Source organism: Equus caballus, chromosome 3 (genome assembly GCF_041296265.1).
Source record: "Equus caballus isolate H_3958 breed thoroughbred chromosome 3, TB-T2T, whole genome shotgun sequence".
Classification (NCBI taxonomy): Eukaryota; Metazoa; Chordata; class Mammalia; order Perissodactyla; family Equidae; genus Equus; species Equus caballus.
The window spans coordinates 72,236,140-72,308,228 of NC_091686.1; the positions used below are offsets into that span (position 1 = coordinate 72,236,140).

General features: G+C 36.3%; 1 protein-coding gene and 1 pseudogene across 4 annotated transcripts in view; both read left to right on the forward strand.

Moving 5' to 3' along the window:
* Positions 1–3,302: 3,302 nt before the first annotated feature.
* LOC100067616 (UDP-glucuronosyltransferase 2B31-like) lies at positions 3,303–30,697 on the forward strand (annotated as a pseudogene).
* Positions 30,698–67,159: 36,462 nt separating this feature from the next.
* LOC100066329 (UDP-glucuronosyltransferase 2B4) overlaps positions 67,160–72,089 on the forward strand; it is an 11,628-nt gene continuing 6,698 nt past the window's right edge. For 2 of the 4 annotated variants that reach the window (XR_011437103.1, XM_001501579.4), the window contains exons 1-2: positions 67,160–67,946; positions 69,558–69,706. Coding sequence is in view for 3 of the 4 variants with exons in the window: in XM_001501579.4 (XP_001501629.1) it covers positions 67,226–67,946; positions 69,558–69,706 (870 nt within the window). In the remaining variant the exon portion in view is untranslated. The remainder of the gene's footprint in view (positions 67,947–69,557; positions 69,707–72,089) is intronic. The other 2 variants (XM_070262389.1, XM_070262390.1) reach the window with 2 other exon arrangements.

A 72,089-nucleotide genomic window follows, 5' to 3' on the forward strand; every position in this document is an offset into this window, starting at 1 on the left:
ATATCAAACTAAAAAACTTTTGTACAGTGAAATAAACCATCAACAAAACCAAAAGGCAACCTACTGAATGGGAGAAGATATTGGCAAATCATATATTTGATATGGAACTAATATTCAAAATATATAAAGAACTTATACAACTTAAGATCAAAAAAAACAACAAACCCAAGTGAAAAACTGGCAGGGGGACTAAATAGACATATTTCCAAAGAAGACATACAGACCACCAAATGTGCTTGAAAAGATGCTCAACATCACTAATCATCAGACAGATCGGATCAAAACCACAAGATAATATGACCATACACTGAGACAAATGGCTACTATCAAAAAGATAAAAAGTAACAAGTATCAGTGAGGCTGTGGAAAACAGGGAACCCTCGTACACTGTTGCTGGGAATGTAAATTAGTGCAAGAACTATGGAAAACAGTAGGAAGGTTCCTAAAAATTAAAAATTGAAGTACCATACAATCCAGCAATTCCACTTCTGGATATTCATCTGAAATGAGGAAAACATTAACTTGAAAAGATACACGCACTCCTATGTTCATTGCAGAATTATTTACAATAGCCAAAATATGGAAGCAATCATAGTGTCTATCAATAGATGAATGGATAAAGATGTGAGATATGTATTTATATATATAATGAATATTATTCAGCCATAAAAAAGAATAAAATCTTGCCATTTCCAACAACATGGATGGAAAAGTGTATTATTCTACATGAAATAAATCAGAGAAACACAATTACTATATGACTCACTAATACGTGGAATCTAAAACACACACAAAAAATGAATGAACAAAACAAAACAGAAATGGACTCTTAGATACAAAAAACAAACTGGGGGTTTCCAGAGAGCACGGGGGCTGGTGGGCAGGTAAAATAGATGAAGTGGATTAAGAGGTGCAAACTTGCAGTTATAAAATAAGTCATGGGGATGTAACAAGCAGATAGGAAATATAGTCAATAATATTGTATTAACTTTGTATGATGACAGATGACAAATAGACTTCTCATGGTGATCATTGCATAATAAACATAAATATCAAATCACTATAATGTACACCTGAAACTAATATGATATTGTATATCAACTATACTTCAATTAAAAGAAAAGAAACTCCAATACTACTAGGTGCAGACAAGATCAACTATTAAATAAACTCAAAAAGAAAGAGAAAATCTGAATAAGACAATAAAAAAAGAATGAATTATTAATCAAAAACTACCTACAAAGAAAAGCTCAGGCCAAGTTGGTTTCACTGACGAATTTGAGCAAGAATTAATATCAATTCTTCAAAAAGATCCTCCAGAAAATGGAAAAGGAGGAAACACTTGCAAACGTATTCAGTGAAGCCCTGATATTGAAAACACGCATAGACATGACAAGAAAAGAACACAGCAGACCAAAATGTCCTATGAATGTAGATACAAATGTCCTAAACAATATGCGAGCAAACCAAAATCAGAAATATACAAAAGGGCTTCTAAACCAAGAAAAACTGAAATTTATCAAAGGATGCAAAGTGCTATAGGAACTGAAAAATCATTAATATAATATACCATTGTCAATAAAATGAAGGAGAAAAAACACATGATCATCTCAATAAATGCAGAAAAATCATTTGAAAAAATCCAATAACTTTCATGATGAAAATACTCAGTGAACTAGGAAGAGAGGGAAACTTCCACAAATAGGTAAAAGGTATCTACAAACAACCCACAGCTGACATCATACTTGATGGTGAAACACTAAATGTTTTTTCTCTAACATAAGGAGCAAGATGAGGAAGTCCACTCTCATCATTTCTACTTGACAACTTATTGAAGGTTCAAACCAAGACATGGCAATGACATAAAATAAAGAAATACACCTTGGAAAGGAAGACAAAAAACTACATCTATTGGCAGATGAAATGATTTTATATGAAGAAAATGTTTGAGAATTCACCAGGAAATATACAATATACCATTGCAATAAACAATCCAAAATGAAATTAAGAAAACAATTCCACCACAGTCATAATCCCTTAATAACAGGGACATATTCTGAGAAATGCGTCATTAGGAGATTTTGACATTGTAGGAACATCATAGAGTGCACTTACACAACTTAGATGGTATTGCCTACCACACACTTAGGCTGTATGGTAAAATCTTATGGGATCACTGGTGTATATGGGGTCCCTCGTTGACTGAAACCTCGATATGCAGCTCATGACTGTATAATAACACCAAAAGAATAAAATACTTAGGAATAAATTTAACAAAAAAAGTGCAAGCTTATACTGTGGAAACTATAAAACATTGCTGGATATGTATTTAAAAAGACCTAAATAAAAGAAAAGACATCTCATATTCTGAGATTAAAACACTTAATGTGTTTTAATGGCAATTCTCCACAAAATGATATGCAAATTCTACGCAATCTCTGTCAAAATCCCAGCTGAATTCTTTGCATGAATTGACAAACTAATCTTAAAACTCACATAGATATTCAAGGGACCTAAAATTCATCAAACAATCTTGAAAAGGAACAACGAAGTTGGAGGACTTATATTAATTGATTTCAAAGCCAACTACAAACTACGCTACACAAGAAAGCGTGATACAAACATAAGAAAAGCAAATAAATCAATAAAATAGACATTAGAATCACAAATATACTTACACATTGATGGTCAACTTATTTTTGACAAAGGAATGCGCACTCTTCTAAATAAATTCTTCGAGTGGAACTGATTATCCACATGTAAAAGAATGAAGTCAGATCACCTACCTCAAACCATATACAAAAATTCAAAATGGATCAAAAGCCTAAATGTAAAAATAAAACTATAAGACTCCCAAAGAAAAACATAGGTAAACATTGTGATATTGAGATTGGCAATGATTTCTTATATGATGCCAAAAGCACAACCCAATTACAAACGGAGAAACTGGACTTCATCAAACTTAAAACTTTTGTTCCATAAAGGACATCATGAAGAAAGTGAAAAGACAACCTGCATAATTAAAGATACATTTACAAATCATGCATTTCATCAGGGATGTATATCCAAAATATAATTGAAATGCTCTTATAACTGAATAATAAGACAAATAATCCAATTACAAAATTAACAAAGGTTCTGAACAGATATTTCTCCAAGAAAGATATACAAGTGTTGAACAAGCATATGCAAAGGTGTTTAACATTATTAAGATCAGCAAAGAATAACTCAAACCACAATGAGATATGACTTCACTCCCAGTAGCATACCTATAATTAGACAAAATAAGTGTTGTCAAGGATATGGAGAAATTGGAATCATTACATGTTGCTAATGGAAATGGAAAATGGTGCATTCACTTTGGAAAACAGTATGCCATACCCTCAAAGGTGAAACACAGAGTTACCATATACCCAGCAATTCTACTTCTACCTATCTATGCATGAGGAAGGAAAATATGTTCACTCAAAATCTTCATGTGAATGTTAATGACATTATTCATAATATCCAGAAAATGCAAAAACAATGTTGATAGACTTATGAATGAATACTCAAAATATGGGATATCCATACTATGGAAAATTATTTACCAATAAAAAGGAATGAAGGCTGACATGTTACAGCATGGATGAAACCTTAAAACATTATGCTAAAAGAAAGGAACCAGTCAAAAAAGGCCACATATTGCATGATTCCATTTACAGGAAATGTTCAGATCAGGCAAATCTAAAGACAGAAACTAGATTAATGGTTGAATGCAGCTTGAGGGCAGCAGAGATTAGAAAGTTCCATCTAAAGAGTAAAGGTTTATTTATAGATGAGGAAAATGCTCTTCAGTTGATTGTTGTAGTGGTTGCATAATTCTGTGAATATACTATGAATAATTGAATTGTATAATTTAAAGTTCAAGAACACTGCACACAATTGCATCTCACTGGCCACTCTTCTTGAAAATCTTCCAAATACAGCTTACACATACAAGGGCATCACCTCTTAGTAGATAATAGCACGTTTAAGTTAAAACAGATATTAAACACATGCATACAAACAAAGTCATCTACCTTTTGCTTTTTCTACTTGCTATACAAATGCTCTGACTGTGCATATCATCTATTTACTTTGAGCTGTAGGAGTTATATTTTAACTTCTTGATTGATTGCTCCTTGAATATAAGCCTGAGCAATGGTACAAGGGATCAGCAATTTGAAAGGAAACACTGCATTCCACCAAGATCTCTCTGAAATGGATTTCACTTCTGCTGCTGCTACAGCTGAGTTGTTACTTTAGCCCTGGGAGTGCCGGAAAGGTGCTGGTGTGGCCCACAGAATACAGCCATTGGATCAATATGAAGACAATCCTGGATGAACTTGTCCAGAGAGGTCATGAAATGAGTGTTCTGACATCTTCAGCTTCCGTTCTTGTTGATCCTAACAAATCATCTGCTATTAAATTTGAGATTTATCCTGCATCTTTAACAAGAGATGAATTTGAGGGTATTGCCGGAAAAGTAGTCGACAGTTGGACATATCTGACAAAAGAACCGTTTTGGACACAGTTTTCACTACTGCAAGAAGTCTTTTGGGAAATTTCTGATTCTTTGCAAAAGCTCTGTGAAGATGCAGTTTTGAACAAAAAACTTATAATAAAATTACAAGAATCAAATTTTGATCTCATTCTCACAGATGCCATTGGACCATGTGGTGAGCTGCTTGCTGAGCTGCTGAGAATACCTTTCGTGTACAGTCTCCGCTTCGTTCCAGGCCATAAAGTTGAAAAGTATAGTGGAGGACTTCCATTCCCACCATCTTATGTACCTGCTGTTATGTCAGAATTAAATGACCAAATGACATTCATGGAGAGGGTAAAAAATATGTTATATGTGCTTTACTTTGAGTTTTGGTTCCAAACATTTAATGAGAAATAGGATCAGCTTTACAGTGAAGCACTGGGCAAGTCATGTCTTTAGGCGGTGGTTTGAAGTCCTATTTTCCTAGTGCCTTGGAATGCGGGTTTGTATAAACTCAGAGGAATTTGTCTTTTATAAGTGAAATGTTGAAATAAAAATACAAAATCATCTCTCAAACTCACAAATATTATGGAAATGCTTAAATTATTGGGTCAGTTAGAATGCCGTGGTCCATTCCTAGTACAGGACCCGCCAGGAAATCACAAACTAGAAGTTAAAGCACTGAGGAGTTCGTTACGGAATCGCATACCATTCTTTTTATTTCTTTGCTTGTAATAGGCTTTATTTCATAGAAGAGTTTTAGGTCCTCAGCAATATTGAGTAGAGATTTTCCTTATGCCTTACTCCCTCACATGCATTGGCTCCCCTATAATCAACATCCCCCACAAGAGAAGTAGATTTGTTACAGTTGAAACTATATTGACACACCATTGTCATCTAAAGTACATATTTTATGTTAAGGTTCTACTTTGGTGATGTACATTCTTTGAGTTTGGACAAAATTATAACGTCACATGTCTACCATTATAATATCATAAGCATAGTTTCACTGCCTAAATATACTCTGCGCTCTGCTTAATCATCCTACACATCAACTTTACTATAATTTTTTTCATCCTCAATAAAAGTCATTAGAAATTTCACTAAATATCTTGATCAACAAAGATATATAGATTGAGGAGTAACATATTTCTAGAACAACAGTCTATGGAGCCATAAGGTAATTGTTTCCACTCATTTGTTCATTTCAAAAACAAGTTATTTTGCCACATTGCCTGAAGGAGTCCTTCAGAAATGAAAGATATTATGTCTCTATCTCAGACACGTGAACCTATAACTGGAGGTTCTAATGATTACACAGTCCTTCACTAAGTACTCACAAAACATCTGTTTTAAAGGCCTAAAAGTTTGTTGAAGGTGGACATACAAGTTACTAGTCCATATTTTTTAAAAACAATGTCTCTCCATTAAAGATAAAATGATCCACAATTAAGGGTGAGCACACCTATTTCCATACTTTATGAAAAAAATTTCCAGCTATTTTTTGGAAATACATTTATTTAATATGCAAAGATTATTAAGCTCCTTATGTGAACCAAATACCAGTGTGGCCATACTTTCTAAGCCTTAGTTTACTGGGAAAATCTAGGATCAAGGGAATAGCTTGCTAAATTGTAAAACTGGAGGGAGCGCTTCAGGGAAACAAGTGTCCGTGGGTATGGTAGGGAGAATTGATGGAGCAGTTGAAATCATTGTTTACATTTGCATCAATTACTTTTGCAGCTTTACAGAAAAGCAAATGCAAGTTTAATTCTTTAGTGGCTTAGGTTTAATAATTGTTCATGATTGTGAATGCAGTGATGTGATCTTAGAGATGAAAGTCTTATGGTTTGTCATATATATATAAACAACACATATAAAACATGTATATTATATATACACATACACGTAATTGTATTGTGAAACTACAGACACGTTTCAATCTCTTTGGCTATGTCATTGTAAGCTCTTTTCAGAAAATTACCTGGTATATTCACACTACAAAACTCTCATTTCCTTACTTTTATTTGCTTTTTTTCCTTCTGGAAGACCTACTTCATTCTCTGAATTAATAAGGAAAGCTGAAATGTGGCTTGTTCAAAACTATTGAGATTTTGAATTTCCTCACGAATTCTTACCACATTTACAATTTATTGGAGGATATCACTGCAAACCTGCCAAACCCCTGCCTAAGGTGACCTATTCCTGTCTGTGTGGTTGGTTTACTTTCCATTTTCATTTGAATTGATTCTGTGTTCTTTATGTAGAATGTTTGATTACAGTGAGAGATACGGGAAGCTGTGTAATGTGACCAATTAGCAACTCATATATTTCAATACCATTACAAGACTCTGAATTTCATTATCATTGTAGAATAAAGTAATATACCTGAAAGATTTGGGGAATAGGGTCAGTTAAATTAAGGCCTCACTATTCGACACATAAGAAAGTAACAGTCACTGATTCAAAGGTTTTCTTGTTTTTGTTTTTTTTCTAGCTGAAGAAGATTTGCTTTGAGTTATCATCTGTTGCCCATTTTCCTTTGTTTGCAAGTCCTTTGCTGCCACAGCATGGACACTGACAGACAAGTGGTGTAGGTCCGCGACCAGGTCAAAGCCTGGGCCACCAATGCAGAGTGCACTGAACTTAACCACTAGGCCACGAGGCATGACACTCAAAGAATATTCTTAAAGTGACTAGAATACTCCAGAGCTATGTGCTGGATATGCAGAGGAGCATTTTAGACACAATTTTCCCACGTACATACCTAACATTTTACTTGGAAACCTAGGAATATAAGCATGTAATAAAACCTGTGTGAAGTATTAAAATAAGGAAAGACCACAGTGCTAAAGAACATCCAGTGGGTATCATAGAACAACAATGATTAGGGGCAGAAAGTATACTTTTATGTTGGAAAGGTTACATCATTAATTTCCAGATAGAAAAGAACTAATAATGAATTTAAAACAGAGGGACTGAACAAAAAAAAGGTTGAGTATGCAGTTTTGACAAAATATCCAGGAAACTTTTGACTCTTCTCCATTTGTTTTTCTTGGGAGGAGAATAGGCTGAGCCATAAGGAATTATTCTAGTACTGAAAGTAATAAATTGATTTTAAATTGGCAAGAATGTGGGAACACATGTCAGAATAATTCAGAAACAATTCCTGGCAAGAGGTTGACCTGTTCTCTGCTGCAGGAAGCCTGCTGTACCTCTCCCACTGTGAGGCATCTGCTCACGGGGGACTCAGGGAGGTGATGATGAGGGCCCCTCACAGCCAGTTACACATAGCACATTCTACTAGGACATCCTTTTGACAATATGATTTCAGGGCAAAAGCTGTCATACATAAACAAATCAGAAATATGGTCACTCAAATAAGTAATATGCATGTATATTTCTGGATTATAAATAAGAATCTTAGGGTGATTTCATGGAAACTCCAAACAGTAATATCAGGCTCATTTTTCTGATGAGTCTGAGATTACTCCTCAGCAATTCTCCAGCCTTTAAAGAGTGATTTAGGGGGAGCATGGGAAATACTGACAAAGCTGAGTTAAGGTGAGGTATAAATTATTATAGAGCTGAGAGGAAAAAGATGCAAACTCATCTCAATCACAACAAAATTTTTGTAGTGCACATAGTCAGAGAAAGAAAATACTAATGACTAAACTAAAATACTTCTCCAGTAAACCTGCATGGTATAAACACAACTGATGTAGCAGAACTATAACAATAAAGACTCAAAGGTGAGTCGCCATCCTGCCATGTGGCCTCCTTCCAAGGTCTATATTAGTAATTAATGACAGTGTAAATGAAGAGACTAGGTATAATATTGTCTAAGAACATATTCTCTGCACTACTGTGTACTGGCTCTATTTAACTTCTTTCTTACACACACAGACACACATTTGTACAGATACACATAATAAAGGAAATTAATCTCACATCAATTGTATCATTCCAAAGGAACTGAGGGATTAGATCTGTTATAAACAGTCATTGAGGAAAACAGAATGGAGGTTCTTCAAAGAATTAAAAATAGAATTACCATAAGGTCCAGCAACTCCACTTTTGGGTATTTATCAAACACAATTGACATTAGGATCCTACTGAGATTTACGCACACTCATCATCATAATAGGACTATTCACAAGAGCCAAAATGGAGAAGCAAACTAAGTGTCCAGCAACAGATGAATTCATAAACAAAATGTGAAATTTACACACAATGGAATATTACTCAACCTTAGAATTGAAGCAAATTCCAACACAAGCTACAACAGGAGTGAACCTTAATGACATTACTCTAAGTGATATGGGGCATACACAATATGACAAATACCATATGATTCACTTGTATAAATTATCTAGACTAGTCAAATTCATAGAAGCAGAAAGTAGAATGACAGTTGCCAGGGAATTATTGTATAATGGGTGTAGTTTCGATTTGCAAGAGGAAAAGTTCTGAACATTGGTGTACAACAATGAGAAGGTACATACTACTCAACTATACACACAGGAATGGTTAAGATGGTAACTTTTATGTTATGTATATTTTACCACAGTTAAAAACAAACAGGCACTACTCTAGTAATTCCTGATAATAGATGAATTTCTATCCTTAGTTGTTGGCAGCAATCGTTTCAATAATGTAAACTATGCAGTTGTTCTTTTGTGATGGAGTAAATTATTTCTTCATAGAAAATGGAAGAGTTTGCCCAGAGCTCCAGAGAAAATGGTACTGTGGTTTTTACTCTGGGGTCAATGGTCAGTAACACGACAGAAGAAAGAGCCAATGTGATTGCATCAGGCCTTGGCCAGATTCCACAGAAGGTAAAACAAAGTAACTTATAGCAGACAACTATTTAATGCATCTCTTAAATTTTTAAAAGGATTTGATTACAGAAATTTCCTACATGAAAGGTAAACTACATCTTATTACGAAGGATCAAATTTATCTCACAAATGACTTTAACAGCCAAAGTATACATGGCATGTGCCAACAGTGCAGAAGGTGTTTTTGATTGACAATAATTTTGGCATTAACATTGGGATCAGATTAAATACATATAACAGATGCAGCATGAAGTTTGGGAATTATAATGGTATTGTGGGCAGGTACACATATCATCAAATTCTGCTCTGTCATTTGCTCCTTTTCCTTTCCTGAGGGCACTCTACATGCTACAGATGTTCTCAGAAAGGAGTTAAGGGCTGGTCCCATGGTGTAATGGTTAAGTTCAGAGTGATCAGCGCCAGTAGCCTGGGTCTACAAATTCGGATCCCAGGCATGGGCAAACACCACTCGTCAGCCATGCTGTGGTGGTGACCCACATACAAAATAGAGGAAGATTGGCACAGATGTCAGCTCAGGACTAATCTTCCTCAATGAAAAAAAATAAAACAGAGGAAGATTGACAACAGATGTTAGCTCAGAGTTAATCTTCCTCAGCAAAAAAAGTAGAAATAAAGAAATAAATAAGGCAAATTTTAACAGTAACATTAAGCAAGAAATGAAAACAGTCAGAAAAGCATCCTGAAGTTTAGGTTTGCCACATAATCCAGGCTTCATTTGCTTCCTCTCAATTTCCGAAAAGGCCTATTCAATGTGCTGTTCAGGGAGCTATACATAGAAAGGATGGCCAAGGCTCACCAAGCTGCATCCAGGTACCCATCCAGCCACGATGATTTACAGAGAGAGAATAAACAACTGGAAAACAAGAAAGAGAAAACACTGAGCTGTGGTTCTGGGCCCTGCTGAAGTTTGAAACAGGAAAACATAAAATAAAGAGTGGAGGTGGGTCAGCCCTTAAGGTGACCCTGTGTTTTACAAAATATGGATCTGCAAGGACCTTGCTTCTAATCCATCTGAGTAATAACTCCTCTCAATAGAAGAAGGAGAAGGGAATCTAAAAAGGAGTCAATTCGAAGCAAGGCTAGCATAGGAAAGTTTCAGATGTTTTCTTCTCTGTAAAATATAGCAGTAGGTTATTTCTAATATATAGAACATACCTGGAGTCTCTGTGTATTTGTGAACTACTTTTTAGTTTCCTAACTGATACAGCTTTCTGCTTATCATCTATGATAATTTGATGAGAACTGAAGTTGCTTTAAGACTCATATAGCAAACACATGTTAACCACTGGTAATTTAGAATCCAGCTTATGAGGATCGTTTGGGAATTCCAAAATCTGTAACTAATTTTGGTACTGGACTTGGAAATGGCCTGGCTATAAGAAACCATATTGATCAATGCTGTCAAGGTTGGAGTGCATCCTTAAAATGTTAACAGTCAGTTGAACAAGGTTTAGAATCATTGTGATACTCAATTTTTTTCGACAGCTATACTGTTATTTCCAAAGTACTAAGATACTCTTCTTTTCAACATTTAAAGAATTTTCAAACCTGGCAATAGTGATAATACTCAGGATTCACACAAGAAATTATTACTTAAATTTTTCTTGGAAGTACTTGGATAAATAATTAGAAACTTAAAAGAAACTAAACGTACTTACCAAGAAGAAATTATTTATTATTAAAAATGGTTAATAAAGAGAATTATTTTGTTCTCACAAATAGCTGATGCACACATTTCCATTTTTGCAAATCAAAAGATGTAAAACTGTAATGATATAAATTATACAAGTGGATATAAGTAAGCCATTTCTCCCAACGCTCAAAAAAGAAATAAGGAGGCCAATATTAAATTCGGAAGCTGAGAGCTAGTATAATAAATAGTTAAAATAAATTAGCAGATCATTAGTAATTGGCCATTTTTTGGCACTAGAATTAAAACGACTGCCTAAAAAAATTTTATGTGCTTGAATTGGTCATTGAAAATTTCATTTCTCTAGTGCAAGTGTGAAACGTCATGATTGTAAGCAAAGTGGATTGAATATAAAATAAATGTATGAAAGACGAGAATTCCTATTGTATCCGTGTTTTATTGGTTCTCATTAGTTAGAACCTTTTCTCCTCATTTCCTTATCTGTCATAATAAATAGATTTAACTAGAGGGCTCTTAATTATTTAGATTCTAACGTGCTATACTTTGAAGTTCAACTCATGGAATCAGGCATTTTCTTTATTTTAACAGGTTATATGGAGATTTGTTGGCAAGAAACCAGATACCTTAGGGGCAAATACTTAGCTCTATAAGTGGATCCCCCAGAATGACCTTCTTGGTAAGATTCTGGAAAATGAACACTATAATGAGAGTAACTCCAACTAGATGATAATAGTTCAGCAGGAGACAAATTTATTGAACATTTATTATTTGAAAGCTCAAAATTAAAATCTAACTTTCTTATACTTATTTCCCAGTCGGAGGGAGAAAGGACAACTGTAACCTTTCCTTCCTCTGATTCCTGCACCACCACCCTCAACCTCCTGCTGCCTTTACATGATACTTATCAGACTCAGTGATTTCACTATTTCGTTAAGAGAATATATTCTAACATTTCCCCTTCCCCCTTTTTTTCCAACCCATTCTTCTTTTATCCAACATGTTCTCTTTCAATTTTGTCCACCTGGCCATCATGTATTCACTTTTCATGTCTGAAGGCATACACTAATCTTCTCTGTGGCCTTCAATTATCTCCACAGCAAATTTACATTCTTCTTCCTCTGATCTCTGAAAGACATTTTAACATAGTTCCATGTATGTAATAATGTGTTATCTAGAAGACAAGGCCTCTTTCAGTGTCTCATATTGCCCTACTCTCATTTTATTCTAATACTTAATGGTTTGCTGAAATTCACCCTATCCTAGTCATCTAAAAACCACAGCCTTTATAACTCATGGTGGAGCCAATGGCATCTATGAGGTGATATACCATGGGATCCCTATGGTGGGCATTCCTTTGATTGCGGATCAACCTGATAATGTTGTTCACATGAAGACCAAGGGAGCAGCTGTTAGACTGGACTTCAGTACAAGGTCAAGTACAGATGTGCTCAATGCATTGAAGACAGTCATTAATGACCCATCGGAAGTATCACAACTTTTTAAATAAGTAGTATTTACAGATAGATCCTTTAACCAATGATGAGTATGAATTTCATCCCATTTTTAAGGGGCCAATTATGAAATTATTAACATTTTTAATGTTAATATTCTTAGTTATTTTTATTTTCACCCAGACATTTATTTCAAAGTTGTATCTTAACCCCATAGATTTAATAGATAACCAACTTGGGCAACAATTATCTCCTCAAATAATGTAATGTTACGTAGGTAATTGTAAGAGGGACACAATTTTAAAATATGATAGAACCCAAGAAGGAAAGAATGGTGAACAAGAAATATAAGTTCCTTCAATTCAGTGGCTAACATCTCTGATATTGTAGACCTCTTTATATCAAAAATTGATTTTATTATTATTTTAGCAGATTTTGTAATGAGATATAATTTACATACTTATAAAATTCACCATTAAAATTATAAAATTCAAATATATGTAGTATGTTTACACAGCTATGAAACCATAACCGTGATATAATTTAGGACATTTTCCTCACCACAAAAAGAAGTGTGACATGCCTAGAAGTCATTTCCCATTCGCAACTGCCCAAGCAACCATTAATCAAACTTCTGTCTCTATATATTAGACCTTCTGGACATTTCATATACATGGACTCATACAGTATATGGTCTTTTGCAACTGTAGTCTTTCACATAGGATAATGTTTTTGACTTGGTTCCCTGTCGTAGCTTTGTAATGCTGAGTAATATTCTATGATAAGGACATAGTACATTTTATTTACCCATTCATCAGTTCATGGCTTCTTTGGTTGTTCCACATTTGGCTATTAAGAATATTGCTATATATGCTTTTGTCTGAATACATATAAAGATATCAGTACTTACAGTAAATCTAAACAGACTAAATCATTTAAAGACAAAGATTGTGAGAATGGATTTCAAAAACTAATTTTATATTGTATGTACAAGACATCCTTAAATAGAAGAGTATAAAAGTCCTAAGTACAAAGGTAAGAAAAGATCTTTTTCAACAATAACCATAGAAAGATGTAAAACTATACTAATATCAGACACAGTAGAACAGAAACATTGATAAAATAAAAATAAATACTTCATAATGATAAATAGGTTAATCCTTCAAAACAATACAAATTATTAATTTGTAACACCTACTAATAAATCCTCCAAATAGACAAAGTAAAGGTAGACAAAAAGAAAAAACAGATGGGAAGCGTGTCAAGATGGTGGCATAGGCATATGCTGAATGGACCCAGTCCCACAAACACAAACAGGTTATAATGATTTTTGTAATAATTACCCATGAGAGAGAACTGAAAACTGGATAAAGAGAACTGCCACAACAAGGCAAATCCTGATTGAGGCAGAAGAAGCAGAAATTCCTGTCTGGAGAGAAAAGAAAAGCTTCGCAAGCCATGGAGCTTCACTGCAGACTGGCCAGGAACAATCATACAGTATTCACTCCTCCCTGGAGGAATAGGGGACCTGAGTAGGGAATGTTGTTGCTAAAAGCACCCTTCAGACTCAGCACAACTGAGACATGTCTCATAATATCTGGTTTTGCTGGCTATTAACTTCAGTGAAGAATATCCCTAGAAAAGCTATCATAAATAAGTGGACAAAAGCCAGTTCTTAGAGAGTGCAGGCACAAATTCACCCATTTCAGAAAGCAACCTGAAATCACCAGGAAGAAAGGTGCATAGTCCTTTGCTGAAAAGAGGCTCAGCTGATACGCTCTGGGTGCATCTTGGTGAGAGGTGAGAACTCTGATGGAACTGAGAAAGTGGTGGCAGCCATTATTATGACTGAGTACAAGTGCGTTGACACAGATAATGGGAGATGACACTGGAGTTCTTCTCTGGCCGGTTAGGCCAGGATCTACCCTCCCCTCTAGAGGGCAAACTTAATCCAGCTCAAACAGGGCAGGCAGCCCTCACTAGGAACTGGCCCCACCCAACAGCAATCCCTCCAGCAACTTTTCCACCTGGTTCGCCTGGGTGCCTGGATCCTCTGCAGACAGGTGAGACAGTCTGCCTCTGTAGGGCAGGGCATGAGGGAGGCGAGAGTGGAGAGTGTAGGGTATTGGTGGAGTGTACGGGGGACTCTGCACTGGGGTTATGGGGTCAATTCCAAGGGGTCAGGAAGTATCACAGGCTAGGCCAGTGATGACAGTGTGTGTGGACTTGTGGGTCATGGGGCTTATCAGCTCAGATGAGCTGTGTTTCTTAAAAAGACAAATAAGGATCTGCCTCATCTTCCAAAACATGAAACAATTGGGTGCACCTGTGCCTGGGGCCAGCCCCGTTAATCTGCAAGCCCAAGAGAGCTGACAATAACATTGCAGGCAGGAGGCCTACAGCAATTGTAAGTCCCTGAGACATGCAACCAGCCATGCTGAGAGCCTACTCACTTAACAGAAAAATTGCAAGAGGAATATGCCATTAGACCTTGCAGGCAACTGTGCTCAGGCTCCCCAAACCCAATAAACTGATTGAAGGGTGCATAGCAGCCAAACACTGCTGAGCACTACAACCAGCTCATCATGGGGACAGCCTAGACTTCATGGGCATCTACAGCAAGAGCAACACCACCACAACAGAAGGACACACTTTGCTCACACAGGGGTCACTCTTGGAAAATCTGGAACTGGTGAGGAGAGTGAAGCACACTGCTGGACCTTCAAAGGTGTCTCCTACACAAGGCCACTTCTCCAAGATCAGAAGATGTAGCTGACCCACCGAAAACACAGATATAAGCACAGAGAAAGAGGTAAAGAAGGAGGCAAGGAATACATTCCAAGAAAGGGAACAGGACAAAACTCCAGAAAAGAACCAAATGAAACAGAAATAAATAATCTACCTGACAAAGAGTTCAAACAAAATGTCATGCTCACTGATCTTGGGAGAGAAATGGATGAAAACAGTGAGAACGTCAACAAAGAACTGGAAACTATAAAATAGAACCAATCAGAAATGAAGAATAAAATACTGGAAATGAAAAATTCACTGGAAGGACTCAATAGCAAAGTAGATGATATGGAAGAATGAATCAGTGAGCTGGACAAAAGACTAGAGGAAATCACCCAAGCTGAAGGGATAAAAGAAAAAAGAACTAAAAAGACAGAGAACAGTTTTAGGGAACTCTGGGACAACATCAAGCGCACTAACATTCACATTATAAGCATCCCAGAAGGAGAAAGAAAGACAAAGGGACAGTGAATCTAATTGAAGAAATAATAGCTGAAAACTTACCTAACCTAAGGAAGGAAACAGAAATCCAAGTAAAGGAAGCACAGGGAGCACCAAATAAGAAAAATAGAAAGAGGCCCACACAAACACACATTATAATTAAAATGTCAAGAATTATATAGAGAGAGGAAATCCTAAAAATGACAGAAGAAAGGGAACAAGTGACATACAAAAGAAACCCCTTAAGGCTGTCAGCTGACTTTCCAGCAGAAACTTTAGAGGCTATAAGGGAGTGGCATGATGTATTTAAAGTGCTGAAAGGAAAAATCCTACAGCCAAGAATACTCTATCTGGCAAGGTTATCATTCAGAATGGAAGGAGAGATAAAGAGTTTCACAGAGAAGCAAATATTAAAGGAGTTTATCACCAAGAAACCAGTCTTACAAGAAATGATAAATGGACTTATTTAAGTGGGAAAGACAAAATCACAAATAAGAATAAGAATATTATCAGCAATTAGGCAATAAAATCACTGGTAAAGGCAAAAATACAATAAAAGTAGCAGATCAACCACCTATGAAGACAATATGAAGGTCACAAGACAAAAGGGCTAACATTATCTATTTCAGTGAGAAAAGGGGAATGGATACACATACAGAAAATAAGAGGTTAGATACTATATGGAAAACACAAAATGTTGGAGGAGACAAGTAAAGGAGTAGAGCTTTTAGAAAGAGGTCAAACTAAAGAGACCATCAACTCAATATAGATTGCTATAAATGTAGACTATTATGTATGAACTTTATGGTAATCACAAACCAGAAACCCATAATAAATACACAAATAATTAAGATACAGGAATCCAAACATAATGCTAAAGAAAGCCATGAAATCACAAAGGAAGTGTTAAGAGGGGAAGAGAGGAAAAGAGAAGAACTACAAAAACAACCAGAAAAAAAGTAACAAAATGGCAATAAGTACATACTTATCAATAGATAACTTTAAGTGTCAATGGAACAAATACTGCAATCAAAAGGCACAGGATGGCCAAGTGGATAAAAAAGCAAGACTTATATGTATGCTGCATACAAGAGACATACTTCAAACCTAAAGACACACACAAACTGGAAGTCAAGGGATTGAAAAAGATACTCCAACAAGCAAAAGGCAATGAAAAGAATGCTTGGGTAGCAATACTTATCTCTGACAAAATAGACTTTAAAACAAAAACTGTAACAAGAGACAAAGAAGTACTGTACATGATAAAGGGAACAATCCAAGAAGAGGATATAATGCTTGTAAATATCTATGTACCCAACATAGGAGCATCAAAATTTATAAAGCATTTATTAACAAACATAAAAGGATAAATAGACAGCAACACAATGATCTTAGGGGACTTTATCACTCCACTGACACAAATGGATAGGTCACCCAAACAGAAAATCAATAAAGAAATATTGGCCTTAAATGAATTCTTAGACCAGATGGACTTAGTGGATATATAGAGACTATTCCATCCACAAACCACAGAATACACATTCTTTCCAAATGCACATGAACATTCTAGGGGATTGGTCGCATATTAGGCCACAAGACAAGTCTCAATAAATTTAAGAAGATTGAAATAATACCTACCATCTTTTGAGACCACAAAGGTATGAAACTAGAAATCAACTACAGGCAGAAAATCAGAAAACCCACAAATATGTGGAGATTAAAGAAAATGTGGCTGAACAATGATTGGATCAATGAAGAACACAAAGGAGAAATCAAAAAATACCTGGAGACAAATGAGAATGAAATTACAACATGCCAAAATCTACGGGATACAGCAAAGGCAGTTCTAAGAGGGAACTTTATACTAATACAGGCCTACCACAACAAACAAGAAGTATCCCAAATAAATAATCTAATGCTACACCTAAGAGAAGTGGAAAAAGAAGAATAAACAAAGCAAAAATCAGTAGAAGGATAGAAATAATAAAAATGAGAGCAGAAATAAATGACATGGAGACTAAAAAAATAAGGGAAAAAATCAATGAAACTAAGAGCTTATTGGTTGAAAAGATAAACAAAGTTGACAAAACTTTAGCTAGACTCACCAGGAAAAATAAAGAAAAGGCTCAAAGAAATAAACTCAGAAATTAAAGAGGAGAAATTACAACAGACACCTCAGAAACACAAAAGATTATAAGAGAATATTACAAAAAGCTATGCATCAAAAAATTAGATAATCAAGAAGTTACAGATAAATTCTTAGAATCATACAGCCTTCCAAAATTGAAGCAAAAAGAAATAGAGAATTTGTATAGACCAATCACCAGTAAGGAGATTGAAACATTAATCAAAAACCTCCCAAAAAATAAATTTGCAGGAACAAATGGCTTCCCAGGTGAATTCTACCAAACATTTAAAGAAGACATAATACCTGTCCTCAAACTCTTCCAAAAGTTGAAGAGGAGGGGAGATTTTGCAACTCAATCTACGAAGCCAATGTTATCCTGATACCAAAACCAGACAAGGACAATACAAAAAGGAAAATTACAGGCCAATATCACTGATGAGCATAGATGCAGAAATCCTCAATAAAATACTATGAAGTTGAATCCAACAAGACATTAAAAAGATCACACACCATGACCAAGTGGGATTTACTCAGGGATGTTTCAACAGCCACAAACAAATCAACATGCTACACCACATTACAAAATGAGGAATAAAAATCACACAATCATCTCAGCAGAGGCAAAGAAAGTATTTAACAACATGCAGCATCCATTTATGACAAAAACTCTCAACAAAATGGGTATAGATGGAAAGTACCTCAACATAATAAAGGCCACATATGACACACCCACAGCTAATATCGCTCTCAATGGAAAAAAAGAGAAAGCAATCCCTCTAAGAACAAGAACCAGACAAGGATGCCCACTGTCACCAACCTTATTTAACTTAGTATTGGAGGTCTTAGCCAGAGGAATCAGGCAAGGGAAAGAAAGGAAAGGAATCCAAATCGGAAAGGGAGAGCTGAAACTGTCTTTTCGGATGGCATGACGTTATATATTAAAAAATCTGAAAGAATCCACTAAAAATTTTTTATAAATAATAAATGAATACGATCAAGTTGCAGGATATAAAATCAACATAGAAAAATCAGTTATATTTCTATACACTAACAAGGAAGTAGCAGAAAGAGAAATTAAGAATACAATCCCATTTACAACTGCAACAAATAGAATAAAATATCCACGAATAAACTTAACCAGAGGGGCAAAGATCTGCACACTGAAAACTATGAAAGATTGTTGAAAGAAACTGAAAAAGACACAATGAAATGGAAAGATATTCTGTGTTGTTGCATTAGAAGAATTATCATAGTTAAAATATCCATACTTCCTACAGCAATCTACAGATTCAACGCAATCCCTACCAAAGTTTGAACAACACTTTTCACAGAAATAGAACAAGGAATTCTAAAATTTACATGGAACAACAAATGACCCCACATAGCCAAAGGAATCTTGATAAAAAAGAACAAAGCTGGAGGTATCACACTCCAGATTTCAAAATATACTACAAAGCTATTTCATCCAAAACAGCATGGTACAGGTACAAAATCAGACACACAGATCAGTGGAACAGAATTGAGAGCTCAGAAATAAACCCACAGATCTATAGACAGCTAATTCAACAGGGAGCCAAGTACATACAATGGAGAAATGAAAGTCTCTTCAATAAATGGTGCTGGGAAAACCAGAAAGTCACATGCAAGAGAATGAAACTGGACCACTATCTGAACCTGTACACAAAAATTAACTCAAAAAGGATTAAAGACTTGAATGCAACACCTAGAACCACTAAACTTCTGGAGGAAAACAAAGGCAGTATGCTGTTTGACATCAGTCTTAGCAACACATTTTCAAGTACCATGCGTGACTAGGCAAGGAAAACAATACAGATAATAGACAAATGGGACTTCATCTAATTAAAAGTCTTCTGCACAGCAAAGGAAAACATCAACAAACCAAAAAGACAACCTAACAACTGGGAGAAGATATTTACAAGCCATATATCTGACAAGGGGTTAATATTCAAAATATATAAAGAACTCACATATCTCAACAACAAAAAAACTAAGAACCCAATTTAAAAATAGGCAAAATAGCTCAACAGACATTTCTCCATAAAAGATATACAGATAGTCAATAGGCACATGAAAAGACGGTCAACATCACTATTTACTAGGGAAATGCAAATCAAAGCTACAATGACATATCAACTCACTTCCGTCAGTATCACTATAATTAACAAGACAGGAAATAATAACTGTTGGAGCTGATGTGGAGAGAAGGGAACTCTCATACTCTGTTGGTGGGAGTGCAAACTGGTACAGCCACTATGGAAAACAGTATGGTGATTCCTCAAAAAATTAAAAATAGATCTACCGTTTGATCCAGCTATTCCACTGTTGGGTGTTTACCCAAAGAACATGAAAATACAAATACATAAAGATATATGAACCCTTATGTTCATTGCAGCATTATTCACAACAGCCAAGACTTGGAAGCAACCTAGGTCCCCATCAAGGGATGAATGGAGACAGAAGATGTCATAGATATAAACAATGGATTACTACTCAGCCATAAGAAATGATGAAATCTGGCCATTTGTGACAACATGGTTGGAACTTGAGGGCATTATGCTAAGTTAAATAAGTCAGGGGGAGAAAGTTGAATACTGTGTGATCTCATTCATAAGTAGAAGACAAAAACAATGACAAACAAACAGCAGGAAACAGAGATCGGATGGGTGGCTACCAGAAAGGGAGGGGGAAGGGAGGAGGGCGAAAGGAGTAATTAGGCATATGTATGTGGTGATGGATTGTAATTAGACTTTGAGTGGTGAACATGATGTAATCTACACAGAAATCGAAATATATAATGATGTAAACCTGAAATTTATATAATGTTATAAATCCTGTTACTGCAATAAATAAAGAATTAAAAAAATACACAAATCTATAGTTATAATAGGATGTTTTTTAAAGATCTTTTTCTATGATATAGTAAAAGATAACAAAATAAATAAGTACATAAAAGGTTTGAAGAACGTAAGTTGAAAAAGTAACGTATTTGAGATATATACATTATATTTTATATATATATACATACAGATATGTCATGATGGTGAAAACACATTTTTCTAAAGCATATAGAATAATTAATGGAATGGACCATCCATGCTGGGGCAAAACTAAGATTTAGTATTTGTAAATTTTCAAATTTTAAAGAGGATAATGTCTGGCCAGACAAGAATTAAGTTAGAAATCATTAAAAAAAACTGCTAAATTTTGAATATTAAGCAATACATTTCTAAATAATTCAGAATCAACAAAAACAAATAATCATTCATGCACCATCTTCTCAGCAATTCCCTTCTAGGAATTACCCAAAAGAAATGAATAAATATATAAACCAAAACACATTTAAAACAATATTTACATCAGCATTAGTAGAAATGGCCAAAATATTATTAATAATCCACATGTCTGTGGATAATTGTGAAGAGATAATCTGTGGTATTGTCAGACATTGGATACTATACAGCAATGGAATTCACCAACGACTGCTATGGAAAGGACAAAAACAAATGAATGTTACTGATTCCAATATATGACCCAGGAAAACCAATCTATGATTTTAAAAGTAATGGTAGTAGTTAATTTGTAGAAGAGATTAGTGACTAAAAATTCCAGAAGAATGGGGAGCTTCTAGTAGCTTGTGGTATCCAATACCAATATGTAGGTGGTAGGTACATTTAGTATTCACTTCAGGATGATTTTCTAGCTGATTGTGAAATGTTGAGCTCTTCACTTAGGATATGCGCATTTTTCTTCTGCATTTTTTTACTTAAATTAAAGGTATATTTTACAAAACTTATTTAGAAATCTAGAAATCAAATAGGAAAAAAATATAGAAGAAATGCCTAGGGCTGCTATTAGGGTGGCCAGGAAGAGCCTGTGTGAGATGTGACACAGAAACTAATGCCTCCATCAGAAGTAGGAAGCAATCCCTGGGGTGTTTCAGGGATGAGCGCTCGAGGACAGGGACAGAGGGGACATAAAGTGCAAAGGTGCTGACGTGGGGACACAGCTCAGTGACACAATTCTTATTTAGAAACTTCAAGACATCATTCTAAAATTGCATTCATCATCTGATTTATATCCTTAGAATGGTTCCTATCATTTTCTATGCGAGTAAAGATTTAACTTTCCCATCTTATCTTCATCTTTATTTTTTAAAATAGTGGTCTTCATAAAATTCCAATTTAAAAAACAAATAGTAGATGAAGACTCAAATAAAAATTTACTTCTGCAATACTATGACGTTTATTTTGAAACTTATGTATGGCACTTGAAAGACTTTTCAAGGGAATAATATGCTTAAGCAAATTACCTTCCTTTCAATGTTGTTATCCTTGTGTTTTTCGTTTAGATAGAAAGAGAATGCTATGAAATTATCAAGAATTCAACATGATCAACCAGCGAAGCCTCTAGATCGAGCAGTCTTCTGGATCGAGTTTGTCAATGGGCCACAAAGAAGCCAAACACCTGCGGCCAGCCTCCAACGACCTCAACTGTTTCCACTACCACTCTCTGGATGTGATTGGGTTCCTGCTGGCCTGTATGGCAACTGCTGTATTTGCCATCACAAAATGTCTCTTTTTTTGCTGGAAGTTTGCAAAAACAGGAAAGAAGGAAAAAAGGGAATAGCTGTATCTGAGGCCTGAAGCTGGTATGCCACACAGATGGGACTCCCCTAGTTAATTTCAGCAAGACGTTGTGATGTAAAAATCCCTTCCTCTTATGACAAAACAAACTTTCATAACTTAGCTTCTCAGATGAAAATTTGTTTTCAAGGGATTTACTGCCTGTTTAAGAGTTAGAAATATGTCATGCCAAAGCAAAGAAGAGGCAAAAGTTAAATAAAAATAAAACTATATGGGCATATTGAGATTTATTACTCTAATACAATTGTTATACCAAAAGAAATTTATTGAGCTTAACTGTGTTTCAGACATCGAATATGGACACAATAGCATTAAGCACTGTAATTGCAATATCAATATTATTATGCAAATACTCACAATATTTTAACTTCATGTTGGTGCAGATTTTGTAATTTTATCTTTTGCAAAAAGAACTATTCATTAGTTAGAATTGTGTAAAATGATTCACCCTTCCTTTTCCACCACTAATGCTGCTTGGATTTACTGTACATCCAGCCTCAGAATCCCTCCTTGCCTAAAGACATGGCAAGATGTTTGCCTTCATCCTGTTTAACTCCTTTCCCAGTGGAATGCATGTGGATTTAGAAATATAACAGCGGCTACCTGCTTCCTATTATACAACCGAGCTATTTAAGAAAGACTTTGGTTTCACTAGCGTATTCTCTTTACCTCACAGCCCTTTAAAAACACTCACCGGGTTGCTTTCACTCTCATTTTAGCCTTTGATAATGGATGGAAGGTCTCAGTTGCAGTTTTGATTAATATAGAGCCTGTCCTCTTAAGGAATTCTTGAATTTTCATTCTCTCCAAATGTATATGTACACACACACACACTCACACAGCCACACACACACACACACACACACATACATATATATGCAGGCCCAGTTCTTCAAAACAAGGCACAACACCACTTAGTTACTGCTGATATAGTGAGCAAATCAATGTGTTTGTTGAAGACAATTTAAATAATGATTCTTTTTCTATATAACCATGCTAGAGCAGCATGTCTCATTCTTTATCTCTTTCCTCAAAGCCTGTTGTCTCATCACTCTCATTAACTTAACCTGGAAATGTTAAATCCTTTGCATGACAGAAAAAGAACACATCATCATTTTCCTAAACCTAGGCACACTATGAGTGATCATAATCAAAACAATGCAAAGAATCTAAAAATTATGGAAATAATAGGTAAATCAAATGACACGGATGCTCAACACCCGCTAAGACTTACACATCCGGGAATCACTTTAGGCTCCAAGTGATCCTGGTGAGAAAAACATATCTATCTTTATTGGTCAAGAAGTCCAACATCAAAATCTCACAACAAACATTCTCCAGCATCAGGCATGAAAATATTTTAAAAACACCTTAAAACTTTGATGCTAGGGGATCTATAGGAAAAGTACATCAGAGGGTTTTCCATACAACTCCTCTCGACAATTGACACAGGTTTATAGAAATAATATGGTGCCATGCTAGATAATATTGTTAAATCACGCATATAGCCTTAATTAATAGTCCTCAACTCTATCCTGAATCACACGTAACAGATAAAGGTTGGCAATCATTGTACAGTGAGACACATCACAAATCACAAACAGAAAGACAAACAATCCAACATGAAAATAGATGGAGCATGTGTACAGGCAACTCACAGGAGTAAAAATGGCTTTCCAGGGCAGAGGAAGAGCTGAGCTCCCTGAAGCAGAGGCTGGCTGCGGCTCTTCTGGTGGAGCAGGAGCCACAGCAGCTGGATGTGGTGTCACCTGCCCAGGAAGGCCGCTCTGTCTGGAGATGAGATTATATGCAGAGTCAGCAGAAAGTCCTGCCTGCGCTGGGCGTGCCTGGACAGCTGTGCCTGCGGACCGCGTCCGTACTGGTCGTGGGCAGTGGTGGGCATGGCGGCAGCTGGTGTCGCCGCCCTGGCCTTGTGGACCACAAGCTAGTAGAAAGGAGCAACCTGGCCTGCCAAGTGCTGCATGCGGAGGCACTGGCATGGCAGCGCAAGGTGTTTTTGGCAACAGCCTGTCTGTGCCAACTTGATTAGGACCTGGGTTGCTTGCGCTACTCTCAGGCACTAACATCAGCCAGGACTCTGGACCTGGTCCACCGCTGTCACTTGGTGACTGATGGCTGGGACAGCGTGCCCACTCACTACCTGGCTAATGATGCCTCTGTGCTGGCCAGACAGCCTCTCAGGTTGGCCAGCGCCCTGCGCTTCCAGGGCCAAATCACACTCTATTCACTTTGACGGCGGGCCTGGCCTTCAAGGCCTTCTAGCCAACCTCTCCCAACAGAGATGGTGACCAACTGCTCAGATGGCGAGGTCCTCGGTGTAGTAACTGGAATCCTGCGCTGCCTGCAGAGGCTGGAAGTGTTGAATATCGCTACAGGTCTGGACCTGTGTTACAGTGGCAGCCTGCTGCCCTTTGATGCCTTCGGAGGACTTTCTGCTGTATTAGGCTGAGAAGCTGCAAGCCTCACTGTCCGGCTTGCAGAGAGCAGAACCGCTGTCACTACCTGCAGGACTAGTGGCTCCTGGCCACCAATACGTGCTGCCCAGTGCATTTTCTGAGTCCAGAAGAGGAGTGAGGTTTTCTCACTTATATTAAGCAAGTTCTAAATTCTGGATCACCCAACCTGTTCTTGGTCATCAGGCCTAAGGGAATGTGCAGACCAGGCGTCATATGGACATGGACATCTGTCATCTCCCTCATGCCTACACATTCCTTTGAAATATTTGGAACAGAGGGGTGCAGAGATCCTGAAACTCTTAAGAGAGACAATCCAGAAAGGGAAGCAGGGCACACAGAAGAGGCAGTTAAATGGGGAGATTTAAGTGACTTGCAATCCACACAGTGACTCCCAGAAAGCCTTGAAGATCCTGCAGTCCTTGAAAGCAGCCCAAGAGTTAGTCTCTTTAACAGTCCCGGGTGTTGTGGAGGGCCTCATGCTAAAATGGATGGCATGTTTGTTTCTGAATTACTGAGTTGACTGGTATAATCTGACCTGAGAAACGTGTGGATTGTCATATAATGCACAATTTAGAGAATTTTTTGATTGGGCAAGGTGGAAAAAAAGCAGAACAGGCAAATAATCTGCAGTTTAAAACACAAAATCTTGTCATTATCATTTTACCTCACGTGTTCGACACCCGTTCAGTGCTGAAAACACCAGGCAGTTCTCGGAAACGGTATTAACAATACATTCATTTACTTTTTTTTCAGTATTGTACGAAAAGCCTGGAATTTTACAAGATGTGTGAATACCTTACCTTTTTACAAGGGGCTTTTTTATTGTAATTTTTTGGCTGATGTAGTTATAAATGTTATAATACTATTTGTTAGAATTGTCTTCTGTTTTCAGTCCTTGAAAGGAGCCCTGAACATGTGAGATGTAACGTTAAGTGTCAGGATTTCGTGTTTTACTAGGAGTAGAATTGCCGGGTACATGATAATAGTTGGTTTAACATGTGAGATCTGTCAGACTGTATTCCAAAGTGGTCGTACCATTTAATGTTCTTAGCAGCAACATATGAGATTTCTAATTTCTTCACTTCTTTGCCACTACTTACCTGTTTCCACTTTTTTGATTTTAGCCATCCTAGTAGTTGCAAAGTGATAACACATTGTGATTTTGAGTTACATTTCAGTGAGGCCTAATGATATTGAGCCCCTTTTCATTTGCTTATTGACAATTTTTATATCTTCCTTGGAGAGATGTGTATTCAGAATCTTTACCCACCTTTCAATTGAGTTGTTTTGTCTTTTTGTTGTTGAGCTGTAAGAGCTCCTTATGCATTCATGACACATTCTCTTATCAGATACATGATCTGCAAATGCATTCTCTAATTCCGTGGGATGATTTTTCAAGTTCTTGATAGTGTCCTTTGGTGCACTAAAGTTTTTCCTTTTTATGAGGTCTAATTATAACTATTCCTACTTTGGTTGCTTGTGCTTTTGTGTCATAGCCAAGAAACCGTTGTCAAAGGCAAGATCCAGGTTTACTCCTGCTGTCCGCTAACAGTTATATAATTTTGTCTCCTACATTTGGGTTTAGATTCATATCGAGTTAATTTTTGTAACTGAGGTAAGAATCCAACTTCATTTTTTCGCATTGGATATGGATATCCAATATTCCCACAACCATATTTTAAAAAGCAGTGGTTTCCCCAGTGAAGAGTTTTGGCATCCCTGTCAAAAATCAATTGACCATAAGGTGAAGGCATGTTTCTGGATTCTCACATCTGTTTTATTGATATCGACATCTGTCCAAGGCAGTCTTGACTTTTGTAGACTTGTAGTAGGTTTTGCAGTCAAGAAGTATGAGTCCATGGACTTTGTTCTTCTTTTTCAAGATTATTTTTTCTGTTCAGGTCCCATTGGTATTCCATATGAATTTCAGGATCAATTTGTCCACTTTAACAAAAAGGCCATCGGAATTTTGGCAGGGATTGCATTGAATCTGTGGATTGTTTGGAGTTTATTGCCATTTTTACAATGCTAAGTCTTCCAGCCTGTGGATATAGGATGCCTTTCAATTTGTCTTCTTTAATTGCTTTCAGCAATATTTTTAAGTTTTAGGATACAAGAATTGCACGGCCATAGTTAAATTTAATCCTAAATATTTTATTATTTTGGAAGCTATTGTAAATAGAATTATGTTCTTTTTGCATTTTTCATTGTTAGTGTAGAGAAATACATGGACTTTTGTGCATGAATAACTTTATTAGCTCTAATACTTTTTCTTTGTGGCTTCTTTAGAATTTTCTATATATTAGATCATATCCTTTGTGAACAGAAATACTTTTACTTCTTGTTTCTAATCTGGATGACTTTTATTTCTTTCTCTTGTCTAATTGCTCTGGCAAGAACTCTCAGTACAATGTAGAGTAGGAGTGATGAAAGCAGACATCTTTGTTTCAATCCTCATCTTAGGGGGAAAGCTTTCAGTCTTTTCTAATTAAGTATGATGTTAGCTATGGGCTCTCATACATACTGTTATCATGTTGAATAACTTGCCTCTAATACTACTTTGCTGGCTGTTTTCACAATGACAGGATGTTGGATTTTGTTAAAAGTTTTTCTGCATCTATTGAGATGACCATGTGTTTTTTTTCTCTTCATTCTCTTTATGTGGATTATTACATGGATTTTTTTCTATTGAACCACGCTTGCATCCTGGGATAAATCCCATTTGAAAATGCTGTATAATTTTTTATATGCTGCTAGATTCAGTGGCTGGTATTTTGCTGAGGATTTTTCATTATATTCATTCATCTATCTTACTTAGAGAAAGGTCTATTTCAATCCCTTGCCAATGTTTTAATTGAGTTATTTGTCTTCTCATTATTGGACTGTAAGAATATTTTATGCATTATCAGACATTTGATTTGCAAATATATTCTCTGATTCTGGGGGTTGATTTCTCACCCTCTGATTGGTGTGCTTTCAAGCAGAAAAAATTATAATATTGATGAAATAAATCATTAATGGTTAACTTTTTTCGAATTCCAAAGAAGAATAATGTGGAATTTGTAGTGCCTAGCATGGAGACCATCAATGCAGCGTTTATTACTACTATCAGCGTTATTCCCTTATAAGGACGGTATCCCCTAGGAATACTTTAAATATGTATTATCAAGAAGAAAACAGTAGTACAATTGAATTTAAAAATACTTTTAAATGAGGCAAGAAAAAATAGAAAAAGAAATATAAAGCAGGTTGGACAAATAGGAAAGAAAATACAAGACAAGATAGTAGATGCAAATGTAAAGATGCCACTACTTATAGTAAATCTAAACAGACTAAATCATTTAAACACAAAGATTATCAAACTAGATTTCAAAAACTAACTATGTGTACTGTTTACAAACAGGCTTACTGGAAGTGTATAAGAAGATTGTAAGTATAAAGGAAGGAAGAGATCTATTCCAACAGTAACCGTAGAAAGATGCTCTACCTGTACTACTATCAGACTCAGCAGACTAGGAGCACTAGTAAAAATAAAGATAAATACTTTATGATGGCAAATAGGTTAGTCTTTCAAAAGAAGCCAAATTATTAATTGGTAGCATCTACAGATAAATCCTCCAAATAAACAAAGTAAAAGTAGACAAAAAGAAAAATGGAAACCAACAAATCAATAGTCATAATAGAACATTTTTAAGTACGTTTCTCATGAACATAGAAGGTGACGAAATAATGAATAGATATGAAGAAGATGTAAAAAAAGTTATGAAGAACATATATGTAAAATGTAACCTATGTTATTTATATGATAATGAGGAAAACACAATTTTTAAAAGCATACAGAATTATCAATGGAATTGGCCATATGTGCTGTGGCATAAACCAAAATGCAGTACTTGAAAATTTTCATATCATATGGAGTATATCATCTGGACAGACTAAAATTTTATAAATTATCAAAAGAAAGATAACTAAAAATCTTTAAATTTTGGAAATTAAGCAATACCTTTCTAAATAGTTCAGAGTCAACAAATAAATCATAAGCACACATGCAACTTCTCCTCAAATCCAATTCTAGGTATTATGCAACAGGCATGCATAAATATGTAAACTAAAAGACATATACAAGAATGCTTATGACAGCATTAGTAGTAATGGCCAGTAAATTAATAACAATCCAAATGTTCATCAATCAATAAATGAAGAGATAATTTCTGGTGTTGTCATGCAATCAAATATAATACAGCCAAGTAATCAATCAAAAGCTGCTAGAAAAAAGACAAAAACAAATGAGTACATACTATAATTCCAATAGGTAAACAAGACAACTAGACTACAGTATTTAAAGTTAAGATGTGGTTAATTCAGGAAAAGGAGTAGTGAAAGGGTCCAGGAAACTGCGGTGCTTCTATGTAGCTGTGGAATCTTATATCAATACCTGTGAGTCGAGACATTAGTGTATGCATTTCAAAACAATTTTCTAGCTAATATTGAAATTTTGAGCTGCTCATTTAGGATATGTGCATTTTTCTTATATATCTCATACTTAAAAGGAATGTTTTACAAAATGTACTGTATTTAGAAATTCTAAGGAATCAAATAGCACCAAAAAAATACAAAAAATACCCCACAAAGAATGTGGGGGATTCTATAATTGCATGGCCAGGAAAAGCCTCTCTGAGATGTTACCACCTCTACTGTAAGGAGGTGGAAGCAAGCTTTGAGGTGTTGCAGGGAAAAATGGTCCAGGAGAGAGACAGAGGAGACTAGGTTTACAAAGATGAGGAGGTGAGAACAATTTAGGTAACTTCCAGAATGAGCTAGAAGGCCAAGGTACCTACTACAGGATCTGCATGGAATAAAGTGATAGTGAGGTTGCCAGGGATATGAACACATAGGATCCTGTAGGGCAACCACCAGATTTGGAATTTATTCTAAAAGGGAGGAGAAGGCAGACGGAAAGTTTGAGCAGGAAACTGTCGTAATTGGATGTCTATTTCAAAAGTGATTCTGGTTGGAGGAAGAAAAATAAAGACAACAAGGTAGAAGAGAAGAGTAGAAGCACAGGGACTGGTGAGGAAGCAATTCACCCAGGATGATGCAATTCTTCTTTAAATATTTTGTAAGGACCATCCTACAACTGCATTTCCACCATCTCATATATACCTCTTACAATGTCTCATATCATTTCCTCTGCAAGAAAAGATTACATTATGCCAACTTAACTTCACTTTTTAAAATATTTATCATTCATAAAATTCTAATTGAAAAGCCAAACCATCTATGATGACCCAAATAAAAATTTACTATTGCTTCTGCAATTGTACAACATTGATTTTACAACATACGTATGGCACATTTCAAAAGCCTTACATAGGAATGATATGCATAGGTCATGTAACTTCATTTCAGTTGTGCTATCTTTGTGTTTCTCCCTTAGATATACATAAAATGCTATGAAATTGTCAAAAACTCACCACAATCAGCCAATGAAACCTGTACATCGAGCTGTCTTCTGGATCGGGTTGGTCATGCACCACAAAGGAGTCAAACACCTGCAACCAGCCTCCCACGACCTCACCTGGTTCCAGTACCACGCTTTGGATGTGATTGGGTTCCTGCTGGCCTGTGTAGCAACTGCTGTATTTGTGACCACAAAATGTTGTCTGTTTTGTTGCTGGAAGTTTGCTAAAACAGGAAAGAAGGAAAAAGGGAGTAGTTATAGCTGAGGCCTGAAGCTACACTGCCTCATAGATAAGAGTTCTCCAGTTTATTCCAGAAAGAAGAACATATGATGTAAGGGTCCCTTCCTCTTAAGACAAAATAACCTTTCACAATTTACCTTCTCAGATCAATGTTTGTATTAAAGGAATTTACTTGCTCTTTAAGAGTTAGAAGTATGTTATTCAAAGAGAAAAAGACTTAGGAAAAAATATATTAGGAATAAAACTATATGAGTATATTCTGAAATTTATTATTCCAACTCAAAACTTATGCCAAAAAAAATTATTAAGCTTAATTGTTTCAAACATTGCATACGGACACGAGAATATTAAGTAGTCGATTGACATTATCGATATTATTGTGCAAGTGCTCAGAATATTTTAACTTCATTTTGATGCAGAACTTGGTAGTTTATCTTTTGCTAAAGATAAAAGATAAGGATTTCTTTTTGCTAAAGAAACTATTCCATAGTTAGAATTGTATAAAATGATTCAGCCTTCAATTTTCTTTTGGGAGACCACTAATGCTACTTGGATTTAGTGTGCATCCAGCCTCAGCATGACTCCTTGCCTAAAGACATGGCAAGATGTTTGCCTTCATGCAGTTTAACTCCTTTTCCAGTGAAATGTATGTGGATTTAGAAATAATGAATTTTTGAAATAATGATTCTTATTCTATGTAACCACACTAGATAAGCATGTCTCATTCCTTATTTCTTTTCTCAGAAGCCTGCTGTCTCATCCTTTGGCATGACAAGAAATGAATATAATAACCGTTTCCTTTTAAACCTAGCCACACTATGACACACCACAATCAACAAAAATGCAAAGAATACAAAAATTATGTGCATTTTTGAAAATGTGTAAATCAAACCACAAGGATTCTCAAGGCCTTCTTGGATCCTACACATCAGGGATTCACTTTATGATCAAAGTGGTCCAAGTTGAGAAACATTTATCTGTACTCCCTCATCAAGGGACCATCATCAAAGTCTCAAAACAAATGTTCCCCAGTCTATGGCATAAATGTATTTTTAAAACAAGTTAAGACTTTGATGCTGAGAGAATTATAGGATAAATTTATCACAGTTTTTCCCATGCGACTCCTCTGCAAAATCGACACATTTTAAAAATAGAAAGTGCCATAATAAATAAATCAATAAAAAATAAAGTGTCACAGTAAATAATATTGTTCAATCATGAATCTTGGCCAAATTTGTTTTTCCTCAAATCTATCCTGCAACACATATAGCAGAAAAAAGATTGGTATCCATTGTATGATGAGAAAGCTTATGTCATAAACAAAACACAAACAATCCAGTATGAAAATATGGAGGATTGAACAGGCGAGTCACAGAAGTAAAATTGACCTATCATGTATAACAAACAGCAAAACCACTGACACTTCAGGAAATATAAATTAAATCAGTAAATTATTTTCCCAGAGATGATTTATCAAACACAAGAATCTGAGTAAATTATTTTTCAGGGAGTATAATGGGGAATAACCCTTTCAAATAAAATTTAAACATACCGTTTAACTCTGTGATTCTACATCTAGAAAACTGTCTGCAGAAAAACTTGTGCATCCACATATTATGTGCAGGATGTAGCCTCAAGCACTTAAATAGCTATCCATCAACAAACCTACAGACCTCCTAAGAAAGTTATGTGATATACAGAAATTACAGGTAGATTACAAGCATTATTGATGAATGCTGTCCACATCACATTGCTAAACAAAAAGCTAAACCCAAGTTTAAAAAAATAAGCATTATGCTCTTCTTTGGAAATAAAATTAAATCTACGTAAATCTGTATATACGCAAAGGACATCATTTGGAAAACTACATAATTTCCAATGACGAGAATTTAAATGTTTAAACTGTGATGTCTTCGTTGCTGACTTTTCACAATACTGTTTTCAAATATTAATTGTGTGGTTTAAAAAATTAATTAATTAAATAAATATATTGATTCAAGATAAATTCCAAGATTCAGCTATTACGTTATCTATCCATTTGTGTCATTCAGAATACATTAACTGACCATAAATCGGGTATACTATCTATTTTATTGAACTGGAGCCCTAATTAAGATGCCTATTTTATGGTTCAAATATCTAGAATAAATATAATACAATGTTTATTAAAAATTTCAATAATTGTAAAAATCTAACACAATTCTTAATGATTTTACTGTTGATATTTAATGAATCTTATAGTAGCTTACGGACCCCTGTTGGCTTACTTCAAAAGGTTATATGTATGGTGATTTAAGGTAAGACTACAGGAGTGGTCAAAGATGACAGCATAGGAAGACCCTGCGCTCACCTCATCCAGCAGACACACTGAATCTACACCTTTGTGTATAACAATTCCTGATGAAGAAGAACTGAGATCTGACTGAATAACAGCTACACAGCAAAGAAAAGACATAGGAAAGGATAGGAGAGATGGAGACATAGCATTGAGGGGATCCCCACCTCCAATGTGGCAATTGGCAGCAGGGAGCGAAATCACAGGAGAGTTGTACAGGTTTGCCTGCCCTGGAGAATAGCAAAAAATCTGTGGTTGAGAGCATCCAGACTAAATGGGAAGTAAATCCAATTTACCAGCCCCAGAGTATCTGCAAAACAGGCAAGGAGCTGCTGGAACTCTCTCCAGGGTGGGAAGTCTCAACAAGCACCATATTTTACATTCCTCTCCAGCAGATAACACAGGAGAGAGCGGGATCCAGATGTTCTAGCCAGCTTGTTAAGGCTGCTGCAGTGACCCATGAAACCCTGGTCCATACCAGCTTCAGCAAATCCATAAAGGAAGTCTCAGTAAGGCAAGCCCTCAACTCACTAAATCAGTGCCCACTCTGCCTCCAACCATCTCACAAGGTGGGCTTTGGCCAGGCAGACTCTGGGAACCACCCATCCCACACTTGCTTCTGATGCAACTATTCCCCAGCAGTGGCTCCCACATGATGAACACTGGGAATAACCTGACCCCTGCCCACTCTGGCTCCAGCCATCCCCAGCTGCAGCCTTGGTGCATGGTGCCTCTAACAGTTCCAAGCATCCCCCAAAGGCAGCCCAGTATGGCTCACACCAGGAAACACCCAGCCACACACAATCATACAACAGCCATCCTGCCAAGATGGCCCACGTGCAGTACTCTAAGACTCTTCCAGCCTGTGCCCACTCCAGCTCCAGCTGACATGTGAAGGCAGCCCAGACTCAGTGTGCTTCAGGAATTCCCTGATCTGTGACCCTGCCAGCTCCAGCCTGCCTCCCAAAGTCATCTGGCACATGCAGTCTACAGCAGGGATACTCCAACACAGGGCCACTCCTTCAAGACTAGGAGAGGGAGCTATTTTACCTAATATATAGAAACAATCATAGAAAGGCAAACAACATGAAGAGACAAAGATTTATATTCCAAAACAAGGACAGGATAAATCTCCAGGAAAAAAAACCCTAAAGAAATGGACATAAGTAATTTACGTGATAAAGAGTTCAAAGGAATGGTGATAAAAATGGTCACTAAACTCAGGACAAGAATTGTGGAGCACAGTGAGAACTTCAACAAAGTGTTAGAAAATATAAGAAAGAACCAATCAGAGCTGAAGAATACAATAATTGAAAGGAAAAATACACTACAAGGAATCAATAGCAGATTAGATGACACAGAAGAACAGACGAGCAATCTGCAAAACAAAATAGTGGAAATCGCCCAAGTAGACAGCAAAATGAAAAGAGAATTTTAAAAGATGAGAATAGTTTAAGGGATCTCTGTGTCCACATAAAGCATACTAACATTTGAATTATATGTCTCACAGAAGGAGAAGAGAGAAAGAAAGAGATAGAAAACCTATTTGAAGAATTAACTGTTGGAAACTTCCTCAACCAGAGGAAGGAAATGGACATCCAGGTCTGGAAGCACATAGAGTCCCAATAGGATGAACCCATGGAGATACACAGTAAGACATATCATAATTAAAATGGCGAAAACTAAAGAAAGAATCTCAAAATCAGCAAGGGAAAAACAAGAAGCTACATACAAGGGAACTCCCATGACAGTATAAGCTCATATTTCAGCTGAAAATTTTCAGGGAAGAAAGATGTGGCAGAATTTATTTAAAGTACTGAAAGAAAACACTTGCAACCAAGAATACTCTATCCAGCCAGGTTATCATTCATAATTGAAGAAGAAATAGTTTCTCAGACAAGTAATAGCAAAAGGAGACCATCACCACTAAACCAGCCTTAGAAGAAATGTTAAAGCATCTTCTTTGAGGAAGTGAATCACTAGGAATAAGAAAATATACCAAAAACAATCTCAGTGTTAAAGGCAAATATTTAGTAAAGGCAATGGATGAGCCACTTAAAAAGCTATTATGTGGGGGCCACTTTGTTTCATAGTGGTTAAGATGAACTTCATGCGCTTCACTTAGGCAGGCTGGGGTTCTCAGGGTCAGATCCTGAACACTGATCTATGCATTGCTCATCAAGCCATGCTTTGGAAGTGTCCCACATGCAAGATGAAGGAAGATTGCCACTGATATTAGCACAGGGGCAATATTCCTCAATAAAAAGGAAGATTGTCAATGGCTGTTAGCTCCAGGCCAATCTTCCTCACACCCACACATGAAAACTATTATGAACATTAAAGGCGAAAGTAGTAAAATTCACTAAAACTAGAATAAGTAGTTGAGGGATACACAGAATAAAAAGAGGTAAAAGATGATTTCTAATCTTGTTTCATGAGAGATAATAAAAATGTAGTACTTTGAGAAAGCACTTGAAATTAAGGAATTAGCACCCGAAAATGGACCTCTCTGTATAAAGGCTGATATATATGAACCTCATGGTAACCACAAACAAGAAACCTACAATACTTCCAAGAAATATAAATAGAAAGAAAAGCAAACATAAGAATCAAAAATGCATCAAAACACAAGGGAAGAGACAAAGCCAAGAAGAAAGAAACAGAGAAGAATTACAAAGACAATTAGAAAACAATCAACAAAATGGAAATCAGTACATAGCTATCAATAATTACTTTAAATGTAAATGGACTAAATGCTTCAATCCAAAGACATGTGGTGGCAGAATGGGTAAAAAAAACAAGAGCCATCAATACGTTGCCTATAGGAACTCACTTTGGATCTAAAGACACACACACACTGACAGTGAAAAGATTTTCCATGCAAATGGAAATGAAAAGAAAGCTGGAGAAGGAATATTCATATCATAAAAACATCAACTTCAAAACAAAGACCGTAACAAAAGACAAAGAAGGACACTTCATGGTAATTAGGGGTCAATCCAAGAAGAAATATAAAATTTGTAAATATTTATGCACCCACATATGAGTACCTAAATATGTAGAGACTATATTGACAGACATAAAGGGAGAAATGGACAGTAATACAATAATATTAGAAACCCTTAATACCCCACTTATATCAATGGATAGGTAATCCAGACAGAAAATCAATAAGGAAACATTAGCCTTAAAGGAAACATTAGACCAGATGGACATAATAGATAAAAACCGAATATTCCGTCCACAAACTGCAGGATACACATTCTTTTCAATTGCACATGGAACATTCTCCAGGATATATCACAGATTAAGCCACAAATAAGTCTCAATAAATTTAATAAGATTGAAATTATACGAAGTATCTTTTCTCACCACAACAATATGAAACTAAAAATCACTTTAAAAAGAAAACTGGAAAAAACACAAACATGTGGAGACTAAATAACACGCCAGTCAACAATTGATGTCTCAATGAAGAAATCAAAGAAGAAATCAAAAAATACCTGAAGAAAAATTTAAATATGACATGTGAAATCTTATGGTATAGACAAAAGTCATACTAAAAGGGTAGTTTATACCAATAGAGGCCAACCTCAAGCAAGAAGAAAAACATCAAGTACACAATCTAACAATATACCTAAAGGAACCAGAAAAAGAAGAACAAACAAAGCGCCAAATTGGTAGAAGTAAAGAAATAATAAAAATCAAAGTGGAAATAAATGAAATAGAGAATAAGAAAAGCAATAGAAAAAAATCAATGAAACAAAGACCTACTTCTTTGAAAAGATAAACAAAATTGGCAAACTTTTAGCTAGACTCACCGAAAAAAAAGACAAGTTTCAAACAAATGAAATCAGAAATGAAAGAGGAGAAATTACAACAAAACAAAACCACAGAAATAAAAAGGATTATAATAACTACTAAAAGCTGTGTGCCAAATAATTGGAGACTCAGAAGAAATGGATAAATTCATAGAACTATGCAAACTTCCAAAACTAAATCAAGACTAGATAAAGAATCTGAATAGACTGATCATTTCTAAGGAGATTGAAACACTGATCAAAAACTCCTAAAAAATTAAAGCCTAAAACCAGACAGCTTGACTGATGAATGCTATCAAACAAAGATGACATAATACCTAGCATTCTGAAATATTTCCCAGAAATCAAAGAGGAATGGAAACCTCCTAACTCATTCTACAAGGCCAGCGTTACCCTGATTCCACAACAAGACAATAACCACATAACAAAAGAAAATTACAAGTCAATATCGCTGATGAACACAGATGCAAATGTCATCAACAAAATGCTCACAAATCAAATACAACAATACATTAAAAAGATCATACATCATGATCAAGTGTGATTTATTCCAGGGGTGTAAGTGTGGTTCAATGTATGGAAATCAGTCAATGTGATACACCACATGAAAAAAATGAAGGTAAAAGTCACATGATCATCTCAAGGGATGCAGAGAAAGCATCTGACAAGCTGTAGCACCCATGTACAATAAAAACTCTGAATAAAATAAGTCTAGAAGGAAAGTACCTCAACATACTAAAGGCCATATATGACAAACTCACAGCTAACATCATATTCAATGGTGAAAAACTGAAAGCCATCCCAGGAAGAACAGGAACCAGAAAATGATGACCACTTTCACCACTGTTATTTAACATAGTATTGTAAATTATAGCCAGAGCAATCAGGAAAGACAAATACATAAAACAGATCCAAATTTGAAAGGAAGAAGTAAAATTATCATTGTTTTCAGATGATATGATTTTATAAAGAGAAAACCCTAAAGAATCCACCAAAAAATTAGTAGAAATAATAAAAGAATACAGTAAAGTTACAGGGTACAAAATTAACATCCAAGATTCAGCTATGTTTCTATACACTAACAATGAAAAGGCAGAAAGAGACATTAAGAATACAATCCCATTTACAATTGCAAAAAAAAAAAAGAATAAAAAACCTAAAAATAAACTTGACCAGAGAGGTGAAAGACTTGTACACTGAAAACTATAAGACATTGTCGAAAGAAACAGAAGAAGACACAAAGAAATGGAAAAATATTCCATGCTTCTGGATTACCATAGTTTAAATGTCCACGCTTCCTAAAGCAAGCTGCACATTCAATACTATCACTATAGACCCAATGACATTGTTCACAGAAAAATAACAACGAATCAAAATTTATATGGAGCTATAAAAGGCCCCAACTAGCCAAAGGAATCCTGAGAAAAAAGAACAAAGCTGGAGATATCATATTCCCTGACTTCAAACTTGATGCAAAGCGACAGTTGTCAAACAGCGTGGTACTGGCACAGAAACATTTAGCTCAGTAGAACAGAATTGAGAGCCCAGAAATAAACCCATACATCTATGAACAGCTAATTTTACAGAAGGGAAGGGAGCCAAGAACATACAATGGAGAAAGGAAAGTCTCTTCAGTAAATGGTGCAGGGAAAACTGGACAGCCACATGAAAAAGAATGAAAGTAGACCATAATCTTAAACTCTGCACAAAACTTAACTCAAAATGGATTAAAGACTTAAAAGTAAGACTCGAAAGGATACAACTCCTAGAAGAAAACATAAGCAGTATGCTGTTCAATATGGGTCTTAGCAGTATCTTTTTGAATACAGTGTCTCACCAGGCGAGGGAAACAAAAGAAAAAATAAACAAATGGACTACTTCAAACTAAAAACTTCTGCACATCAAAGAAATCCCTCAGCAAATGAAAAGACAACTTAATTGGGAGAAGATACTTGCAAATCATAAATCTTCTAAGGGGTTAATATCCAAATTTGTAAAAATCCCCATACAATTCAACAAAAGAAAATAAACAATCCAGTAAAAACATGAACAGAGGATTTGAATAGACATTTTTCCAAATAAGATATACAGATGGCCAGTAGGTGCCCGAAAACATATTCAACATCACTAATTATTAGGGAAATACAAATCAAAACTTTAATGAGATATCATCTTGTGCCTATCAGAATGGCTACAATTAATAAGACAAGAAATAAGTATTGGAGAGGATGTGGAGAAAAAGCAACCTCATACATTTCTGGTAGGATTATAAACTGGTGAAGCCCCTATGGAAAACAATATGGAGAGCCCCCCAAAAAATTCAGAATAGTACTACCATATGATCCAGCTATTCCACTTCTGGGGATTTATCCAAAGAACACAAAACACTAAGTTAAAAAGATACTGGCACCCCTATGTTCAGTGCAGTACTGTCCACAGTAGCCAAGATTTGCAAAGAACCTAAGGGCCCTTCAATGGATGAATGGATAAACAAGATGTGGTATATATACACAATGGGCTACCACTGAACCATAAAAAAAGATGAAACCTTTCCATTCGCATCAACATGGATGGACCCTGAGGGTAGTAGGTTAAGTGAAATAAGGCAGATAGTGAAAGTCTGATGGCACACGATTTCACTCATAAGTGCAACATAAAAAGAATAACAACAGCAGCAAACAAACACATAGATGCAGAGATTAGACTGGTGGTTACCAGAGGGGAAGGGTGGAGAGGACAGAGAGAAAGTTTAATACAGCACATCTCTATGGTGATAGATGGTAATAAGGCTTTGGGTGGTGAAAATGATATAATCTACAAAGAAGTTGAAATACAATATTGTACATGTACAACTCATATAATATTATGAACCAATGTTACCTCAATTAAAAAAAGAAAGAAATCATATTAATCAATGCTTTCAATGTTTGGAGTGCGTCCTTGAAGTGTTAGTCGTCGGTTGAATAAAATTTAGCATCACCTTGATATTTGACATTTTTCAATAACTTACACTGTTATTTATAAAGTGCCAAGAGGCTCTTCTTTTCTACATTTAAAGAATTTTCCAACCTAGCAATAGTGGTAATACTCTGGATTCATGCAAAAAGCTACCACTTGAAATTTCTCTTGGAATTAGTGATTAAAAATTAGTATTCTAAAACAGGGTAAATGTACCTATCAGGTAGAAATTATTTATGATTATTGATAAATTATTAAATATCAAAATTACGTAATTTTCACAGATACATAATTGCATACGTTTCTCTTTTTGTAAATCAAAAGGTGAAAAACTCTAATAAAAGCATTTATGGAACAAGTGGATATAGTAAACCTCTTTCCATATCACTCATAAAGAAATAAGCAGATTAATCGTAAATTTAGAATATCAGGGCTAGTATAATAAATAGCCAAAATAAATGTGCAGACCATTAATAATTTGCTACTATTTTAGGCATTAAGATTGTAATCACTGTCTAAAAAAATTTGTATACTCTTGAAACTGTCATTCATAATCTCATTTGTCTAATCCAAGTGTGAAACATCATGATTGCATTCATACTTGATTGAATACAAAAAGAGTACATGAAAGATGTTTGCCTATTACATCACTGTTTTAGAACTTCTCATTACTTTGTATCTCTTATCCTCATTAACTCATCTGTCACAATGAACAGGTTTAATTAGATGCCTCTTAATCGATTCAGATTCTGAAATGTTATATCTTAGATGTTTGACTCATGGAATAAGGCGTTTTCTTTACTTGAACAGGTTATATGGAGATTTGATGGCAAGAAACCAGATACTTTAGGGCCAAATACTCCACTCTACAAGTGGATCTCCCAGAATGACCTTTCTTGAGAGACTCTAGAAAACAAACGCTGATATGAGGGTAACTCCAACCAGATGATAATAGTTGACCAGGAAACAAATTTATTGAACATTTATTATTGAAAATTTCAAAATTAACAATTAACTCTCATATTTCTTTCACAGGACTAGGAGGAAGGATACCTGTAACCTTCCTTCTTTTGATTCCTGCACTGCCACCAACTTCCTTCTGCCTTGACATATTACTTTCCAACTCAGTGACTCCACTATTTCATTAAGAGAATATATTCTACTAAAGTCCTTCCTCATTTTTTGTCTCACACATTCTTTTATTTTATGCAGCATGTTCTCTTTCAATTTTGTCCACCTGGCAACCATGTTTTCATTTTTCAAGTCTCAAGTCATACACCAATCTTCTATGTAGCCTTCACTTACCTCTACAGCAGACTTAGGTGTTTCTTCCTTTGAGCTCTGAAAGATATTTTAATGCACATGTATAACAATCTGTTATCTAGAATACAATGCGTCTTCAGTGCCTTATATTGCCCTACTATCATTGTATTCTAAGACATATACTTAATAGTTTGCTGAAATCCACCTAATCCTGTGTCATACAAAACCAAAGCCTTTATAACTCATTGTGGAAGCAACAGCATTTATGAGGTGATCGACCATGGGATAACTATGCTGGGCATTCCTTCATTTGTAGATCAACATGATAACATTCCTTTTCAGATCAAACGGTTAATATTGCTCATATGAAAATCAAGAGAGCAACTGTTAAATTGGACTTCAACAAAACGTCAAGTACATATTTCCCAATGCTTTGAAGACAGTCATTAAGGACTCTTTGTATCACAATTTTTATTTAATAGATAGTATTTACACATAGCTTCTTTTGTCTATGGTGAGAATAAGTTTCATGCTATTTTAAGTGGCTAATTTCAAATTATTAACATTACTTAATCCACCTTAAATCTACTTTTATTTTCATCCAGATATTTATTTCAAAGTTGCATTTTAGCCCCATAGATACAGTGGGTAACCAAGTGGTGCAACAACTTTCTACAAAAAAATGGAAAGTTATATAAACAATGGTAAAAAAAGACACATTTTTAAAACTATGATAGAACACATACAAGGAAAGAATGATAAAGCAAAAGAAATATCATAAAATATATCAATTCAGTACCTAAAATTTCTGAAACTATAAATCTCTTTGTGCTCAAAAATTGATTTCATTATTATCATTTTAAACAAATTTTATAATGAAATATAATTTACATACCATGAAATTCACCTGCTTAAGTACAGAACTGAAATATATGTCGTGTTTTTACAGAGGTATGAAATCATCACCGTAATATAAATTCAGAACATTTTCATCACCACGAAAAGAAGTCTGACGTGTCTTAGAAAACACTTCCCATTCCACCCTGCCCACGTAATTATTCATCAACTTTCAGTCTTTATAGATTAGCCCTTCTAGACATTTCATAAACCCAGAATCATATAATAAACGGGCTTCTACAAATGGCTTCTTTTACATAGGATAATGCTTTGAACTTTCTTACCTGTTATAGCTTTCTAATGCTAAATAATATTCTACTGTAAGGACATTTAATTTACTCATTCATCACTTCATGGATATTTTGGTTGCTTCACATTTGTCTATTAAAAATATTGCTATATATGCTTTTGTGTGGGAACATATTTGGCAGCATCAACCTAGAAGGCCAATGTGCCTACAATAGAGTGTGCATGGGACAAAGTGATAGGCAAAGAGGTTGCCAGGAGTATGAACTTGCACAGTCCTATAGGACAAAAAACAAATTGGAATTTATTCTCAATGGGATGAAAAGCCAGATGAAAATTTTGAAGAGGGAAGTGTCATAAACTGATGTGTTTCCAAAAAGTCACACAGTCTACTGAGAGAAAAATAGACAGTAGAGTCACGAAGAGTAGAAGCACAAGGACTGATGAAGAGGCATTTCACCCATGATGACACAATTACTCTTTAAAAACTTCAACAGCACCATCTTTAATATGAATTTCTACCATGTGAGTTACAGTGCTTAGAACAGCTTCTACCATTTCCTCTTCTAAAGAAAATTTAACTTACCCACCCTAACTTCCATCTTTACCTTTTAAAATAGTTGTCAAAGAGAAAACTCAAATATAAAAGCCAAATTTCTATGAGGCCCAAATAAATAAATATATTACATCTTTTTCAATTCTATGTCATTCATTTTAAACCATATGAATGACACTTTTCAAACCCTTCATGGGAATAATATGCTTGGGCAAATTAACAGCCTTTCAATGTTGATGTCATTGGGTTTCTTTTTTAGGTACAAAGTGAATATTATAAAATTACCAAGAATTTATCATGATCAACCAATGAAACCTCTAGATCCAGCAGTCTTTTGGATGGTGTTTGTCATGCACCACAAAGACACCAAACACCTGCAGCCACCTGACCTCACCTGGTTCCAGTACAACTCTGTGGTTGTGATTGGGTTCTTAATGACCTGTGTGGAAAGTGTTATATTTATCATCAAAAATGTTGTCTATCTTCTTTGTGGAAGTTTTCTAAAAGAAGAAAGAAGGAGCACTGAATGTGGTGGATTCAAGATGACAGTGTAGGAAGAGTCTGAATTTACCTCCTCACATAGACACAGCAAATATACAGCTTCATATGGATCAATTCTCCCTGAACGAAACTGAGAGTGAAAGGAACACCTTCTCCACAATGAAGGATGAAGAGGACCACAACAAGATGGGCAGGAGCGGCAAAGAAAGGCTTTCAGCAAATATCCAACCCCTGACAATGCAGCATACAATACAGCCATGCACCACATAACCATTTTTAGTCGACAGACTGCATGTACAATGGTGTTTCCATAAGATTAGTACCATATAACCAGGCATGCAGTAGGCTACACCATATAGGTTTTTTTTTAAGTGTACTCTGTGATGTGCCCACAATGATTAAATTGCCTAATGACTCATTTTTCAGAATGTATCCTCATCTTAAGTGACACACAATTATAGGGAGGGATTTTACTAAGATGGGGCACTTCTCCTGGAGGAGCAACAAGTTAGTATCCCACTGCAGGATGCTCAGCCCCTGGGACCTGCATCAGAGAGATGAGTCTCCAAAAATTCTGGCTTGGAAAGCCAATGGGACTGACAGCCAAGTGACCCAAAGTGCTATGAGAAACATATTCCTCTTTTAAAGGGCTTGCGTCGGTTCTTACTCTCACAGACTCCCAGCAAAACAACAGCCGTTTAAAAGTACCAATAATATATGTGAAGGAGAGTCATTTGTGAATGTAAAAGAATTGGCTGGATGGGCTGGACAGTTGAAACACTCTTCAGGGACTGAGATGTTGGCAGACACCATTACTGTGCTCCCACCTAACATTACAGAACAGGTAGCATTGCTCAGAGGCAAGGGCAAGCAGTTGTGGCACTATCTCACCACCTTGCTAAATCCAGAGAGATAATGCAGTTGCAGCACTCCCCTATTCTCTGGCTGGCATGGGAGGGTGTGTACACAAGGCATTTTCCTGCTCCCTAACTAAAGTCTGAGAGTCAGGCAGCTGTGACACTCTCCCTCAGGCTGGCTGGGGCTGGAAGATGTAAGCAGTCAACACTCTCTCACTCCCAGCCTAAAACCATTTTCTGTCTCACTCTTAGCCCAAAACCAAAGCAAGAGCTGAGACAAGGCACTCTTTTGTTGTACTGCTGAAACCTGTGGGCAGCCGCATTCAAGTCATTTTCCCTCACTGCCTATTCTGAAGCCAGAGAGCAAGCCCTACATGTTATACTCTCAAGCTGCCTAGTTAATGCCAGCAGACTTGATCAATCCACATTGGGGACTCCTCTTAATTGTCGGGCCCTGGTGGTGAGAGGGGCTGGAGTTCCAGAGCTGCATGGCACTGTAACAATTGGAAAAACAGTTCTTGGCAGGCCACCACACCTAGGGCACTGTACAGACAATAGACTGAAACACAACGCCAAACTTCCTGTGAAAAAGGCCTATTAACACAGCCTGGAGCTTCTCCTTGAGGGACAGGCTTCAAGTTTCCAACACATCTAGATGCTAAGGAGGCACTTCCAGGGAACTCAAACAGAGAAACACCAACCCTGTGCACATCCTTGGCCTCACTATACCTCAATGAGACTCTCCAAAGAGGAGCTTACACTCGTCAGGAGCCCTGATATTTGCAACTATTGCCAGGAGGACATCTCTAGATCTCCTAGTCTGGACGCTGACAGAGATTGTGACTGTGACCCCCAGAACTATGGATACATTTCCATACTTTCAAAGCTGCTGCCTGAAAGTCTGACTTCTAATCAGCCTGAATCTAGATGCTAAATGAGAATCTACCCCTTGGAACACTGAAAGTCTAGGTACACCCTCCACAACAGGGGCTTATCAAGTATAAATTAGGAGGTTTACATAACCACAGAGGTTTGAGAGACAACTGAAAACTAGGGTAAGGTTGAATAAGAAGGATCATCACATATACAAGGCCACTCCATCAAGGCTGAGAGCGGTAGCTGTTTCCATTCACATAGAAACAAACACAGAGAGCCTAGCAAAATGGAAAAACAAAGAAATATGCTCCCCAAAAAAGATAGAAGACAAACCCTCAGAGAAAAAGATCTTAATGGTACAAAGATATGTAATCTGCCTGATAAATAATGAAAAGTAATGGTCATTAGGACACTCACTGAACTCAGAAGATGAATGGTTGTATACAGCAAAAACATCAACAAAGAGGTGCAAAATACTAGAAAGAAAGGATCAGAGCTGAGGAATACAATAATTGAAATGAAAAATACAGTAGAGTGATCCAAGAGCAGGTAAGATGATACAGAAGTAAAGATCAGTGGGCTAGAAAACAAGTTAGTGGATACAATGAAAACAGCAAAAAGAAAGAACTTTAAAAAATGAGAAAAGTTTAAGGGACTTCTGGGACAACTCCAAGCATACTAACATTTGCATTATGTAATCTCAAAAGGAGAAGAAAGAGAGAAAGGGAGAGAAAACTTCTTTGAAGAAATAATGGCTGAAAACATCCCTAACCTGGAGAAGGAAACAGACATCAACATTCAGGAAGCACAGAGAGTCTCAAATGACACAAACCCAAAGATATCCACACCCCGAGACATGCTATAATTAAAATGTCAAAACTTAAAGAGAGAAGCTTAAAAGCAGCAAGAAAAACACAACTAGTTACCTACATTGGAACACCCATAAGGCACTCAGCTGATGATTCAGTAGAAACTTTACAGGCCAGAAGGGAGTGGCATGATATATTCAAAGTGCTGGAAGGAAAAATCTTACAACCAAGAATACTCTGATTGGTGAGGTTATCATTCAGAATTGAAGGAGAGGTAAAGAGTTGCTCAGGAAAAGCAAAACTAAGAGTTCACCAACACTAAACCAGCCTTACAAGAAATGTTAAAGAGATTTCTTTAACAGAAAACAAAAGGACATGCCTAGACATAAAAATATATATATATGAAAAGAAAAAACCTCACTGGTAAAAGCAATTACATAGTAAAGGTGGTGGATCACCCACTCATAAAACCACTATGAAGACTAAAGACAAAAGTAGGAAACTCAATAATAACTTCATTAAGTAGTTAAGGGATACACAAAATGAAAAGATGTAAACTATGACATCAAAAGCACAAACCATGGGGGGCTGGCCCCGTGGCCGAGTGGTTAAGTTCGCGCGCTCCGCTGCAGGCGGCCCACTGTTTCGTTGGTTTGAATCCTGGGCGCGGACATGACACTGCTCATCAAACCACGCTGAGGCAGCATCCCACATACCATAACTAGAAGGACCCACAATGAAGAATATACAACTATGTACCAGGGGGGCTTTGGGGAGAAAAAGGAAAAAATAAAATCTTTAAAAAAAAAAAAAAAGCACAAACCATGGGTAGGAAGTGTAAGAACGTGCAGCTTTTTTATGGTAATCAAACTTGAGACTTTCAACTTAAAATAGACCACTATATGTATGGATTACTATATATAAAACTCATGGTAACCACAAACCAAAAACTTATAATAAATACACAAAAAAGAGAGGAATCCAAATATAAGACTAAAGAAGTGCATCAAAACACAAGGGAAGAGACCAAGAAAAAAAGAAAAGAATACTGGGGTTGGCACAATGGCACAGTGGTTAAGTTCACACATTCCACTTCAGTGGCCTGGGGTTCGCCACTTCAGATCCCAGGTGCAGACCTATGCACCTCTTTTCACACCAAGCTGTGGCAGGAGTCCCACATGTACAGTAGAGGAAGATGGGTGCAAATGTTGACACAGGGCCAGTCTTCCTAGACCAAAGGAGGAGGACTTTTTGGCAGATGTTAGCTCAAGGCTAATCTTCCTCAGAAAAAAGAAAGAAAGAAAGAGAGAGAGAAAAGAATACAGAAGAACTGCAAAAACAACAAGAAAAAAATTAAAGTAGCAATAAGGACATACCTATCAATATAACTTTAAATATCAATTGGGTAAATGCTCCAATCAAAAGACATAAGGTGGTTGAACAAATAAAAAACAAGACCCATCTTGATGCTGTTTACAAGATACTCACTTCATATCTAGAGACAACACAGACTAAAGGGTGAAGGATGGAAAATGATATTCCATGCAAGTGGGAAGGAAAAGACACCTGTAATGGCAATACTCATATCAGACAAAAAGAACTTTAAAACGAAGATTGTAACAAAAGATAAAGAAAGACATTACATAATGATAAAGGCGTCAATCCAACAAGATGATATAACATTTGTAAATATTTACAGACCCAAATAGGTGCACTTAAATATGTAAGGCAATATTACTGGAAATAAAGGGAAAATTAACATGAATACAATAATAGCAGGAGACTTTAATACTGCACTTACATCAAAAGATTAACCATCCAGACAGAAAATCAATCAGGAAATACTAGCCTTAAACAACACACTGCACCAGATGGACTTGACAGAAATATAGAACATTCCACCCAAAAACTGCAGAATATACATTCTTTTCAAGTGTACATGGAACATTCTCCAGGATAGGTCACATGTTACACTACAAAATAAGTCTCAATAAGTTTAAAACTTAAATCATATCAGGCATCTTTTCTGACCACAAGTGTATGAATCTAGAAGTCAATTACAAGAAGACATTAGAAAAACACAAATCTGTGAAGGTTAACCAACATTCTACTAAACAATCAATGGGTCAACAAAGACGTAAAAGAGGAAATAAAAATATATCTTGAGACAAATGAAAGTGGAAGCACAACTCTCCAAAATCTATGGGATACAGCAAAAGCAGTTCTAAAATAGAAGTTCATAGGAATTCACGCCTACCTCAGGAAACAAGAAAAGTCTAAAACAACCTAACTTTACACATAGAAGAGGTAGAAAATGAAGGACAAAAAAGCCCAAAGGTAGTAAAAGAATTGACATAGAATTGACATAATAAAGATCAGAGGAGATAAATGAAATAAACACGAAAAACAATAGAAAATATCAATGAAATAAGAGCTGATTTTTTGACAAGAGGAACAAGATTGATAAACCTTCACCCAGACTCATCAAGAAAAAAAGGGAGGACAAAAATGAATAAAATCAGAATGAAAGAGTTGAAGTTGCCACAATTGATGCCACAGAAATAAAAAGAATCATAAGAGACTGCCTCAAACAATTATACACCAAGTCAAAAAAAGTAGAATAAGTCAATAAGTACCAGGAAATAAACAATCTTCTAAAACTGAATCATGAAGATATAGAAAATCTGAGTAGAATGATCAATAGCAATGAAATTGATTCACCAAATAACATATCCCAAAAAAACAAAAATCATGTCTTCACTGGTGAATTCCTCCAAATATTTAAAGAAGAGTTAATACAATCAACTTCAATTCTCAAAAAGTAAAGAGGAAGAAATGCCTTCCAGGTCATTTTACGAGGCCAGAATGACCCTGATGTCAAAACTAGACAAAGACATCACATAAAAAATTACAGGCAAATATCCCTAACAAACATAGATTCAAAAATCCTCAACAAAATATTAGCAAAACGAATTCACAATACATAAAAAGGATCATACACCAGGATCAAACAGGATTCATCCAAGGGATGCAAGAATGGTTCAGCATCCGCAAATCAATCAATATGTTACACGACATTATCAAAGGATAAAAATCATATGATTTCCTCCAAGATGCAGAAAAAGCACTTGACAAAATTTAACATCCATTTATGATAAAACCCTTCAAAAAGTTGGCATAGACTGAACATAACTCAGCATAATGAAGGCTGTGTAAGACAAACACACAGCTAACATCATACTTGATGAAAACTGAAAGTTTTCCTCTAAGATCATAAACAAGAGAAGGATGCCTAATATACCTACTTTGATTCAGTAATGTTTAGAGGTCCTTGCCACAGCAAGAAGGCAAGAAAAAGACATAAAAGTCATTCAGATTGGAAAGGAAGAAGTAAAACGGTCACTATTCACAGGTGACATGATACTATATACAAACATGCTGCATAACAAAATTTTGGCCATCAATGCATCACATATATAACAGTGGTCCCATAATATTAGTACCATGTACTTTAGGTTTGTAGCAGGCTACAAATTTAGGTTTGCATAAGTGCACTCCATAATGTTTGCACAATGGCAAAATGACCTAACAACACATTTCTTAGACCATACGTTTACTGTTAAGTGATGCAGGATGGTTATAAAAAAGGTAGGGTATGGAAAACCCTAAAGACCCCACCAGAAAAACTGAGAACTAATAAATGAATTTGGCAAAGTTGCAGGACACATAATTAATATACAAAAATTAGTGGTGCTCCAGTATACTAACAATAAACTATCTGAAAGAGAAATTAAGAAAGCAATCCTGTTTACAATTGCATTAAAAAGAATAACATAAAGAGCGATGTCAGCATCATGGTGTAGTGAGTTATTCCCTGTCTCTCCCCCTAAGTTACAACTAACTGGATAGCCATTCAGCAACAAAGGACATCCTTCACAACACAATAGGACACCTAAGAGATCAATGCATCTATACCTCTGAAAGGGGGTGGACTGGCCATCTGAGAGGCAGTGGAACTAAGAAAGCATCCCCTCTCTCTCCCCCAGCAATGGCAGTACAGGGTGAGGATCCTCCCACCACCACATATGCCTGCAAGAAGACACCATGGGAGTGAAAAGAAGACACACGGTTTGGTCTCTGCCCTTCTCCTAGTGGATCCAGCATGCATGTCTTCAAATAGAGACTGCTGGAGCTGAAACAGCAGGTGTGACTTAGTCCATAACCTTGCCCAGCAGATCCAGTATGTGTACCCACTCTCCTTCCCCTTGCAGTGAACAGGTCTTTCCAACAATGGGGGCAATATAAAACACACAGATTTTCCTGGGGCAGGGTCCCCTGACCTGAGATTTCAAAACATGTCAGCTAGCGACAGAGGCCAGAGTCTGCATGAGTGAGCAGCAACAACAACCTCTCCCTCTTTAGCCTCTGCTCCCACCAAGAAGTAGGAAGTGGAACCTGCAACCAGAGGCTTCAGGATCCACTGCAGAACTGGTGACATACCCTATAGTGGTGGCACCCCAACACTGACTCCACCAGCAGGCAGGGGGCAGCATAAAATTCCCCAAGACCACCACCCCACACAGTGAGAGCAACACCCATGAACTCCATGCCCCTAAGTGGTACAGCCAGAACCCCAGAAACCTAGAAGCAGCAGCACAGGTGGTGCATGGAGCAGCAATATCCAAGCCTGCGGAGGTCTAGTGGAGGAATAGGAGACTCAAGAGACCCCAGAAGCAGCAGAAGTGCTTTCAATCTATTGATCTCACTGGAGACCCCAAGACTGCAGCAACATCATAAGTAGCGAGGCATCTGCAACCTCAGAGGCACATGAAGCACAAACAGGACACTGATGATCCCTCTAGTAGATGCAATAAAGAATGGAAAGTGCAGGCTCTCGAATACAACCAGAACAGCTCAGAAACAAAGTAACCAAAGCCTTACCCAAATGAAAAAAAATAGTTACTGAGGAAGTGACATCTGCATCATGGTGGAGTAAGACATTCCCTTTGTCTGTCACTTCCAAGTTGCAATAGTCAGACATCAAGTGACCAAGAAAGGACTCCCTGCACTGAACATCAGAAAGCCTGAGTCAGTCACAAATCTATACATCTGAAGGTGGGTGGAATGGGTCTCCAGGAGGCAGTGGAGCTAGGGAAGCAGCTCCCTCTCCTACGATAGCCTTGATCTCTAACATGGATCCACACACTGGTGTGCACCCTTGTAACCACAGAGTAGAAGGGCAAACACGGCACTGGGTCCCCAACAGCAATAGCAAAACCTGTGAACAAAGAGCCTCTGGCAGTGATGCTTCCAGCATCCCCAGATAACCCAGAAACAGCAAGACAGGTTGTGCATGGGGCAGCAACACCTGAGCCCATGGAAAGCCCATGGAGGACAACCCAGGGAACACAAGACCCCAGCAACCACTGAAGCAATAGTAGTGCTCACAGCCTGGTGTCCCCAACGGCAACACCTGAGAGTTTAGCAATATTGAAAGCAGAAAGAGACTGGCAATCTCAGAGGCAGAAGCCACACAAGGAGGGTACTGAAGATGTCTCTAGCAGAGGTAGTGGAATGTGGAAAGTTCAGGTGGTCAAATACAACCAGAAACAGCTCAGACTGAATGTTACTAGAGCATACACAAATAAGAAAGGTGGTTAATATCATAAACATGCAGGGAGAGGATCAATTCATCAAACACATGAAGGAACTACAGTAAGAGAACAGAACAGAAGGAGAATGACAACTCTCCAAAAATCAAACTTGAAGTCATAAAAGTTTACAATCTGAATGACAGAGAATTCAAAAAGGTTGTCATAAAGAAACTCAATGAGTTACAGGAAAACTCTGAAAGACAGTTCAATGAGCTTAGTAGTAATGTCAGTTAACGGAAGGAATAGTTCACTAAAGAGATTAAAGCTCTAAATCAAAAAAGAAAAGACAAATACTGGAGATGAAAAACACAACTAGTAAAATTAAAAATAATGTAGGAAGCATAAAAAATACAGCAGATCTTATGGAGGAGAGAATCAGTGAGCTGGAAGATGGAAACCTAGAAATTATTCAGGTAGAAGAAAAGAGAAAACTGAGATTTTTTAGAAAAGGAAAAATTTAAACAAGAAATATCTGACTCAGTTAGGAAAAGTAACTTAAGGATTATAAGTATCCCAGAGGGAGAACAGAGGGAGAAAGGAACAGACAGCTTATCCAAAGAAATAGTAGCTGAGAACTTCCCAAACCTAGGGGAAAAAACTGGATACACAAGTACAGGAAACTAATAGAACTCCTCTCCTAATTGAGTCAATGCAAAAGAACCTTCTCCAAGGCATTTAATAGCGAAACTGTCAAAAGTCAATAACAATGAAGAAATATTAAGTGCAGCAAGAAAGAAGAAAATAATCCACAAGGAATGCTGATTAGACTTTCAGCAGATTTCTCAGTAGAAACACTACAGGCTAGGAGACAGTGGAGTGATATATTCAAAATACTGAAAGATGAAAACTATCAGCAAGAATAGTCTATCCAGGGGCCAGCCTTGTCATGTAGCTGTTATGTACACAGTTCCTGTGTGCATTTACTGTCGCCCAGGGTTGGTCAGTTCAGATCCCAGATGCAGAACCACTTATCAAGCCATGCTGTGGCAGATGTCTCACATATAAAGTAGAGGAAGATGAGAACAGATATCAGTTCAGGACCAATCTTCCTCAGCAAAAAGAGGAGGTTTGGCAGCATATGTTAGCCCATGGCTAATCTTCCTCAAAGAAAAAAAAGAATAACTACCCAGCAAAAGTATCCTTCATATGATGGAGGAATAAAAGATTTACCAGATAAACAAAAGCTGAGGGAATTCATCATCAGTAGATTTGCCTTGCAACAAATGGTGAAGGGAGACCTCCTACTAGAAACAAAAAGGCAAAGGTTTACAAGGCTTTGAGCAAAAAGAAAAATATACAAAATCAGTAAGTTGCAGCTCTATATCAGAATGGGTTAGCAAAAATTTAATTATAACAAAAGGTAGAGGGAAAGAAAGCATCAAATATAACAATAAACATTTCAATTTGGTCACAAACTCACAACACAAAAAAGAATAATTTTGGAGGTGATGTCAGCAACATGGCAGAGTGAGCTGTTCCCTTTGTCTCTCCCCCTTTTGGACTACACCTAAATGGAGATTCACTGAGCAATGGAAGAAGCCCACACAGAACAAAAGGAAGCCAGAGAGACACATGGAGCTGTACGTCTGAGGGTGGAAGGGCTGGCCACTTGGGTAGTGGCAGAGATAGGAGAGCATGACCTGCTCTTCCCTGGTAGCCTGGTGCACACACACAAATGCTTTCCAACTTGGTGCAAGCACCAAGAAAGTGGGAACATGCACCAGGGTGATGTAGGAGGAAGTGGCAGCAATCCTTAACCAGGGCTCATAGTTGCTCTCCTGATGGAGAGGGGGAGCCCACTGTGACACTGTGCTGTCAAGAAGCAGCCATGGCTCAGACCCAAGCTAGGAAAGCTCACCCCAAAATCACAGAGGCCCTGCAGTGCAAAATGGACCATAATTAGAGTCCATAGCAGATCTAGTGCTGGAAGAAATGCTACCCAGGTGCACACCAGCACTCACAGTCCTGCTGAGCCCCCAAAGAGGGACTGAGTCCCTGGTGGCTGTGGAATAGGTGCAGCAGCTTTGAGCACCCTTGGGATCACTTTCCTGTTGGGGAGGGGGAGCCCACCATGCCACTGTGTCATCAAAGAGCAGCCCCAGCTCACTTACCAGTGAGGAAACTGCACCCACCAAGCACAGAGTCCCCACAGGCTGGACCCAACTGTAAACAGAGTTTGCAGCAGATCTAAGTGCTGGAACAAATGCAGCACAGGTACGTGCCAGCACTCACAGTTCTGCTGGGCACCCAAGGAGCGAACATGTTTTGGGTGGCTGGAGAAAGAGACAGTGGCAGCTTTTAGTCCACTGCTGATCACTTTCTGGTGGTGAGTTGGAGCTCAGAGTGCTGATGAGGTGCCAAATAGTGCCCTAGCCCAGTGAGGAAGACCTGCTTGCCAAGGAAAGTCCACAGCAGTGGCTGAACACTCCCCAGGCTAGGGCAAGCACCCATAACACCCCCACAGCTCCCAGAAGATGGGGTGGAGCTAGAAATGCTGCTCCTACGCCCACCTAGCAGCAACAGAAGGAATCTAGGTCCTAAGAATAGCACAAATACCCTGACCAAAGATTAACTCGTCAAGCACCATGAGAAACTGCAGCAACAACTCAGACCAGAAGTAAAATGAAAACTCTCCAGAAACCAACACTGAACACACGGAAATATACAACATAAATGACAGAGAATTCAAATAAGCCCTCACTTAATGACTTACAAGAAAACATGGAAAGACAATTCAAGGAGCTTAGCAATAGAATGAATCTATTCACCAAAGAGATCAAAACTATGAAAAAAATCAAGCAGAAATTTTTGGTATTAAATACACAATTAATGAAATAAAAATTAATCTAGAATTATTAAGAAATAGAAGTGATTTTATGGAGGAAAGAATCAGTCTTCTTGAGGATTAAAATGTAGAAATTCTACAGGTTGAGGAGGAGACAGAATTAAGATTTTAAAAAGATGAAGGAATTTTTTGAGAAACATCTGGCTGAATTAGGAAAAGCAACATAAGGATTATAAGTATTCAAGAGGGAGAAGAGGAGAAAGGAGCAGAGAGCTTGCCCAAAGAAATAACTGCTGAGAATTTACCAAACCTGGGAATGGTTTCAGATTTACAGATAAATGAAGCTAATCATGTGCCCAACTTTATCAATGCTAGAAGACCTTCTCCAAGGCATATAATAGTAAAAATAGCAAAAGTTTCTGATAAAGAAAGAATATGAGGAGCAGCAAGGCAGAAGAAAATAACCTACAAAAGAAACATTATGAGGCTTTCAGGAGATTTCTCAGCAGAAATCCTACAGGCTAGGAGAGAATAGAATGATATAGAAAGACAAAGCTTTCAGGCAAGAATACTCTATCCAGCAAAACTTTCCTTAAGGTACAAAGGAGAGATAAAAGCTGTCCCTGATAAACAAAAGCTGAGGGAGTTCATTGTCACTAGACCTCCCCTACAAGAAATAATTAAAGATGTCATCACATCAGCAACAAAATGGCAAAGGTCTACAAAGCTCTAACAAAGCAGATAAACAGAGGGACATGATCAGAAACCTGAAGTTCTCCACCAGAACAGAGAGGCAGAGATTCAATTACAACTTAAAAGTAATTATAAACACTTCAACTTAGCCACAAGCTCACAAAAGTAAAAACAGAACAATTTGTAACTGTAATTGCTCAGAAGGGGAGAGCAAATGGAAGGAATCTGTTTAGGTTAAAGGGGAAAAGAGGCAATGAGAAAATAGGCTATGTCTTCTACAAGATCTTTCAAACAATCCTCATGGTAACAACAAAACAAAAAATCAGAACAAAGCCACAAATCACAAAAAGAGAGGAAACTCAGAAATCCTCCTCAGAAAACAAACAAAATGAAAAGGCAGTCAGAAGTACAAAGGAAGAGAAACAGTGGAAACATGGAACAACCAGAAAACAAGAGAAAAAAGGGCAGCATTAAGTCCTCATATAACAATAATCACTCTAAATGTCAATGGATTTAATTCTCCAGTTGAAAGACACAGAGCAGTTGGATGGATTAAAAAACAAGACCCCACAATATACTGCCTCCAGGAAACGCATCTCAGCTCCAAAGACAAACATAGGCAGAGACTGAAGGGATGGAAGACAATACTCCAAGCTAATGGCCAACAAAAGAAAGCAGGTGTTGCCATTCTTTTATCAGACCAGGCAGACTTCAAGTTAAAAAAGACAATGAGAGACAAAGAATAGCAGTACATAATGACAAAAGAGACATTCCACCAAGAGGAAATAATGCTTATTAATACATATGCACCTAACACAGGAGCACCAAAGTACATTAAGCAATTATTAACAGACCGAAAGGGAGAAATTAACAGCAACACAATAATAGTAGGGGACCTCAACAGCCCACTCACTTCAATGGACAAACCATCCCGACAAAAAAGTCAGCAAGGAAATAGGAGATTTAAATTAAACACTTGACCAGATGGACTTAATAGACATATAGAGAGCATTCCATCCAAAAACAGAATAATATACATTCTTCCCAACTGCCCATGGAACATTCTCAAAGATAGAGGATATGTTCAGTAACAAGGCAAGCTTCAATAAATTTAAGAAGACTGAGATCATCTCAACCATTTATTATGACCCAAGCTATGAAGCTAGAAATCAACCAAAAAAGGAAACTGGGAAACTCAGAAAAATGTGGAGACTAAACAACATGCTATTGAACAAACATTGGATCATTGAAGAAATCAAGGGGGGAATTTAAAAATACCTGGAGACAAACGAAAATGAAAATACACTATACCAACTCTTATGGGATGCAGCAAAAGCAGTCTTAAGAGGAAAATTCATAGCAATACTGGCCCACCTCAACAAGCAAGAAAAATCTGAAATAAGTAATCTTATAATGCACCTAAAAGAGCTAGAAAAAGAACAGGCAAAGCCCACAGTCAGCAGAAGGAGAGAAATAATAAAAATCAGAGGAGAAATAAATGAAATAGACCAATGTCAAAGAGTGTACTGCCTATGTTTTCTACTAGAAGTTTCATGGTTTTGGGTATTACATTCAAGTCTTTAATCCAATTTTAGTTGATTTTTGTGCATGGTGTGAGGGAATGGTCTACTTTCATTCTCTTGCATGAGGCTGTTTAGTTTTCCCAACATCATTTATTTAAGAGACTCTCCTTTCTCCATCATATGCTCTTGGCTCCCTTGTGAAATATTAGCTGTCCATAAATGTGTGGGTTTACTTCTGGGCTCTCAATTCTGTTCCACTAATCTGTGTGTCTGTTTTTGTGCCAGTACCATGCTGTTTTGGTTACTATGGCTTTGTAGTATATTTTGACATCTGGGAGTGTGATACCTCCAGCTTTGTTCTCTTCCCTCAGGAATCCTTTGGCTATTCGGGGTCTTTTGTTGTCCCATATAAATTTTAGGATTCTTTGTTCTATTTCTGTGAAAAGTGTTGTTGGAACTTTGATAGGGATTGCGTTAAATCTATAGATTGCTTTAGGAAGTATGGACATTTTAACAATGTTAATTCTTCCAATCCAAGAGCATGGAATATCTTTCCATTTCTGTGTGTCTTCTTCGATTTCTTTCAACAATGATTTATAGTTTTCAGTGTACAGATCTTTCACCTCTTTGGTTAAGTTTATTCCTAGGTATTTTATTCTTTTTGTTGCAATTGTAAATGGGATTGTATTCTTAATTTCTCTTTCGGTTACTTCATTGTTAATGTATAGAAATGCAACCGATTTTTGTAGGTTGATTTTGCAGCATATTTTCAAGTCCCATGCCTGACCGGTCAAGGGAAACAAAACGAAAAATGAACAAATGGGACTACATCAAAGTAAAATCTTCTGCACAGCAAAGGAAACCATCAACAAAATGAAAAGACACCCTAAAAATTGGAAGAGGATATTTGCAAACCATACATCAGATAAGGCATTAATATCCAAAATATACAAAGAACTCATACAGCTCAACAACAAAAAACCAACACTCCAATTAGAAAATGGGCAAAAGATCTGAACAGAGATTTCTCCAAAGAAGATATACGGATGGCCAACAGGCATATGAAAAGAGGCTCAACATCATTACTTATCAGGGAAATGCAAATCAAAACTACAAGGAGGTATCACTTCACTCCAGTCAGAATGGCTATAATTAACAAGACAGGAAACAACAAATGTTCGAGAGGATATGGAGAGAAGGGAACCCTTGTTCACTGCTGGTGGGAGTCCAAACTGGTGCAGCCTCTATGGAAAGCAGTATGGAGTTTCCTCAGAAAATTAAGGATAGATCTACCATATGATCTAGCTATCCCACTGCTGGGTATTTATCCAAAGAACTTGAAAACACAAAGGCATAAAGATACTTGCACCCCTACGTTCATTGCAGCATTATACACAATAGCCAAGACTTGGAAGCAACCTAGGTGCCCATCAAGAGACCAATGGATAAAGAAGATGTGGTATTTACACATGATAGACTGCTACTCAGCCATAAGGAATGATGAAATCCAGCCATTTGTGACAACATGGATGGACCTTGAGGGTATTAGGCTGAGTGAAATAAGTCAGAGGGAGAAAGTCAAATACCATATGATCTCACTCATAAGTAGCAGATAAAAACAACGACAGACAAACACATAGCATTGGAGATTGGATTGGTGGTTAGCACAGGGGAAGGGGGAGAAGGGAGGGCAAAAGGGGTGATTAAGCTCATATGTGAGGTGATGGACCATATTTAGTTTTTGGGTGGTGAACATGACGTAATCTACACAGAACTTGAAATATATTATGATGTACATCCGAAAATAAACAAATAAATGAAAAAGTAATAATAATAATTTAAAAAATATGGTCAACTAAAAAAATGACAGAGAGACTCAAAAAACAGAAGAGAGTGTTACTGAAACTAAGAGGAGGTGGTTTGAGAAGACAAACAAAATTGACAAACCCTCAGCCAGACTCACCAAAAAAAATGGGAGAAGGCTCAAAGAAATAATTGGAGAAATGATAGAGCAGAAATTACAACAGATACTGCAGAATTTCAAAGGAGCATAAGAGAATGATATGAAAAACTATATTCCCACAAATTCAATACCTTAGAAGAAATGGATGAATTCCTAGACTACTACAATCTCTCAAAACAGAATCAAGAAGAAATAGAGAATCTGAATAGACCTATTACAAGCATGGAGATGGAAATAGTAATCAAAAACTTCCAGAAAAACAAAAGTCCAGGAACAGATGACTTCTCTGGAGAATTCTACCAAATATTCAAAGAAGAATTAGTGCCTATCCTTCTCAAACTATTCTGAAAAACTGAAGAAGATGGAACCCTTCTTAACACATTCTATGAGGCCAACATTACCCTGATACCAAAACCAAACAAGGACAACACGAAGAAGGAAAACAACAGGCCAATATCACTGATAAACTTAGATGCAAAAATCCTCAACAAAATATTGGCAAATCAAATACAACAATACATGAAAAGATTTGTGCATCATGATCAATTGGGATTCATTCCAGGGATGCAAGTATTGTTCAACATCCACAAATAAATCAATGTGATGCACCACATTAACAAAGTGAGAAATAAGAATCACATGATCACCTCAATATATGCAGAGAAATCATTTGACAAGATCCAATATCCATTTATGATAAAACTTCTCAATACATGGGTATTGAAGGAAAGTACCTCAATATAATAATGGCCATATATGACAAACCCACAGCGAGCATCATACTTAAGGGTGAAAAACTAAAAGCTATCCCTCTGAGAATAGGAACAAGACAAAGGTGTCCACTCTCACCACTTCTATTCAACATAGTACTGGAGGTATTGGCCAGAGCAATTAGGCAAGAAAAGGAAATAAAAGGAATCCAAACTGGAAAAGAAGAAGTGAAACTTTTGCTATTTGCAGATGATAATATTTTATATATAGAAAACCCTAAAGAATCCACCAGAAAACTATTAGAAATAATCAACAACTACAACAAATTTTCAGGGTAGAAAATCAATTTTAAAAAATCAAAAGCATTCCTATACACTAACAATGAACTAGGAGAAAAAGAAATCAAAAGATAGAATCTGCATAGGATAATGGAGAGAAGAGCATATCAGAAAATGGCCTATCTCATCTATTCGACCTTTTTTACAAATCTCATGGTAGCTGCAAAACAAAATTCATAGCAGACTCACAGATCATAAATAAGAAGAAATCAGAAAGTCATCAGAGAAAACCACAAAGTGAAATGATAGTCAGAAATACAAAGGAAAGGAAACAATGGAAATACAGAACAACCAGAAAAGATGAGATAAAATGGCAGTATTAAGCCCTCATATATCATAAAACACTCTAAATGTAAATGGTTTGAATTCACTAATCAAAAGACAAAGAGTGGCTCAATGGATTTAAAAACAAGACCCAACAATATGCGGCCTAAGGAAATACATCTCACCTCTAAAGATAAACATAGGCTCAAGGTGAAGGGATGGAATATGATACTCCAGGTCAATGCCAAGCAAAAGAATACAAGTGTTGCAATACTTACATCACACAAAGCAGACTGCAAGATTAAAAAAAAAAAAGCAAGAGACAAAGATGTCCATTACTTAATGATAAAAGGTACATTTCACCAAGACAACATAACACTTATTAAGATATATGCACCTAATGCCAGGGCACCAAAGTATATAAAGCAACTATTAACAGACCTAAAGGGAGAAATTGACAACAACACAATAGTAGTAGGGGACCATAACTCCCCGCTTACTTCAATGCATAAGTCATCCAGACAGAATGTCAACAAGAAAACAGTGGCCTTAAATGATACACTAGACCAGATGAACTTAAGAGAGATATATAGAACATTGCATCCAAAAACAGCAGAATATACATTATTCTCAAGTGCTTATGGAACAATTCACACATAGGCCATGTGATGGGAAGCAAAACATGCCTCAATACATTTAAGAGGATTGAAATGATATCTATCAACTTTGCTGACCACAATGACATGAAACTAGAAATCAACCACAAGAAAAAAACTGGGAAAGTCACAAATATGTGAAGCCTATGCAACATGCTCCTGAACAACTCTTGTAATAATGAACACACCAAAGGAGGAATCAAAAAATGCCTACAGACAAATGAAAATGGAAACACAAAATACCAAAACTTATAAGAAGCAACAAAGCCATTCTAAGAGGTAAATTTATAACATTACAAGCCTACCTCAACAAACAAGTAAAATCTCAAGTACACAAACCTACTTTGTACCTAAAAGAACTAGAAAAACAAGAACAAAGTCCAAAGATAGTAGAAGGAAGGAAAGAAAACAATCTGAGCAGAGATAAACAAAATAGAGACTAGAAAACAATAGAAATGTCAAATAAACTAAAAGCTACTACTTTGAGAAGATAAACAAAACTGACAAACCTTTAGGAAGACTTACCAAGAAAAAAATAGAAAAGACTCAAATAAAATCAGAAGTGAAAGAGGAGAAACTACAACAGCCAACACAGAAATACAAAGCGTTATAAGAAAATACTCTGAAAAGCTACCTGCCAACAAACTGAATAACCTAGAAGAAATGGATAAATTCTCAGAATCATACAACCTCCTAAAACTGAATCAAGAAGAAATAGAGACTCTGAATAGACCAATGACAAGCAAACATATTGAAACAGTACTTAAAAATCTCTCAAAAAACAAAAATCGAGGACCAGACTTCTCTGGTGAATTCTACCAAACATTCAAAGATTTAATTCCAATCTTTCTCAAACTACTCTAAAAAATTGAAGAGGATGAGACACTTCCTAACTCATTTTACAAGGCCAGCATTACCCTGATACAAAAACAGACAAGGACAACATAAAAAAGGAAATTACACACCAATATCACTAATGAATATAGATACAAAAGTCCTCAACAAAATATTAGCAAATCAAATACAACAATACATTCCAAGCATCATACACCATGATCAAGGGGAATTTATTCCAGGGATGCAGGCATGGTTCAACATCCACAAATCAGTCAATGTGATACACCACACTAACCAAATTAAGAATAAAAATCACATGATCATCTCAATAGATGCAAAGAAACCATTTGACAAAATCCAACACCCATATATGATAAAAAAAAAAAACCTAAAGAAAATGGATATAGAAGGAAAGTACTAATAATAAAGGCCATATGTGAAAAAGCCACAGCCAACATCACAGTCAATGGGAAACAACTGAAGACCTTTTCTCTGAGAACAGTAACAAGAAAAGTATGCCCACTCTCGTCATTTTTATTTAAAATAGTATTGTAAGTTCGAGCCAGAGTGATTATGCCAGAAAAAAAAATAAAAGAGATCCAAATGAGAAATGTAGATCTGCAACTGTCACTATTTGCAGATTAAATGATTCTATATTAGAAAACTCTAAAGAATCCACCAAAAAAATATTAGGAATAATCAATAAATACAGTAAAGTTGAAGGATACAAAATCAACATACAAAAATCAGTTGCATTTCTATACACTAACATTGAACTAGCAGGAAGAGAAGTCAAGAATACAATATCACTTTCAATTGCAACAAGAGAATAAAATACCTAGGAATAAATGTAACCAAGGATATGAAAGATCTATACACTGAAGATGGTAAGACACTGTTGAAAGAAATCGAAAAAGACGTTAAGAAATGGAAAGATATTCCATGTTCATGGATTGGGAGAATAAACATTAGTTAAAGAATTCATATTCCCTACAGCAAACTACAGATTCAATGCAATCCCAATGACATTCTTCATGGAATTAGAACAAAGAATCCTAAAATTTCTATCAAACAACAAAAGACACAGAATAGCCAAAGCAAAGCTGAGAAAAACGAACGAGGCTGGAAGTATTATCCTCTTGAATTTAAAGTATGCTACAAAAGTATAGTAATCAAAACAGCATGGCAGTCACAGAAAAACAGATGCACAGATCAGTGGAAAAGAATTTTGACCCCAGAAAGAAAGCCATACATCTATGGACAGCTAATCTTTGTCAAAGAAGCCAAGAACATACAACGGAAGAAGGAAAGTTTCTTCAGTAAATGGTGCTGAGAAAACAGGACAACCACATGCAAAAGAATGAAACTAGACCACTGTCTTACACCATATACCAAAATTAATTCGAAATGAATTAAAGACTTGAATGTAAGACCTGAAACTATAAAACTCCTAGAAGAAAACATAGGAAATACATTCTTTGCCATCAGTCTTAGTAATGTTTTCTTGGACCTGAATCCTTATGCAATAACAATAAAAGAAAAAAATAAATGAATGGAACTACATCAAAGTAAAAAGATTTTTAAACTTAAGGAAACGATCTACAGAACAAAAGGGCAACCCACTAAATGGGAGAAGATATTTGCAAGTTATGTATTCGATATGGGATTAACATTCAAAATATATAAGGAACTTATACAGCTTAACATCAAAAAACAAAAAAAAAAAAACAAATAAAAAATTGGCAGAGGACCTAAATAGACATTTTTCCAAAGAAGACATACAGACAGCCAACAGGCACTTGAATAGATGCTCAACATCACTAATCATCAGGCAAATCAGATCAAAACCACAATGAAATATCACCTCACACCAATAAGAATAGCTACTATCAAAAAGACAAAACCTAAAAAGCATTAGTAAGGATGTGGAAAAAAGCAAACCCTCGTGCACTGTTGGTAGGAATGTACATTGGTGGAGGCACTTTGGAAAACAGTATGAAGTTTCCTCAAAAAATTAAAAATAGAACTACCACACAATTCAGCAAGTCTACGTCTGGGAATTTATCCAAAAGAAATGAAAACATTAACTTGAAAAGATATATGCACTGCTATCTTCAATGCATCATTATTTACAATAGCCAAAATATAGAAGCAACCAAAATGTCCATCGAGAGATAAATGGATAAAGATGTGAGAGATATATGTGTATACAATGAATAGTATTCATCTTTAAAAAAGAATAAAATCTTGCTATTTTCAACAACATGGAAGGAAAAGTATATTATTCTGAATGAAATAAGTCAGACAGAGAAAGGCAGTTGCTATATGATTCACAAATATGTGGTATATAAAACACAAAACAAATGAACAAACAAAACAGAACAGAAACAGACTCATAGATACAGAAAACAAACTGGTGGTTGCCAGAGGGGAGGGGTTGGTGGGCAGGTAAAACAGGTGAAGCGGATGAAGAGGTACAAATTCTCAGTTATAAAATAAGTCACGGGGATGTAATGAGCAGTAGAAGGAAGATAATCAATAATATTGTATTAACTTTGTATGATGACAGATGGTGAACAGCCTTATCATGGTGATCATTTCATTATATACGTAAATACCAGATCACCATGATGTATACCTGAAGCTAATATAATATTGTAAATCAATTATACTTCAATTAAAAGAAAAGAAACTTGGGGCTGGCCCCGTGGCCGAGTGGTTGGGTTCGCGCGCTCCGCTGCAGGCGGCCCAGTGTTTCGTTGGTTCGAATCCTGGGCGCGGACATGGCACTGCTCATCAGACCACGCTGAGGCGGCGTCCCACATGCCACAACTAGAAGGACCCACAACGAAGAATATACAACTATGTACCAGGGGGCTTTGGGGAGAAAAAGGAAAAAATAAAATCTTTAAAAAAAAAAGAAAAGAAACTCCAGTACTAGAGGGTGCAGACGAGATCAACTATTAAATAAACTCAAAAAGAAAGAGAAAACCTGAATAGGACAATAAAAAAAGATTGAAATAGTAATCAAAAACTACTTACAAAGAAAAGATCAGGCCGAGTTGCCTTCACTGATGAATTTGACCAGATTTAATATCAATTCTTCAATAAGACCCTCCAGAAAACGGAAAAGGAGGAAACACTTGTCAACATATTCAATTAGGCCCAGATATTGAAAACACAAAGACATCACAAGAATGTAGACACAAATGTCCTCGACAATATGCGAGCAAACCAAAATCAAGAATATACAGACTTCCACACCAAGAAAAAGTTGAATTGATCTCAGGATGCAAAGTTGCTGGAACAACTGAAAAATCATTAATATAATACACCATTATCAATAAAAGGAAGGAGAAAACCTGCATGATCATCTCAATAATGTAGAAAAAGCATTCGACAAAATCTAATGCTTTTCATGATTAAAATACTCAGTAAACTAGGAACAGAGAAAACTTGCTCAAGTAGGCAAAAAGTATCTACAAAAAACACACAGTTGACATCATACTTGATGGTGAAACACTAAATGTTTTTTCTTTCAAAGACAAGGAACAAGATGAGGTGCACTCTCGACGTTTCTATTCAACATTTAAAGGGAGGTTCAAGTCAAGACATTTGGCAAGAATATAAAATAAAGTAATCCACATTGAAAAGGAAGGCATAAAACTACCTCTGTTGACAGATGAAATGATTTTATATGGAGAAAATTCTTTAGAATTCACCAGAAAATATACAATAAACACATGCAATAAACAATTCAAAATGAAATTAAGAAAATAATCCCACCACAGTCATAGTCTCTTAATAACAGGAATATATTCCGAGAAACACGTTGTTAGGCAATTTTGACATTGTAAGACATCATAGGGTGCACTACACAAGCTTAGATGGTATAGCCTACCACACACTTAGGCTATGTGGCAAAATCTTATGGGATCACCGGCATGTATGTGGTCCGTCTTTGACAGAAACATCAATATGCAGCTCATGACTGTATAATAGCACCAAGAGAATAAAGTACTTAGGAATAAATTTAACAATAAAATTGAAAAAGTGATACTGTGGAAAGTGCAAAACGTTGTGGAAATGTATTTAAAAGATCTAAATAAAAGGAAAGACATCTCATATTCTAGGATCAAAAGACCTAATATTGTCATAATGGCAATTCTCCACAAGTTGATACACAGATTCAACACAGTCTCTATCAAAACCCCAGCTGACTTCTTTGTATGAATTGACAAACTAACCCTAAAATTTACATAGATATTTAAGGGACCTAAAACTCTTCAAATAATCTTGAAAAGAAAGAATGAAGTTGGAGAAATTATACTAATTGATTTCAAAGCCAATTACACAGTACACTATTCAAGACAGTGTGATACAGACATACAGAAAAGCAAATAAATCAACAAAATAGACATTAGAATACAGAAATATACTCACACATTGATGGTTAATTGATTTTTGAGAAAGGAATGAGCAGTCTTCTAAATAAAGTCTTCAATGAAAACTCAGTATCCACATGTAAAAGAAGGAAGTTGGACCGCCTATCTCAAACCATATACAAAAGTTACTCAAAAGGGAAAAGCCTAAATGTAAAAATAAAACTATAAGCCTCTTATGGAAAAACATAGGTAAAACTTTGTGATATTGGATTTGGCAGTGATTTCTTTTATGACACCAAAGCAAAGCAAACAAATTACATATAGAGAAACTGGACTTCATCAAAACTTAAAACTTTTGTTCTATAAAGGACGCCTTCGAGAAAGGGAAAAGACAACCTGCATAATTGAAGACATATTTAGAAATCATATATCTCATAAGGGAATTATATCCAAAATATATTTTGAAAAGCTCTTATAATTGAATAATAAGAAGATGAATAGTCCAATTAAAAATTAACAAGGGTTCTGAACAGATATTTCTCCAGGAAAAATATACAAGTGTTGAACAAGGATATGCAAAGGTGTTTAACAGTAAGATCAGAGAAAAGTAACTCAAACCACAACGAGATACAACTCCACTCCCACTAGTAGACCTATGACTAGACAAAATAACAAATGTTGGCAAGGATATGGAGAAATTCTAACCATTATATGTTGATAAGGGAAATGGAAAATGGTGCATTCACTTTGGAAAATGGTATGCCACATCCTCAAAGGTGAAACATACAGTTACCATATGAACCAGCAATTCTACTTCCAGCTATATAGGCAAGAGAAAGGAAAACATGTCCACTCAAAACTTTCACGAAAATATTAATGACATTATTCATAATAGCCAGAAAATGCAAAAAAATGTTGATCAATTTATGAATGAGTAAACAACATATGGGATATTGATACTATGGAATATTATTTGCCAATGAAAAGGAATGAAGCCCTGACATGTTACAACATGGATGACCCTTTAAAACGTTATGCTAAATGAAAGGAGTCAGTCAGAAAAGACCACATATTACAGGATTCCACTTATGGGAAATGTTCAGAATATGCAAATCTAAAGACAGAAGCTACAATGATGGTCGAATGTGGCTTGGGGGAGGCTGAGAATAGGGAGTTCCATCTAAAGGGTAACGGTTTATTTATAGATGAGGAAAATACTCTCCAATTGATTTTTGTGGTGGTTGCACAATTCTGTGAATATACTATGAACTATTGAATTGTATACTTTAAAGTTCAACAAGACTGCAGACACAATTGCATCTCACTTGCCACTGCTCTTGACAATCTTCCAAATACAGCGACTTACACATACAAGAGCATCACCTCTTAGCAGATAGTAACGCTTTTACTTATAAAACAGATATTAAACACACGTATACAAACAAAGTCATCTAACTTTGCTTTTTCCACTTGCTGTCCAAATTCTCTGATTGTCCAGGTCATCTATTTACTTTGAGCTGTAGGAGTTATATTTTAACTTCTTGATTGATTTCTCCTTGAATATAAGCCTGAGCAATGGTACAAGGGATCAGCAATTTGAAAGGAAGCATTGCATTCCACCAACATGTCTCTGGAATGGATTTCACTTCTGCTGTTGCTACAACTGAGTTGTTACTTTAGCCCTGGGAGTGCTGGAAAGGTGCTGGTATGGCCCACAGAATACAGCCATTGGATCAATATGAAGACAATCCTGGATGAACTTGTCCAGAGAGGTCATGAAGTGAGTGTTCTGACGTCTTCAGCTTCGATTCTCGTTGATCCCAACAAACCATCTGCTATTAAATTTGAGATTTATCCTGCATCTTATACAAAACATGAATATGAGGGTATTTTCAGAAAAATTATTGACGATTTGATACATCTGCCAAAAGAACCAGTTTGGGAACATTTTTCGCTAATGCAAGGAGTCATTTGGGATTACTCTGATTCTACTCTAAAGCTCTGTAAAGATGTAGTTTTGAACAAAAAACTTGTAAGAAAATTACAAGAATCAAAGTTTGATCTGGTTCTCGCAGATGCCGTTGGACCGTGTGGTGAGCTGCTGGCTGAGCTACTGAAAATACCTTTAATGTACAGTCTCCGCTTCGTTCCAGGCCATAAAATTGAAAAATATAGTGGAGGACTTCCATTCCCTCCATCCTATGTACCTGTTGTTATGTCAGAATTAAGTGATCAAATGACATTCATGGAGAGGGTAAAAAATATGTTATATGTGCTTTATTTTGAGTTTTGGTTCCAAACATTTAATGAGAAGAAGTGGGATCAATTTTACAGTGAAGTATTAGGTAAGTCATGATTTTTGGTGGTAGCTTGAAGTCCTAATTTTCCTAGCACCTTGGAAGGTGAGTTTGTATAAAGTCAGAGGAAATTGTCTTTTATAAGTGAAGTGTTGAAAGACAAGTACAAAATGATCTCCCAAACTAACAAATATTATGGAAATGCTTAAATTATAGGGTCAATTAGAATGCCATAGTCCATTACTAGTACAGAACACTCCAGGAAATCATAAACTAAAAGTTAAAGCACTGAGGAGTTCGTTAAGCAATTACATATCCATTCTTGTTTACTTGTTTGTGAGAGTCTTTATTTCATAGAGGAGTTTTCAGTCCAGAGCAATATTGAGTAGAGATTTCTCATATACACCTTGTTCCCGTAGATGCATTGCCTCCCCTGTTATCAACATCCCCTACAGGAGATGTTGGTACAGTTGATGAAATGATATTGACAGACCATTATCACCTAAAGTCCATATTTTATATTAGGGTTCTATCTTGGTGTTGTACATTCTTTGATTTTGGACAAAATTATAATGTCATGTGTCCACCATTACAATATCATAATGTAGTTTCACGGCCCTAAAAATCCTCTTTGCTCTGCTTAATCATCCTAGATATCAATTTTACTACAAATTTTTTCATCTTTAATAAAAGTCATTAGAAATTTCACTAAATATCGATGAAAGGAGACAAAGATTGAGGAGTAACATATTTCTAGCATGACAGTGTATGGATCCATGAGGAAGTTATTTCCCATTATTTAGTTTAGATTCACTTAAAAAATAAACTATTTTGCCATATTACCTGAAGGAGTCCTTCACAATTGAAAGATATAATGACACTATCTCAGATACATGAACCTATAATTAGAGTTTCTAATGATTACACATTCCTTCCCCAAGTACTTACTAATCATCTATTTTCAAGGCTCAGAGTTTTGTCAAAAGGTGGACATACAAGTTACTAGTCCATATTTTTTAAAAACTATGTCTCTCCATTAAAGATCAAATGAGCCACAGTTAAGGGTGAGCACATCTATTTCCATACTTTACGAAAACTTTCCAGCTATTTTTTGCAAAGCCATTTATTTAGTACACATATATTATCAAGCTCCTGACATGAACCAAATGCAGGAGCAGCTATACTTTCAAAAGCCTCACAGTTTACTTGGAAAACCCAGGATCGAGGAAACAGCTTGCTCAACTGTAGAAACTAGACTTAGTGCTCTAGGCAAATGCGTTCCATGGGTATGGCAGGGTGAGTTGATGGACCAGTTGAAATCACTGTTAACATTTGCATCAATTGCTTCTGCAGCTTTACAGAGTAAGCAAATGCATGTTTAATTCTTTAGTGGCTTAAGTTTAATAACTGTTCATAATTCTGAATGCACTGATGTGATGTTATAGATGACAGTCTCTTACACTTTGTTGTATATATATAAATAAAATATATAAAACATGTATATTGTTTGTATACACACACACATTTGTGTTGTGAAACCACAGACACTTTTCAACATCTTTGGCTACGTCATTCCAAGCTCTTTTCAGAAAATTACCTGGTATATTCACATTACAAAACTCTCATTTCCTTAACTTTTGTTTGCTTTTTTCCCTTCAGGAAGACGCACTACATTAATTGAGTTAATGAGGAAAGCTGAAATGTGGCTTGTTCGAAACTATTGGGACTTTGAATTTCCTCACCCAGTCTTACCACATTTTGAATTTATTGGAGGATATCACTGCAAACCTGCCAAACCCCTGCCTAAGGTAACGTACTCTTGTTTGTGTGGTTGGTTTACTTTGCTTTTGCAATAGAAACGATTCTCTGATCTTAATTTAGAATGTTTGATTACAGTGAGAGTGATATGGGAAGCTGGGTAAAGTGACCTACTAATTAGAAACTCATATATTTCAATACCATTACAAGACTCTGCATTTCATTATCATCTCAGAATAAAGTATTATACCTGGAAGAGTTTAGGAATAGGATCTGTTAAATTAAGACCCCATTATTCAACATATAAGACAGCATCAGTCACACATTCAAAGATATTCTTGTTTTTGTTTTTTGCTGGCTAAGATTTGCCCTGAACCAACATCTATGGCCAACCTTCCTCTGTTTGTATGTGGGCCGCTATGACAGCATGGTCACTGACAGACAAATGGTGTGGGTCCCTGCCCGGGAACCAGGCCTGGGCCACCAAAGTGGAGCATACCAAACTTAACCACTAGGCCACCAACGCTGGCCCTCAAAGAATATTCTTAAAGTGACTAGCATAGTCCAGAGCTATGTGCTGGATATGCAGAGAAGCAGACACAATTTTCCCACATACACACCTCACATTCTACTTGGAAACATAGAATATAAGCATGTAATAAAAACTGTGTGGAAATTATTATACTACGGAAAGACCACAATGCTAAAAAATATCCAATAGGGATCATAGAACAATAATGATTATGATCAGAAAGTATGCTCTTTATACTGGAAGGGTTGTGTCACTAATTTCCAGAGACAAGCGGACAAATAATGAATTTAAAACAGAATGACCACAAACAGGATGACTGCAGTTTTGACAAGATATCCAGAAACTTTTGGCTCTTCTACATTTGTTTCTTTGGTATAGTGAGCCATTAGGAATTATTCCAGTTCTGAAAGTAACATATTGATTTTAAATAGGCAAGAATGTGGGAAGACAAGTCAGAATAATTTTGAAACCATTCCAGGCAAGAGGGTGACCAGCTCTGTGCTGCAGAAAGCCTGCTGTATCTCTCCCACTGTGGGCCAGCTGCTCCCTGGGGGACTCAAGGAGGTGATGAGGGCCAATCACTGTCAGTTACACATAGCATATTCGACTAGGGCATCCTTTTTACAATATGATTTCAGGGCAAAAGCTGTCATACATAAACAAACCAGAAATATGGTCACTCAAATAAGTAATATACATGTATATTTCTGGATTATAAATAGGAATCTTAGGGCTATTTCATGGAAACTCCAAACAGTAATATCAGACACATTTGTCTGATGAGTCTGAGATTACTCATCAGCAATTGTCCAGCCTTTAATGAGTGATTTAGGGGGAGCTTGAGAAATACTGACAAAGGTTAAGGTGAAGTATAAATTATTACAGAGCTGAGAGGAAAAGATGTAAAGTCATCACACTCATACAAAATTTTCATAGTGCTCATAGTCAGAGAAAGAAAATACTAACAACTAAACTAAAATAATTCTAGAGAAAATCTGCCTAGAACAAAACAAGTAACTTAGTAGAACTATAATGATAAAGAATCAAGAGTTAAGATTCTGTTCTGTAACCTGCTTACAAGAATATCTAACAGTAATTAATAACAGTATAAATGAAGAGTCTAGGTATTATATTATCTAAGACCATTTCCTCTGCACTACTGTGTACTGGCTGTATTTCACTTCTTGCTTATACACACAAACATATTTGCACAAATATACACAATAAAGGAAATTAATCTCATATCAATGGTACCATTCCAAAGGAACTGAGGGATTAGATCTATTATTAACAAACACTGAGGAAAACAGAATGGAGGTTCCCAGAAAAATTAAGCGTGGTATTACCGTAAGGTACAGCAATTCCACTTCTGGGCATTTATCAAATGCAATTGACATTAGGATCCCACTGAGATATATGCACAGCCATCTGCATAGCAGCACTATTCACAAGAGCCAAAATGTGGAAGCACCCCAAGTATCCATCAACAGATGAATTAATGAACAAAATGTGGAATTTACACACAGTGGAATACAACTCAGCCTTAAAATTGAAGCAGATTCTAACACGGGCTACAACATGGCTGAATCTCAAGGACATTACTCTAAGTGAAATGTGGCACTCACGAAAGGACGAATACCACATAATTCACTTATATAATTTATCTAGACTAGTCAAATTCATAGAAGCAGAAAGAATGACAGTTGCCAGGGAATTATTGTAAAATGGGTATAGTTTCAATTTGCAAGGTGAAGAGTTCTGGAGGTTGGTTACATAGTAATGAGAATGTACATACTACTGAAATGTACACTTAAGAAAGGTTAAGATGGCAAATTTGATATTATGTATATTTTACCACAATTAAAAATAAATAGGCACTACTATAGCAATTCCTGACAATA